The sequence below is a fragment of the Sprattus sprattus genome (genome assembly GCF_963457725.1).
Source record: "Sprattus sprattus genome assembly, chromosome: 7".
NCBI lineage: Eukaryota > Metazoa > Chordata > Actinopteri > Clupeiformes > Clupeidae > Sprattus > Sprattus sprattus.
The window spans coordinates 3,754,381-3,822,119 of NC_137926.1; the positions used below are offsets into that span (position 1 = coordinate 3,754,381).

General features: G+C 40.4%; 7 protein-coding genes across 8 annotated transcripts in view; 3 read left to right on the forward strand and 4 right to left on the reverse strand.

Moving 5' to 3' along the window:
• Positions 1–1,112: 1,112 nt before the first annotated feature.
• Positions 1,113–2,208, forward strand: purg (purine-rich element binding protein G; the record flags this gene model as incomplete). The annotated part of the gene is made up of 1 exon (XM_080842227.1): positions 1,113–2,208. The coding sequence occupies one exon, from the start codon at positions 1,113–1,115 to the stop codon at positions 2,118–2,120; it is 1,008 nt and encodes a 335-aa protein (XP_080698353.1). The 3' UTR covers positions 2,121–2,208.
• A 20,808-nt stretch (positions 2,209–23,016) lies between these two features.
• On the forward strand, positions 23,017–32,631 carry ppp2cb (protein phosphatase 2, catalytic subunit, beta isozyme). Its single transcript, XM_080842048.1, has 7 exons — positions 23,017–23,505; positions 25,253–25,462; positions 26,733–26,906; positions 28,331–28,420; positions 29,775–29,936; positions 30,556–30,674; positions 31,734–32,631. The coding sequence occupies exons 1-7, from the start codon at positions 23,404–23,406 to the stop codon at positions 31,804–31,806; spliced, it is 930 nt and encodes a 309-aa protein (XP_080698174.1). The 5' UTR covers positions 23,017–23,403; the 3' UTR covers positions 31,807–32,631.
• Positions 32,632–32,715: 84 nt separating this feature from the next.
• ubxn8 (UBX domain protein 8) lies at positions 32,716–38,701 on the reverse strand (the record flags this gene model as incomplete). The annotated part of the gene is made up of 8 exons (XM_080842868.1): positions 32,716–33,960; positions 35,001–35,075; positions 36,094–36,135; positions 36,444–36,578; positions 37,182–37,304; positions 37,470–37,543; positions 38,018–38,146; positions 38,545–38,701. The coding sequence occupies 8 exons, from the start codon at positions 38,699–38,701 to the stop codon at positions 33,790–33,792; spliced, it is 906 nt and encodes a 301-aa protein (XP_080698994.1). The 3' UTR covers positions 32,716–33,789.
• Positions 38,702–40,816: 2,115 nt separating this feature from the next.
• mat2al (methionine adenosyltransferase II, alpha-like) lies at positions 40,817–47,492 on the reverse strand. The gene is made up of 10 exons (XM_080842551.1): positions 47,455–47,492; positions 46,727–46,831; positions 46,271–46,348; positions 45,740–45,862; positions 45,323–45,435; positions 45,024–45,164; positions 44,536–44,754; positions 43,939–44,121; positions 43,120–43,253; positions 40,817–41,021 (listed from the first exon to the last, which is right to left on the reverse strand). Exons 2-10 carry the CDS (start codon positions 46,803–46,805, stop codon positions 40,901–40,903), a joined length of 1,191 nt encoding a protein of 396 aa, XP_080698677.1. The 5' UTR covers positions 46,806–46,831; positions 47,455–47,492; the 3' UTR covers positions 40,817–40,900.
• Positions 47,493–52,416: 4,924 nt separating this feature from the next.
• LOC308368408 (vesicle-associated membrane protein 8) lies at positions 52,417–53,594 on the forward strand (the record flags this gene model as incomplete). Its single annotated transcript, XM_080842578.1, has 3 exons — positions 52,417–52,422; positions 52,734–52,895; positions 53,451–53,594. The coding sequence occupies 3 exons, from the start codon at positions 52,417–52,419 to the stop codon at positions 53,592–53,594; spliced, it is 312 nt and encodes a 103-aa protein (XP_080698704.1).
• Positions 53,595–54,201: 607 nt separating this feature from the next.
• hnrnpd (heterogeneous nuclear ribonucleoprotein D) lies at positions 54,202–60,412 on the reverse strand. 2 transcript variants are annotated; one of them, XM_080841970.1, is made up of 8 exons: positions 59,959–60,412; positions 58,099–58,267; positions 57,792–57,953; positions 57,441–57,572; positions 56,845–56,944; positions 56,499–56,669; positions 55,989–56,084; positions 54,202–54,655 (listed from the first exon to the last, which is right to left on the reverse strand). In XM_080841970.1, the coding sequence occupies exons 1-7, from the start codon at positions 60,126–60,128 to the stop codon at positions 56,017–56,019; spliced, it is 972 nt and encodes a 323-aa protein (XP_080698096.1). In that variant the 5' UTR covers positions 60,129–60,412; the 3' UTR covers positions 54,202–54,655; positions 55,989–56,016. The 2 variants fall into 2 exon arrangements, with proteins under 2 accessions (XP_080698096.1, XP_080698097.1); XM_080841971.1 differs by having other exon boundaries at positions 54,202–55,588.
• Positions 60,413–65,270: 4,858 nt separating this feature from the next.
• Positions 65,271–67,739, reverse strand: part of LOC308368021 (keratin, type I cytoskeletal 18) — a gene marked incomplete at both ends in the record, with an annotated part of 8,500 nt that continues 6,031 nt past the window's right edge. The window contains 3 exons of the mRNA XM_080842063.1: positions 65,271–65,386; positions 66,145–66,176; positions 66,402–66,619. Coding sequence (XP_080698189.1) covers positions 65,271–65,386; positions 66,145–66,176; positions 66,402–66,619 — 366 coding nt within the window. The remainder of the gene's footprint in view (positions 65,387–66,144; positions 66,177–66,401; positions 66,620–67,739) is intronic.

Sequence of the window (67,739 nt, forward strand, 5' to 3'; positions counted from 1 at the left end):
GTGTGTAATAGTTTGCCCCATAATGCTGTGCGTGTGGGCCTGTTAGAATGTTTAATGTTTGTCTTTCATGTTTATTTGGCTTTCCCTGCTTGTGTTAGTATGTATTTCTGTTATTCTATTGGACTCTGTGAAAATTTGTAATTGACTTTGTTCAATTCCCTGCCTGTTAGCGTATTTGGCCACCCTGTGTGTCATGAAAGATTAGACACCCCCCCCTAGAGATTCTACAATTTTGCACCAGTCAGACTGAATGTTGTGTTCGTCAATAAATGGCAAGACGCCAAAGAACAGCCTGCTTACTGCTTCCTTTGTTACAATATTTTAGAATAAAGTAAGGATTCAATTGGGTGTTTCTTAGGAGTACTTGATAATGTTTGCAAGGCTGCAGAATACGGAGAGCTGCCTGCAGGACATTTTATTTAAGAAGGATGCTCTTTAATGGCTGCATTGGCTTTACCCTGTTTGTGCGTAAAATCTGCAAGAAAATATTTCGGTCAATGTGCATGATTCCTGTACAACGTCATCTGAGCTGAAAGCACCCCTGTCTGTCCGTGAAGCTTCTGAGAAACGGGAAAGAAAGCGTGGTGTCCATGCTTAGCGAGTGTAATTTAAAGCAATAAGATCAGCATCTAATAAAAGTCAGCGCTCAGCGCAAACCTGTACTCCGTCCCTTTAAAACGGAGTTATCGGAGGGGAGGGGGGAGGGTCATTGAGTTCATTCTGCGCCTTCACTGAAGCAGCGCCCTCTAAAGAGACCCTGGATTGGATGCATTTTCTCTGGCTTCTTTCATCGGGCTTGCTGGTGTGTAAGCAGACAGGGATAACTGTCAGATGATTGGAAAGGGAGAAATAACTAGCTAACTAAGTATGGTGGAGAATCGGTGCGACTTCCAACGCTGCACTTGACCTTTATTCGGGACAGAGCGGCTCGATCAGCTGATGTCTCTTTTCGCCGGGTAGCTGCCATTTTCAGGTCAATCGAGGTATCTTTCAAACTTGTCGCGAGCTTAAGATGGCAAGCTGAATAATTAAATGTACACAGCTCGATAGGGATGGAAATGGAGAGGAATACGGCGTGTCTTCTATTCGGTGGTGGCATAATTTGAGTGATAATGGCTGATACAAGAGGGATGGAAAGAGGTAGACTAAGGATTACATCAGATTCCTCTCCTAGAGGCGCATATCCACAGCAGTACATTCACCCTGGCACCCAGCAGGGCATAGACATTCAAGAGCTAGCCTCCAAGCGAGTCGACATTCAGAAAAAGCGTTTTTATTTGGACGTGAAGCAGAGTGCGAGGGGGCGATTCCTCAAAATCGCTGAGGTTTGGATCGGGAGAGGCAGACATGATAACATCCGAAAGAGCAAGTTGACGCTGTCTATGTCAATGGCACCCGACCTTAGGTATTGCCTTGGAGACTTCATAGATTATTACGCTCACATCGGGCTGCGCGGTGGCCAGGTGCCACGACCAGAGGAGCAGAGCAATGGCCAAGGCCGTTCGCATGATCCCCGTAGAAGACAGCAGGATCACGCACCACCGGGCTCTCCCACCGGTTCAGTAGCATCGGAAGAGCCTACCCATCGGGTTCTGAAAAGTGAATTAATCGAGAGGGACAACCGCAAATACTATCTGGACTTGAAAGAGAATCAACGAGGCAGGTTCCTGCGCATCAGGCAGATTGTCAGCAGAGGACACGGGACCATGGGATACTACGGACAGGGAATAGAGCAGACGATAGTGTTGCCAGCACAAGGGCTTATCGAGTTCAGAGATGCACTCTCACAACTGATAGAGGACTACGGCGACGAAGAAACAGATGAACGTAGTAGAGTTGCCAAGAACAACGATGAATCTCCCGAGCTTCCCGAGGCGGCATCATTCCGAGTTGACAATAAGCGCTTCTATTTCGACGTAGGTTCCAACAGGTACGGTGTTTTTCTAAAGATAAGCGAGGTACGACAGCCATACCGTAACACTATCACCGTTCCTCTAAAAGCCTGGTCTAGATTTGGCGAAAACTTCGTAAGGTACGAGGAGGAAATGCGCCGGATTTTCACTTGCCACAAAGAGAAGAAGACAGAGAATCGCGCGGATAGTGAAGAACAAGAGGATTGATGACAGCACGCTATGGTTTGATTGAGGCCCCTGAGAAAATCGGAATTTGACAGTAACCTCTAGTTTATACATTATCCCTTTTCAAATAATTTACCTCTAAATATGTACTGTGTAAAACTGTTCTTCTAGTTGTCCTTATTTCGTTGATCCGTAGGTCAGTTAAAGTATGTTAGAATGAGCAGGCCCAAGGCAAGAAACCGAGTCCATTTCATGTAAAGGGGTTTGGGCATACTTAAAACGGTAAATATTTGTAGAAGAAGAAATCACCACAAAAATAAATTGTCCCTACACAATAGCCTCAAATTTCGCCAGTTATATTGATCATCTGAATGCTATTGATGCTTTATCTGATGGGGTTTGATATAACATACCTGTCATTTATCAGGCATGTCCGTGTGTAACCGTGAATATGACATGTCAATGCATTAGGCGCACATAATGCAAGTTGTCATTACTCGATTTGGAGTGAATTCTCCACACTGATAGCCCTACACCATTTCAATTTATATATAGGCCACAATAAGTCATTTATTGTGAGATAATGAATAATATAAGCAGATGGCAATCAAGAGAAATGTTGATCAACGGTGAAAGTCTATATGCCTTTGTTTCACTGCTGCTATGAAAATAATGCCCAGACCAAGAATAGGCTTAGCTCACAAAGGCTAGCAGCAGTCACTCCATAACAGGTTAACATGATGAACATTCTGTCCTTGTAGCCTTAACAATCTGCTTTTGGTGGCGTGGTGTCTCCTGAATGACTAAGCACCGCAAAGCCTTTTAATAAACTATTTGGATACTTGAAAGTAATGTGATCTTGCCCCTCAACGTTAGTCATAAAAATCATAGCATTGTACTTAGCTTTGGCAATTATAAATACCCTTGCAGTAGGCTACAGTTTTTTTTGTTTTTTTTACTTTTTGTAGAATTTAACCGTAGCTGGTGAAATTATGTGCAATGTTTGAGCTGAGCATTTTTGCCCATGCTTTCGACTTCGCTAAAACGCCAATGAAAAAACTTTCCTCAGAAGATTTAATCTTTCTTTTGTGGACAGTGTAAAAAAAAACCATATGATCCATATGTGCAGCTTCATTCAAAACCGCAAATGCCGAAACTGTTTGGGTCGCTGTGACCATAGACATGTCTATGGCTGTGACCAACCTTAGTTTCCGGTGCATTACCATATTCCAATTTTGTATGAAGCTGTTCATTTTTATACTGATAGTGATTAGTGCTTTTCGACCTATCACCATTACCCTCAAAGCGCCAGCAAAACAAGACCTTCCAAGTGATAAGGCAATGGACATCATGTTGGGTGAGGCTTGGAGAGAATTATATGACACAATGACTCAAATAGAAAGTTTCAAGTTGGGCACTCTGCGGTTTGGCCATGAGAATAGTTAGGTCCCTTAACAGAATGGTAACATTTCCAATTGATCATTTTTAGATATCACAAACCCCAATGACCGCAAGAACCCCCTCTGATCTATTTGAAAGAAATGCTCATTTTTAATTGGTTGTCAGGCTATTAACCTGGTGCTAGGTAGTGTATGTTTGCGTCCATTGGAGGGGAAGTGGAGCACCCAGGTGAATAACAACAAGGAGCTATTAATAGAAACAGCTGAATCATATATACATAGAAACCATACACACAGCATTACTGTAAGAAAGAACCTTATGCTGAAATGTGTTTATTTGATCTTTGATTGGGAGTACACAGCACTTCAAAGTCGGCTTTTCTTCCTCTTTTTTTCCAATAGAGAAATAAGTCTGAAAATACACTTAAGAAATATTTTACATTTATAAAGGGGCAAATGGTTTGCTCAGTCTGTGAATACACATAAATGTAAATTTGATCATCACAGTGTTATTAATGGGTGGCAGTACACATATACACTCTGATTTATACAATAGATTCTATTAAGGGCTTCAGTGCATTCAGTATAGTTTTGTAAAAGGGCATTACATTCTACCTGATTCCTCTGTTGGACAGAGCAATGCATTTTTAGTAGGAGTCCACCTCTGCTGTTTTTTTTTTTTTTTTTTTGTAGCACTGATCGCATCTGCTATGAGAAACAGATGAATTAAGTGCTTTGGAGAGAAACGTGCATTGACCTCAGCTCTGACTTTCATCATCTTTACAACTATATACATATATATATATATATAACTTTTTCATGCTGTTCTCAATGTTAAGTCCAAGTTGTTTCCCAATTAAAAAAAAATGTGATACTGTAAAGAGTGACCTAGGTATGCTGTAGCTCTATGTCTGTTCATATGGATTGCCAACAGAAGACGCAAGAGTAGGCAGTGATAGGTTTGCTTTATGTACTTTGAATTTGGCCCCGCCGTATAGCCTCTGGTAGGGGAAGTTATATTTCAAATGATATCAGTTTTAGTCATCAACTCAAACACTTGGTGGAAAACAGTTATATGAGAAGCACAAGATAAACTTGTGAGGTCACTGAGAAAGCACCCGGTAGATTCTTGTTTATTTCAAAGGAATTTTATAAAAAAAAGAAATGGAGACGTAAAGACAAATGTATACGCTTGTAGAAAATGCAGACGCCAAACGCCCTTTTGGACACTTTTTAAAGCACAAATATTCCCCAAAATATCAGAAAAAAACTGATCACATGAAACAGACTGTTTGACAGGTAATCGTGTTGTGCTTCTATTATCTAAAAGAGGGCTTCAATTTTAAATGTCATTTAATAATATTTGGGATTTTATGATTCTATACTCCTCTTCTATCCATATTATTTTACTATTCTGTCTCCAATTACAGAATGTGTGTATGCACACAGGCCATGCCAAACCAATTAATTTAGTCTGCACCTAAAAATATGCTACAAATATAATACCCAAAGGAAGCACTTAAAGAGGATTTTTTCAATCTTTCATCACTTTATTTATAAGGTGCCAACAGAAGACCATTAACGCAGACTATAGTGTTCTTTGTTGGCCTGGCCACAAAAAGGCTAATTTCAACACGGAACATCCATATTACCATGTTGAATTCACGTATAGCAGCACCTAAAGTTAGGTTGACTCGCGTCTTGGTGCTATAAGTATCTTTCAGTCTCTCTAACAGAACGGGTCTGTATGAGACAAGAGGACATTAGAAGCAGAGTTCCCTACTAGAGAAAAAAAAATGGTGGCACCTGTAGATCCAAAATGGAGGTCCGTCTTTAAAATTGGACCAGTGCAATCTTTACTATGGCTGTGCATACTTATTTTTGTAATAAGGGCTGCTCCAGTAGCTAGGTCTTCTCCAGTAGTGCTACCTTAGCAATGTCATGTACCAGTGGATTACTCAAATAACACGAGTGCTGAAGCAAAGCTCTGTAAAACTATGAGAAAAAAATATATATATATTCTTATTTAGTCATGAAAAATGAATGATAGATTGACTTTTGTTGTTTAGGTTTAGATAGTAGGCTAAATCAGGGCATTGAACAGGGGGGAAAAAATGTAAAAGTGTAGTATATAGCCTCTCACAGTGGTTTTAGAGGCAGGCATCAAGACTTACCAGAGGAGACAGATGTAGGTTTTAAATAAAGCAGCGTATGTTACCTGAACCTATAAAGGCTATCAAAGATGTGTCTTAAATTATCTTTGCACGAGTCAATATGGGTATACAATATCAGCTTAAAAAACAAGCAAGCACTTTAAACTGTGTGCACATGTTGGTGCCACCTCCTCAACAGAAAAATAGAAAAAGACTTGAGATATATTGAAATATATTTATAGTTGATTTTCATTTAATTTTGTGTTTTCAGTATGTGTATGTGCTGATTTTAAAACACTCTGTTTCATGTCAACAAAATGGAACTCCCTTTATATCATGGAATTGTTCACGACGTGAGGGGGCATTCAGTCTGTGTGTTTAGCTGCTATATTCCATTGTAACTCAGTGGTATTTAGCCACCAAAAATGAATCGATTCCCCATCTGATCTTACATCAGTCAGAAACCACATAATGAGTGAAAAAAAGCTTCTTATTTGGTCAAAAAGCAGTCATATCCTCTCCCAGCACTTGAATATTTTTCATTCGGACTGTTAAAAAATATATAAAACAGTACTTCTTTGTGACCCATGAGCCTTAAAATCTTTACAATTTGATTGTACGGATTTAGATTAGGATTGACCTTAGGTTCCAAGACCTGATATTTCATTTGCTGATGTGAATTGTTACCCATAGCCCACAGCAGTTCAAGGGAGAATTCTACTGCACAAAACATAATGGTTGTTGCATACGTTTCAAAAAACAACTGACAAATCTACAAATAACAAGTCACTGCATTTCGGTGACAATTTAAGGATTAGGCCACGATGTGTGACCTACTTACATGTGTTACTAATTGATAGTTGTGTAGGTGATGTGCTGTGAAAGTTTCAGATATTGAAGAAGCTTTGTTGGTTTGTTTTCTTTTTGCTTTATATTTATCATGGCATTTGTGCAGAAGTGATGGGGAGTTAGAATAATAAATGTTTGATAATGATTTTTTTTTTTTTTTTTTTTAAAGGAAAATGGTGAAACAAAGCTGTTTTGGTGTATCTTTGGATAATGTAATGTATAACATTAGCGTGTCCTATTATAGTCCCATAGAGTATTATAAGACTCAAAACAAGAAAGCAATTGTTCCGTATTGTAGCACTTACTTTATTGTGTGTACTGTATCAGTTTATGTTCTTCATGTATGGTACCATATGAATAATTATTAATTGCCTTGTAATGTTTGTAAAAGGTTGCAACGTAGGAAATGTATCTGAAGAAAATCTGAAGTTTTTGAAGTTCATGCATGCCAACAGTTGGGTCCACATGAAACAAAAAAAGTTATAAAATGGTGCTATATAATAAAAAATAAAGGTGCTTATATGGACCCCAGCTGCATGCATGTTGAGTGAAAAAAGTAGAGAATAAACTTGAAGTTAGATGTTGTGGTCAGTTACACCACAAACAAACAAACAAAAAAAACAAAATGTCCTCCCTAAACACAAAGTGGCTTAGTGTAACTGTAAATTGCAGACACACTGACGAATATAGGGTCAAGACCTCGGAGCTGATCAAAACATTACCTACACTGTACACTCGTTCGCAGAGCTGTTTGCACAGGCACCAGGGGTGCGTTTGTTATCACGGCACTTTCTAAAATCATCTTGTACCTCTGGCCAAACAGTGGTTTATGTTCCTGGCCAGACTGACATTCCGAGCCACTTGCTGACAACTTGAGAGCAGTTGTGAACGAGAGACCCCTTCCCCCCCTTAGCCAAAGGAAAATAGAGATCAGTCAAATGATGCTTGTTTACAGTTACCCAGCCTCTGTGTGTACGCTCCGGAAGATCAGTAGACAATCTAATGAAATTATAAAACTTTTTTTTCATGCTTCTGATTCAAATGTTTGTGTTTTTTAAAATAGTTTCTATGTATAATACCACAGTGGAAAGCAGGCAAAGTCTGCAAGTCTTGGTCATTTCAAGTCTTGAAATGAGATACTGGTTGTTATGAGTGCAAATGTAAAGGTTTTTAAAAACAAAGGAAATGTGGATATGTTGGTTGTATGTACCATTGTTCATTTTATTTTACTGTTGAATAAAAATCAGACAAAATGCCTTGTCTTCCCAATCTGTTGCACAAATATGAACGGCCACATCTTGTACACACAGCGAGGTTTAACACACACACACACACACGTATGCATGCATGCACTGTCATGTTTTACCTAAACTGCATTTTCATCTGTGGTCATTTTACCTTTTTCTTACTGCTGAAGAACTATGCTTTCTGCACAAATTCTGTATTTATTTTCTTTTAGTTTTAGGTTGAGCTAACTACCTAGAAACCTTGCAAACATCACCAACAGCCCAGCTGATAAAGGCTTGTTAACATGCTAGCTGGTGTCTTTTGGCAACATAATTGGCAGTGTACTGCTTGGACCGGCCCAGAACACAGACCTAGAGTGCATCACCTGGAGGGCTAGTCAGAACAACATGGATTTATATGTCTGCATTACATCAAATTTAATTTGAAGATATCAAAACTAGTTGCCTATTAAAACTAAATATTGCCTATTAAAAAAACATACAAGTGGCAAGTTGTTGCATATTGTTGCTTTAAATATTTACATAATATACCTATTCAGCCTAGTCGTTTGGTTCTCTTACAAAAAAAAAGCGAGTGACAGTTGATGCCACTGACCTGTGGTAATTTGCTGCAGCTTTTGCAGATGAGGAACTTGACTTCAAACACGTGCTCATGACGGCTTTTGGTCAGAATACGTGCAAGAGGCAGAAGAGATGGGTTGGGGACTGAGATGGTTTGGGCTGTGAAAAGTGTGGTTTCCTGTTCAGTTCTGAGAACTGTCATTTGGCCTCAACATTCAGGCTGTATAAAAATTCAGAAGTCTTTTTCCTGTCCGCATTTCAACGTGTGGAAGGCAAAACAACTGTCCACGCAGACAAGAGTTGAGTTCTCAGCTACCTGTCGGTATATACCTGGATAAATACTCTCACAAAAAGATTGCTTTTATAAAACAACTGTGCCAATGTTTGAGCAATATCCAGAGATGTTCTTAATGATATTGACAATTTAATGTGATACTGTCATTATGAATTCCTGGTGAGGTTTCATCAGACTCTGCAATAGACTTTTAAATCTGTAAGGAATGACGAACTAAATAAAGTAAAAAGTAACAAAGTGAAGGTAAACACTTTGATATATTTCCCATTCCTCACTGCACTCTACTGAAAGTATCTTGTGAGTGATCATGTGGGCCTTTGTGGTTTTTAGGCAGAAAAGTAGCGCCGCCATACGTTACACTTTAGAGCAGGGCTGGGTGATTTCCTGTGCGTCAAGTTTGAGGTCAAGTGATTTCCTTTTTCGTGTAGCTGCAAGTTCCTCAATCTGCATCTCCAAAACTGTTTACCATGCTCGGCTTACAAACTGCGTCTGGATTTTAGTCCTTTTTTTCAAATGGTAAGTGATTGACGTTTCCCTCGTTCACAGTTTTGACAAACAACAGATACTTCTTAACGTGTTTGCATCATTTAGCATCATTTAGCAATTTAGTATTGTAGATATTCATGAGAAGCAAAAGCGTAAACTGCATCCATGCTGTGTCGGTTTTCAAATACATGTCTACTGTCAGTGTTGCGAGGAGGACTGAGAATGCATCACGCCCTTTTGTATGGGTGAACTGCTCTTCTTTAAAGCATATTTTCACAAATGCATGGCAAGGCAATTTTATTTATACAGCGCATTTCATGCAGATGTGCAACTCAATGGAACAAATTAACAACTTTATATTCTGTCCACTGTCATTGTGCGCAATATGCAGGACGCGCAGGTCATGATATAGAGATAAAATGTTCTGTTGCAAGTTACTAGTCAAACTCTGACTTAAGGGACATGGGCTGTCTGGGTATTGCACCTACAGTGGAGATCAACATACTATGCCTACTCAACACTAAACAGTGGGTTCAGGATTTCTTTTCAAGAATCTTAGTATCTTAGAATCTTAGAGTTGTTGTCAAGGCGATCAGTGAACACACTCTGCTTTGTTAGAATGTATTATTTCAGTTTAAAGCTAGAGTAGCCAATTTATTTACTAAGCATTAGCTGTTACATTTCTTAAAAACTCTCTTTACATCCCAACTTCATCAAATGCTCTGACAGTAAAAAGAAAAGAAAACGTAATCTCTGGCATTCGTTCTGAATTAAATGATTGTACTTGGTCCAAGTGAAATGATTGGATGGCCTGCTTACCTGTCTACCTACCTACCTGCGTTCACTCTGTCACTCCAGATTTCTGGTTCCACCCATACCTAACAGCTCGCGCTGCTGAACAAAGCACAATCAAAAAGACAGAAGTAGAAAAGACTACAACCTAAAAGCGGATGAAGCAAGAGGTCAGACCAGATGCAGCGTCGGTATGGCTCGTCAACTATAATTTTATTTCTCAAGCCCAAAACGCTTTACAGAATCCATGCAGAAAAGACAGGTTTTTTTGGAATCTGAGGGATGTGTGTGTTATGGGAGTTGCACAGGCACAGCCACCCAACAGGCCGCCTCCCCTCAATCTTGGTGACAGAAGAAGATAAGGAAGAAGCGTTTCAGAAGCCAAGCTTGACAGTTCAGTAAAAGCACCCACCACACGGACAGGAAGCTAGGCAGTTGTTGGTTCGCAGTGGTTTGGCCCTAGATAAAATAATCTATCTATTTATCAAGTGTGTGGTTTGGCAGTTAACATATCAAGCTATACCCTAGCTCTTCAACCCAGTGCAGCCCCAACAGATCAGGAGGTAAGAATGGGGACAATTTAGAAAGTTCAATGACCTGTACAGCAATGTAATGGTTGCTGTATTTCTTGTTGGACAGGTTATATTATCTGGTTTGTTTGGTTTTGTGGGGGAATTTGCTGTTTTCCCTAACTACGTAGCCAATGTAGCTAGCTACTTATGTGCTCCCTAATGTATTAGCCCAACCCTAACTTTAGCTTTGCTGTAGATGTAAGCTATTAGACTATGAAGCTACCATTATGTTTACATGTGGCCTACCTTGTACCCAATCTATCTGTGTATATGTTTGCCGGCGTCTGCATTGCAGTTTTGAGCAAGAGTTGTCTAAGGGTATTTCTTTTATGTTAGTCTATATTGGATTTGAACAGCGGCTTTTTTGTGTGTTTTTGTAGTTGTGAGAATAGAGACCTGATTTAATTGGATACAGCTAGCGATGACAACAATTTTCCGCGCTCCTCTCCACAATGCTCTCTCTCGTGGAGTCGCCAGCAGTAGTCAGGCAGTGTGCCCTCATATGTTTGGAGGGAAGCCTGAAGTCGGTATCCACCGGGGAAATCTATATGGAACTATTAGCATTTAGCACACATTCATGATGCCTGTGGGACTAGTCCCAACCTGTGTCTCTAAGGGCTCTCAAATGGCACGGCTGAGGTTGGGTGGATGTGTTTACATGTGGTTTAGCCCTTAGATTAATAATGACGGGAGGATATTTGACATGGACATGGCAATGCTCTCTTTCGTGGAGTCGCCAGGAGTAGTCAGGCAGTGTGCCCTCATATGTTTGGAGGAAGCCTGAAGGAAGGGACTTGTTTCTTCTTGATTTCTTCAGTTATATACTTTCAAAATCTGGCTAACTCTTGCTGTTTTTCCCCTTACCTACCGTACCTTTAAGTCATAAGATAGTTAATAGAAATGTACCTATTAACTGCTTCGTAGTCTATACGTTTTACTTCAACTAAGGTAATCTTTTATGTTACTCTGCTAAGGTTTAATTGGAAATCAGATAATACCTTTAGGAAAAAAGTTCATGTCACTGTTTTAGTAGTGTAGGTAGTGCACACTTAAATATGTTCTTTGAGCTGTAAACTGGCTCAGCATTTTATGGCTTGAAAATGGCTCAACACGCCACCTACGGGGGTAGATTTGACCCATTGGTACCTACCTTCTTTATGATATACCTACATTCGAATGGGGTAAAGTCTCAGCCCCTTGCCCACCTTTTAGCATTCTTCAAAACTAATTGACACTTTAATGTATTGCACAAAGGTAAGGCACGTTTCTTTATATAGCACAATTCATACACAATGGCAATGAGAAGTGCTGTACAAATGAGCAGATGAAAAAGAACGTCGGGAAATAGCAGATTGAAACGTAACAAGGGACTTTGACCAAACCCTTCTCCTTTTTATGGTAGTGAGTCACATGGTTTTAATGTGCAAATGGAAGTCCAGTCCCTTATCATGCATGAGTGTGCAAAGGTCCAAGGTTGGGCCTGTGGAGACAATCCAAAACAAAGAGCTGTGTGTGGAAAATCCTATGCTCTGAACGCTATGCTGAAATGGAACTTGGTGAGATTTGACAAAAAAAAATACTTTACTCTTCTCTAATACTCTACATTTATTTCAGCTGTGAATGAATGAATGCATTTACGTACATGGAGAGTTGAGAATGAATTAACATATGTGAAAGTAGGACCAAGAGTTTTTGTGGTAACGTGGACACAATCGGTGTAGATAATTAACTATTTCTGTTAAAAAACAGCAGGTATGACACATGGGAGCTCTCATTTCATAACCGTGGACGAAAATACTTCTTTTGTCTGTTAGTTGGAAATGTTTACAAAATGCAGAACATTTATGTCACGACAACACAGAAAAACAGAAGATAGCAAAAAAAAAAAAACTCAACCACTCCAAGCTCACTTTGAGGAAGTGAGAAATGATGACATTTCCACCCAATGCGATTATGAGGAACAGCATGTGATACTCATGAATACCTTTAGATGCACTTTTAAAAGAGGAATACACAGAGACTCCGAGGTTAACTGGAGATCTCTACTGAAGAACTCTTCATGTCACGCTCGACGGGTGGGGCAATAACTTTATATATTGCATCTATACTGTTTAATGGTTGGGGCGCTTGTCATTAAACTGCTAAAAAAAAACCTCTTGTCTTTTGTCAGGGTGATATTTTGGGATAGTAGAACATGGAGGCGCAGTGTGGCAGGAGCAGAGGTGTGATCCCGTCACTGGGATCACCACACCTCAACGGGACTCCGAAGCTAAAGAATTTCATCATTCCCAGAAAGAAGAGAGCTTCTGGATCAGGTCTATAACATTTCTGAACTTTACTCGTTGGAATAGGGGGGGGGGGATGTATCACGTTTGCAACCATTTAACAAAAATGTTGCTCTCCCATGTTTGCAGCTGTGCTTGAGCCGTGTGCAAAAGAAAGCAGGGATTATACTCTCATTGAATCGACCCTAAGTGACTTGATGTTAGAAACAGGAAAGGAGACCTGCAAATGGGAACATGCCAAGCTTGTGCACAATGACGATCTCCTGAGAGAATTCGCAGAGAAAAGGTAAGACACAAATATATTTTCTGTGCATGCGATGATCAACATAAGAGACTTGGCAAGAAAATGTGTCTGATAAAAGCTATACTGTTTGTTTTGTGGTGGTTAAAGGTGAGCATTTTTAATTGTTCGACATCTTGTCACCTTTTCAGATCGGAAATGCGTTTAAAAGGCAGACATCTACGAGAGACTGAGGAGAGATTCTGTTTCCTGGTTGCATCTGATCAAGAAACAACACAAATTTACCAGCATGGCCTGAAGGTTGGGAAAACAAACCAACATTCTCTGGGAAAGCCATCACATGGAGTGTATTTATTCAGGCATGTGGATGTTGCCTTGAAAAATCCAGATTGCCAGCCTGCCGCAGGGAAAAACATGATCATTTTCAAGGTCTGTGGTGGGAAAGATACGTCTGTACGTGTACTGTACACAGTGTAGCTTTCTTTCCGTGTGCTATAAATACAACAAATTCTTTCTGTGTTATTGGAAAGGTGCTCTTTGGAAAAGTAAAAAAAGTAACTCCAAGCTCGGTGGAAACGGGCACACAGGATCCAACCCTTGCCTTTGACTGTCACATGTCCCGAGACACGGTGTCCCCTCGAGACAGTCTGTCACTGCAAATCCTTGGTTCCTCAGTAAGTCTGACATTATAATTTTTTTTAAAGGTTAATGTTTTAAAGAGGTTTTGTTGTTATAAGACTATGCTAGAATGATGCTCAATACATTTTGGGCAAAATTAACGTTTTTTTTTTTTTAATCCTGTAGGTATTTCTGTTTGACTACAATGAGAATCAGGACCTGACCACGAGGCCGCGCCAATGCTTGCCTTACGCAGTGATTCCCATCGCTTCCGTGAGTTTGCCCACATCAGCAAGCATACCAGCGTCACCCACTGAGCTGCCACCCAAAGTCTTGAAGCATGGTAATGAAAAATAACTGATTACATACTGGTTATCCTAAAGTTTAACATTCCTTTAATTCTTTAGAAAGCCCTACCATTTAGTATTCATTTATGTGATTACATTTGACTTTATTTATGAATAACCTTTCACAAGGGACACATTTGTAGACTCTATATCTGGTGTTTATTGTCCTGTACACCCACTCATGCTGTGTGCCTCTGCCCTCTCGCAGGTCCAGGAGAGACTTTGAAGGCATTCGTCTTGGCAGAACGACGGGGGAAGGGACAAAGTGCAACAGTAAAGTTCAAACATTTTGGCCCACAAGGACCTCATGTGACTGAACAAATGCACCATGAAGCCGGTGTGGAGAGGAAAACGGACTATCTACACACACCATCGTATGTTCCGTACGTCCCTCAGCTTCAGAGTGTGAATCATTATCAGTTTGGACCCTGGGCTGGTTACACCCCAGCTTTGGAAGAAAACATTCAGTATGGAAATACTGAGGTGCCTCCTCCCGCCTTTTTACATCAAAGCCAAATTTCTGATCCCAGAGTTCCTAATGTATCTTTCAAAGAAGGAGAACCAAAGATCTCCACCATTGTGTACTCATCTAAAACAGTGAAGGATCCACGGTTGTCAGGACGAGAGTTGGGAGACCCAAACAGGATTGCTTCAGCGGTGCAACAGATTTTGGGTACGACGTCAGAGAGCAATAGGATGAATGCACAAAAAAAAGATCTTTCAAGTTCACAACTTCAGGCCAATGGATGTAGAGGTACTCCAGCTCAGATTGGAACGTATCCCCAAAACGCCATGCATGCTTACACTATTGAAACATCAGAGGCAGAGCCTTGTGGGATTCCGGCGACACATAAATCAGAGAAATTGCCTTCATTAAAGCTGTTTAAGGTGAAATTTCAGAAATACTCTCTGTATTTTAAAATGAGTGAGGCAGAGAGGATAAAGCATGTTTGGTCACGGACAGATTTGGATTTGGATCAGAAAAACCTAATGCTGGATAGAATCCATTTTTATGAGCATTACTATGAAAAGTACAAAAGAGGATTACTATTTTCTCAAGTTCGAAAAACTGACCAATCGGTGTCTAGGGACAGGACAAACGAGAGAAATGTTTACCCAACTGGAACCGACAGTACAAGTAAACTCATTGATGAAAAAACGGAACAAATGTGTACTCAGCTGAGAAAAATGGAACAATCTGTATCAAATTCAACTCTTGCACAAGGTCAGTTTGACACCAGTCGAAGCAGAGAGGACATTGCCACACCAGATTGCCTTACATCAGCACAGATCAAACATGTCAGACCTGAACCCACTGCCTTACATCGTATTGAGCTGGAACATGATGTCCTTCCAAATGGGCACACTGTCAATGAGGAACAGTCGGTCGATGGCTTGAGTTCAAATTCTCAACAGCCAGCAGGCTTGCCGCAGGTCCCTTGGGTCCATCCAAAACCTTGTGGAGACTTAAAGAGTCCAATTCAGGTAAACACACAGAGGGAAGAGGTTGGAGAAGTACCACATGAACTCCCTGAATCCTCCATGGAGGGTTTACAGATTTCTCTGTCACTCACTGAAACAGAGAGCATCATGGGATGCCTGGCCGAAGAGGAAGTAAAGGAGGTGTCCATTGGGCATACGGAGAGAAAGGAGGAGGACCCGAGGGAAGACATTACCTTTGAGAAGGAGGGGGAATTTCTGGATGTCGGTATGTGTGAGGAGGTCTGTACTATGAACGAAATGGAAATCTCTATGGCAACCACGTCGTCACCAAACCAAGGAGGACAGATAGACCTGAAGATAACTGACTCAGATGGAACATGGAAGGAAGAGGAAACATTAAAGAATTTCAACAGTGACAAATCTGAGAATTGTCGCAAGCTAAAGACAGATGTTTCAGAGGTCAGTGCTAATACGATATACAGTTTGCTGTATAACAGACTACAATTTAGTCAACCGTTGCCGAATTCAGCTCCAGCCCATTGTAAGCCATACCTGAATCCCCGATGCCGAGACCAAACCACTGCCTCTACCGAGGACAACTTTGTAAATTGGAACATTCAAGCAGCCTCACACTACAATGACTGTGATGGACTGCATGTGAAAAAGAGAGATTTGGAAAAGCATGCCATGCTTGGAATCACAATCAAAAGTGACGTCAGAGACCTTAATGACATCATGAAACCAATTACCCTGTCTGAGAGATTTTCCCTTTTGTCATGCTCCCAGGGGTGGCAACCTTTGTCCGGCCTTCTCAAAGATTCCATGTTGGCTGATAGAAACAAACAATGTGTCGCAGGGTCCTTATCAAGCAAAACCGAAGAACCCAATAGTACCTTTAATGTGAAGTTGGTCAAACTTTTGACGCAAAAGTACAATGAATTCCAATTGAGGACCACTCGGAGGTATAGAAAATTGAGAGAAGTGTCTGATTTTAAAAGTACCATCCATCGCATTTCACATAGGAGATCAAAGAGGCCTACTTCAAATAGCACACTTAAAAAGGCATTTATTCTTAAGAGACGATATTTCAAGACATTACCAAGAGTTGTCAGAAAAACTAAATTATCCAGAAGAGTAACCCAAAACAGAAAAGAGGGTGTTTTAAGAAAAGAACCTTCACATACAACTGAAACCAGGAAGGAAGCTGAATTGGAGCAAAGTAACAAGAGTGTAGTAACCGGTAGTGAGGGCAGTGCTGTTGAAATATCTTACTCACACACGCTCATTAAATGTGTGTCTTCAACAGCCCATAATGAACCAACAGACCAAAGTCTGACAAGCGAAGGCCAAAAGAGTGGTAGTTATCGCAGCATTGACAGCCCCTCTGTCATGAGCAACACACACAACTCAGGCAAGGATGTTGAAATGGAAGGCGTAACAAACCAAGATAAAGACGAAGTACTGCAGAAGGTTCCAGATGTCGTAAATGAGAGTGGGAGTGTGGAGGAGGTCAAATGCCGACACAACAAGTCACCAACTGTAAATGCTATTTCAACAAAGGACTATTTGAGTCATAACCTGAATCCAGGTTCGGGGATTCAAAATGATGGTGTCTTAAAAAACACTAATAACCATATCATAGCATCTCATCACCATGTTGAAAAGGCTATACATTTACAGATTCAATTAAATGCAAAAGATAAAAAATCCCTAGTGGACAGCAATGTGGACAACAATTCCAATCCTTCTCCGGTTGAGCAAAAAATACAATTTGACACAGATGTCCAGGAAGTCAAACTCATAAGTAAATTGCGAAATTATCTGACTAAATTTGAGACTACAGTGAAATTACAGGAACCACTTGATGGAATTTCATCAGAACCATCTCAACAGACTTTGAGTACTCCCAGCAAGGATGATACAGTACAAATGTCACTGCTACTTGGAACGCAAAGCACTGAAGTGCTGAATCCAGGATGTAGATATAGTGTTGCAGAACTCAAAATTAATTTACCCAATCCTGGACCACCTGGGAGCAGCCTACTGAGGCAATCAGTGACCTCAACAAGCCAGCAGAATATTCTGCCAGCAGATATCAGGGATCCAACTGCCACAAAGTGTGCACCTGGCATTCCTGGTCTCTTGGATGAAACGACACAGTCATCGCTTACCAGTGGTCCCAAACCTGTGTCACGATTAAGTCCCGACAGCACGACTACGTTGGGAATTGTCTCGGAGAAAGCCATCCAGCATCTTTTGATTGAACTTAGCCGACCTAGATTACCACCTGAACTTCAGAAAATGCAACGGAACATCCCTGATGGGGATCACCATATTCAAAGCACCAACCAGATCAACGTTCAGTGGGCCAGTGTCATCACTCCGGCAACACACAACACCAAAACTCACAGTAGACAAAATGGAGTAGCCCAACAAGTCAAGGTTAAGAAGCCGGAAGCTGCACAAGGACCCACATTGTATGCTAAAACAGTGAACACTATATCTTTTCAGAGACATTATAACACAGAAGACATTTCAAACCTTCTAAAAGAGGCTGATTGTGCGGTCACCATAGACGTCCTCCTCTCGTTGCTACACAGGTCGAAAGATATGCTCCAGTATTTCATCTCTAACTTCGAACGTGATCAGGGTATTGCAGTACAGTACGGAATTATTACTCGTGACGTCATTTTAGAAAGATACCTACATCACCCACCAGCTCCCTATGACCTTAAGTATGAAGCATTAAGTTCATTTTTAGAATTGCAAATGATGGTCGAGGCAAAACAATTCATGGAGAATAAAATTAGTTTCCTGACTGGTAAGCCAACATTTAGGAGTTTGCTTTGGTATGATCCCTCTCTTTATGGTGAACTGTTCAAAGGCAGAGTTGGATATCAACAACAGTCTTGTGTCTACACCTCGTTCCAGCAGGGACTTGCAATTGAAGGCTACAGCAAATTGCAGAACTACCACCTAGCAGTGACCACACTGAACCAGCAGCTGAAGATGGTTCCAGCCACCTCGTACTACTTGTATCTAAAAAGCAAGAGGGAGAAGCTTGAAATTGAGGCTGCTCTGCAAAACATCAATGACTTTGAGAGCTTTTTTCTCTCAGTGCCAATTAGTTCTATGATCAATTTTGGCGATAGCCCAGAACGCCTGGAGAGGCTTCAGAACCGAGTGATATCCTTCGTCGAGACTCCCGCTGCAAAGATGCCAGGAGCCTTTGACGTGGGGAAGGCCGAACATCTCTCCATCATCTGCAGATTTCTCCAGGAGAAGATGAACTGCGTGAAGGCCTGCAAAGCGATCAGCAGCCCGGTGTCATGGTTTGGATTGGAACACCTCCTCTATGACGCCTCGAAGGTTTTGGTGTCGAGGGACGCGGCGGCACGTAAGTCGTCCCAAGATAACGCCTTAAAATTCCAAAGTGTTAACTCAAATCTTAGTCATGGAGCCCCAAGTCCTTGGTTGCCTGTGGTGAACACACCCACACAGATGCCACAGAGCCATGGTAGATTGAAGGCTGCTGGGCAGCTAGTGGACACGAAGGGAAACCCCCTGCGTAGGGCTACGACCGAGAGGAAGCAATATTTAAAGGTAAGGGCTTCACTGTGTACAGCTTGACTGACAGCAGAATATGTGTTGGGCCTGTCTCTGTATGGAGGATATGAATTGATTGATTGAAGCTACTAAAATTACACTTTCATGCATAAATGCGACATTGGAAAATAAGTCTGGATTTGTATTTTGAAAAGGTTTGATTCATTCTCAAATTTGTGTCCCTTGCCTCACCGCAGAAGCGTAAAAGCATTGGCCCCGTGGAAACGACACCCCTTGAAGTCAAAAGGAGGTAATGGAACAAAAAAACTTAATCTGTCACATGTTAAAGATCATACAGACATATTTCAACTGGTTGGATATGTATCCTAATTTATTGGTGTCAAGGGAAAATACTCTCACCAGTACTACTCACATTTGTATTATTACGCTGTCTTTACAAACTTCTCCAATACCCTGTATTCTTTTATTAGTGCAATACTGTAACACTTCTTTAACTTTATTTCATACGTGTTCTTTACAGACACAGTCATCCTGTTACTGGAGACAATAATGAGCATGCCCGCACATACATGCCACCACAGATGAACCAAATGAACCTCGGCCAGTTCCAGCCAGGGCTGCACAGTAATAACCTGCTGAAGCAGCACGCGGCTCTCTGGAGACGAAGGACACAGGACAACCCTCCTCCTCCTCTTCCTCATCCTCCTCCCCAACTGAACTCCTCGCCCGTACCGGTTCCCCCTGGACGACAGTCACACTCGCAAATAAGGGCTTTGCTGTTGTCCAAACAACAAAACAATATTTCACATCAGCAGCCCGCACCATCGCGTCCTTCACCAGCCAATCCTGTTGGTATACCTGCCATGCAGAAACTGGTGCCTCCACCATTAACCACTACAGAGACACCCCTGTATCTTCCCCATGTTTTTCCGCCGCCCTATGAAGGCGTGATCCATCACCTGGCGGGGAAGAACCCACCCCAATACTCCGAGGTGTTTAAAGAACCAAAGAACCCGTTCGCCCTCGGCCCGGTCCCCTCTCTACAGCTTCCTCCCTCTTTACGCACATCTAGACCTGCACTGTCGGCTCCTCACTCCTCAGCTCCGTTTACGGCCAGTCCAGATAATGCGGCTCAGTTCCCTGAGCACGCACCTTTAAACTATCCTTTCTTTGTTTTAAATGGTTGCACGTACACATCCGCAACTTCTGATGTGCCTAACAAGGCTGTCCCTAATGATTCAAGGCTTAATCCGCAGAAAAGTTAGAGAAAGACAAGCCAAGTTTTGCAATGGTAATTATGCTTGAGTAGTTCTAGTTCTTTACAATAACCATGTAAATCTAACGTGTACTTAAAACAGATCAATACATACCTTGATTTGTATTGTTTTCTGTTGTTGTTGTTTTTGAGTTTTTTGTAGTCTTGATTTAGTTTAATCCTTTCCTGGATATATGTTAGATTTAAGACATGTAATGTGTTTGTACAGTGTAGATGATCCTTTGTATATATAGTACACATGAAGCACATGGTGAGATAAGTACACTGAAAATGGAACCTGTTTACTGTAACCACATGCTGTAAATGCTCAATGCCATCTATGTATTTATTTATTTATACCTGAGATGCAAATACTAAAGTAATAAAACGGCTCAAGTGTTGGATCTATTTAAAGTCCTGTTGCTTAAAATTAAAACATTCCTCTTTGTACATGTGCCTGAGTTTATGTTTACATACAGTATATGTCAGTCTTTTTTTGTGTTGTGTTCGGTTTCAAGTTTGTGTCTGAACTTGCGAGGCAAAGAAGAACATGGTGTGAGGTGTAACGGAAGAGCACAAACGAGCTTCTTCCTCTGTGGTTTGGAGAGGTGAGATGATTATCATAAACAGAAATGGCCGGTGGCCTGTGATCTGTTGATAAACCAGTATTATCACAACTTGTCGCTGTCACAGAGTACCTGTTATAAACAGAAAGGGTTAGATATTTAGTGTTTGAGGAGTGCAGGGGTTTCAAAATGTAGATATATTTTTTTTTATATATATAATTTGTATTATTGCATTCAAGAGGCAATACAGGTATCAGCATACTTTGTAATGTTTTACAGTTTATACACCTCCCCTATGATTTTAACAACATTCATACGTGCAACACACTCACCTGCCCCCAGACACCCTCCCACCACTCACACGCACAGATAAACCCTCAGCTCCTCTCAACACACACAAACACACACACACACACACACACACACACTTGGTTCCCAGCTCTCAGCCACCACACCCATTCCCTATTGCTGGGCTGTAAAATGTAGATATCATGTGGATGTCAGAATCCAGTACTGTAAGCAACATAGATTAGTATTTTCTTCTTTCCACAGCATTGAAAGCTGTTTTTCCCACAGGTAAGCAACTCTTGCACATGTTAACCAACAGTGCTGCATATGACGGGATACCATGACCTTACACAACAAATCGCTCAAATAACATTCTGTACTGACACAGCATAAGCATACCAGGTAAGGTACCAGGTTGCATGTAACAGAGTTACATAATGAATTCCAAAATAGATGTACTTGTAAACTGTTACAGTTATTAAAAAATATGTAATAAAATTACAGTTACTAATCAAAAGGTTGGCGATTACAAAGGGGTTACATCAAAATGTATTCTTTTTGGTACATAATTGTATATATATATATATATATATATACATATGTAATATAATATAAGTTCTGTTGCTTTGCATCTTTTTTGCCATTAAGACAGACTCACTCCATTTTGCAGTTTGCACTCCAATTCTGAGCATCGTTTTGATTGGTTCTCTTGTTTTAACTTGCACAGCCTCTCATCTGCCAATCAAATGTAATAAGTGACATTACTTTGATGAAGTAATTAAAACAGGTACATTACTTAATACATTTTTACCAGGGTAACTTGTTGGTGAGGAAACAAACAACCACTATTGTTGTTGTAATGAGTTTGTAATTGTTTACACAAATGTATTTAATTTATTTACATCCATTTACTTTTATTTGTGTGTCAGATATGCCCCATGCTAACATCAAAATTGTCGATGTCTGAAATATAATCCTTGAACTAGGCTGCATATGTAGTGTGTGAAATCCAAAACTAAAAACAGCGTACTGCAGAATCTTAATATTGGAAAAAAAAATGATCATAAATCATGACTGCACACCAGCATTATTAATGTATTATTTGACTATTTAAAAAAAAAATAGCATATGGAAAGGGAGAGGCTCCAATTATTTTAAACAAACACTGGTGATTAATGGAATTTGGCTTATGTCCATCTCAGTGGGAATGGCAGACAACATTTAACTATGTCTGCTGTAAGTGTGTGTAACCGTTAGAATTTGTGAAATTACATTTAATTCTCCATCAAAAAACCCTGTCGGGTGTAGTGTCTCTCTCTAAAGGGTTGGCCAAGCTTACATGTAACACACATTCAGTCACATACGTGCACCCACTTCAGCATCCTCCAGATGTAGGCCTATGTTCAGAAGCAGGCCTAAAATGAACCGGCTTCTTTTTAAGTCTTGCATAATTAAAAACAAATTCTCACATTGTTGATAGTTTGGATTCTTGTGATGTCATTGTCATTATCACTTCACTTTTCAACACAATATTACTCAGATTATGTGAGTCAAGTGTTCATGGTAAGAATTGCGTGAAAGGCAGACTTTTCTATAAAAACCATGGTCATGGTAGGTGGGCCTACATATGTGTCTACCTCCAAAGTATACAACTTGATCTAACTGTAGAATTGTAGTGTTGGAATATGACATATTCATATTCATATTCATATACACATTGTGTTATTGTAGTTTAGGGCTGTGAATTTCATAAAATTATTATCAGGAGTATTTGTATGGCCAATACAGTATTGGTAATAGTATTCATTTACTTAGCAAATTATGCAAATACAACTACCATACTATGTGAAAAAAGTCTTCCATGCCACAAGAAGGCAGCAGTTGAATTAAAGTTTAGCACGCGCGGATCTTGTGGAAATGCCATTGTGATGACGTAAAAGCGGGGCGAGCGCAGGGCGGCCATTACACAGCGAGTTTCCCTAGGAAGGTCGGGGGGAATAGGGAACTAGCTAGCCAAATTATTATTTACGGCCAATCCCTTTATTTAAATTATACTACTAAGCTGAAATTGTCAATTTAAGGACCACTTCGTACCCGGCTGCCTCTTTTTGTCCATTTATTGAGGTCTCGTGTCTTGTTTGGAGCTGTTATTCGCAAGCTAGCAGTCCAGCATTTATGTAGCAAGCTAGCCAACGTTAGCTCCGAGTCAGACGCCGAAAGCCCGGCTCTTGCGTCGTAGTTAGGGAAATTATAAAGTAACAGCTACATTTCGAGTTGAGACGGTAACTAAATATATTCAGCGCAGCCAAAGCGTTAAGGGAAAACAGTGAAAACACATCTAGTATCTGGTCACGTTCAAAATGGACGATAAAACATTTACCAAGGAATTAGACCAATGGGTCGAACAGCTCAATGAGTGTAAGCAGCTCTCGGAAAATCAAGTGAGGACGTTGTGCGAAAAGGTGAGATTTAATATTTATTTGATGTGTTCCTCATGTAATCAGATATCAAATGAACAAAAAAATGCTTCACATTTCAAATCTTTATAGCTGCTAATGTTGCCGCCTTAAATTTAGCGGTGACAGTCTGTGGCATAGTTATCACCATAGCTTTCAGGTATGGTAGTTATCTAGCCATCTAAGTTGGTTACCCCAGCTAGCTAGGATAGCTGATTTACGATAGCTAGCTCACCCTCATTACCCGAATAGATGAATTGTAGTCGCAGTTTAAAAACTGGATTAGTCATTAAATCAAACACTCAATTTCAAAAGAGATCAACCTATTTGTTTCACGTCTACCTTCAGCTCATTTGTAACCTTTCACGGCCCCAAATACGTTTTCGTTAGTTTATATAACGTTAGTCAGTGGTAGGTGACTAACATTCAAGTTAGATAGACAGAAGCGCTCGAACTGATTTGGAACAACCTGATCGGAAAGCAGCCGATTTGCGCCACTTGAAAACTTGACGAAAGACCCTAGATCATTTTGCAAATTCAGGCTTGTGTTTGTGCAGTAAAATGCATTTTGTTTAAACGTTACCTCGCCTGACATTGTCTGTCTGTATGATCCATATAATCACCTAGTCACTTGTCATACAGGTCTCCAGTTTAGCTAGATAGCTCGCCGTAATGGCATAGTTGAATACTTCATCCCTGTACAACAGCTGTCTTGCAACCGTCAGACGAAAATACTTCGACAACTTTGGTAGTGGAGATGAGCTCCATTAGCAATCTGATGCACCAGCAAGTGCATTCATTACAAGCCTTGTAGAGAGCGTGTACATTTTAAACCCATTACCTGTCACGTTGTTTATCCCAGACAAAGTATCAGGGAAGGTGTGAATGTAATGTTAAGACCAAGAGTTAAATAAATGGCTGGCGGATGAATCTGCATACCCAGAATAAACGATTTAATTTATTTTTTTATTAAGTAGTAATGACTAACTTGGATACAAGAACATGAACACTATAACATGAACACACTGACAGCAGTTTGGATGTTTTACCCAAATGCATTTAAAATAAATACATAAGTAATCTTAGCTCTTAAAAACTAAAACAAACTGTAGCCACAAAGTCAAAGTGCCAGTTCATCATCTGAGTCATCATGGGTTTACTATGAAATGTGATTCAAATTATGGCAGTGAGAAGCTTACAGCTGTTGTCAGACAGCTCAAAGTCTGTCCTTACAATCATTGTTGTTTATGTAACTTATACTGCAAGCAGCGCAGGTTGGTCAACCTCAAGAGGTCAGCCCAGGTCTAAAACATTCTGTTAACATTGGTTGGGTATCAGTCAGGGTCCATTTCATTTAGTCAATAGTTTACTTTGTACAGAATTAAATGTATATATAAAAAAACAAGGTCTGTATTTATAGTGCAGAAGTATTCTGACTTGATGTTTTAAATTAGGCCTAAACACAGCAGAGCTCTCTATGGACATTAATCTCATTGTCTCCATGGTGATGCTTAGTAGTTCTCACGAGTGAAATTGATGCCACAGTAAAAGCATGTGACACCTTCTTTCCTTTTTTCATAATTTTTTTATTTTATTTTTTTGGGTGGGAATTTTCCTTTGAACATTGCATAATCCTTCTTGCTTGTCATGATCGCCTCTCAGATGACAAAGCTTTTTCTTTTCTTTTCTTGTTTATTTGCGTATGCGCTGGCACAATAATGCCTAACCTCCATCTTTTCTTTCTTCTCTAAAGGCGAAGGAGATCCTGACCAAGGAGTCCAACGTGCAGGAGGTCCGCTGTCCAGTCACAGTCTGCGGAGATGTGCACGGCCAGTTCCACGACCTCATGGAGCTCTTCAGAATCGGGGGCAAGTCACCAGACACCAACTACCTGTTCATGGGGGACTATGTGGACAGAGGCTACTACTCGGTGGAGACAGTCACGCTGCTCGTAGCATTGAAGGTCAGTAGTCTATCCTCTGAATGAATCATCTCACTCGGTTCACTAACTGAGACATTCACAATTAGTAGTGAGTGTCTTAGCTATGGTAGGGTTGGGTGGTATAACACAGAGGGAACTTGTTTCTTCAGTAAAGGCGAGCCCGTGTTTACGCCTCTCTCTGCACAACCACGCCCCCTCTCTCCTTCTTCCTATGCGGAGGTTCCTTTAGACCTCACTGATGGCGGCCCACGGCCAGGATGTTTCCATGAATGTAAGATTAATGTAAACGGTGTTGACTTACATTTATACACCTAAAGACTACTTCAGATCCTTGTCAATAAAGTGAGTAGACACTAAATATATGTATCTATATAACTATTTTGATTACATTTCCATGTTTCTACATAGTAATGCCAGTCACCAATATGAGAATATGATAAGTTTGTGTTTGGTGTTAAGCAATACATGTTTAGTTAGCCATCTAAAAGCTTTCTTCCGTGTCTCATAATGGGGGGGTTGCGGATTTATCGGATCTCGGAAAGTTGAATATCCGGTTCAGGAAGTGTAACGTACTTTCAGGCATCGGTAGGGGTACCGAGACCTAGTTTTTAGCCTTATACTCTAACCCTAACCCTAAAAAATCCTAAGAAAAAGTTGATTCTGACACTTAAAAAACAGTATTCTACTTTCCGGTATCCGATAAATCCGCAACCTATAATGGGCCTACTATCACCAAAATATCGGCATGGAAGCGGCCACAGTTGTCCTGGCAACAAGGGACTGAGGATGTGCCCTTAGTTGCTAGTTGAAATTGAACTTGTGTTTTCCATGTCTGACGGCACAGTCACTAAAGTTATATAACATTAACTTTATGGTACAGTACAGCTCAAAAAGGTGTCAACGTAGGCACCAGCAACAGGTCTAATTGGCTAACTGCTAGTGAAGCTGACATGGTTTGGCAGTGACTTCAGTCAGGAGCTGCAGCTTTCTAAATTAACTTTTGAAAGACTGAAGACTGAATGCTTAAAATAGGTCCATTATTTAAGAAAAGAAAATGTGAACCTGACCTACATGCCCTATTCATGCAGTTCAATGTCACTATCACCCAGCCCTAAACTATGAATATTGCATGTAGCATTGGAAGGCAGTTAAAACACGGGAAAATAAACTCACTGTGACATAATTTCATGACTGTGGAAAAAAAATTAAAAATAATGACAAAAAATAAAGAGATGTGCATTGATGCGGTCAAGGACCCAGGGTGCAAACCGTCTGTGCTTGTCCTCCGTAGGTCCGATTCCCAGAGCGCATCACGATACTGCGGGGAAACCACGAGAGCAGACAGATCACACAGGTCTACGGCTTCTATGACGAGTGCCTGAGGAAATACGGCAATGCCAACGTGTGGAAGTACTTCACAGACCTCTTCGACTACCTGCCTCTGACTGCCCTGGTTGACGGACAGGTATGACATTCATTATCATTTGTATCTATTGTGGGTAACTGAGTCAAATATTGTGAAGCTTTTCCTAGTGTCCTCGTGTATCTTTGGATCTTTGGCATTTAATGAGGATAACAGAATAACTTTCTTCTGTCATGCTTCTGGAAGGTCTTTAGTGTCTTACTTTTTTTTTTTTTTAAGATTTATTTTTGGGCTTTTGTGCCTTTAATCGATAGAGCAGTGAAGAGTGGGACAGGAAATGAGAGGGAGAAGAGGTGGGGAGTTGACAGGAGAAATGACATCAGGCCGGAATCGAACCTGTGTCCTCCATGGGCTTCAAGCCCGTATGTGGTCGGGGCTACTGCTTGCGCCACAGTGCCCCCCCCCTTTAGTGTCTTACTTGATGGTTTTATTACTTGACACATGAGCCTGAAATTGTCTTAAAATTGAGATGATTATTGTTCAGTTTTGGGTCCCACAGTCCTCGTGAAAACACTCATCTCTCTCTCTCTCTGGCCCTGTGGCCTAGCTGCACACTTAGCTTAAGTTCCAGTTGTTTTACGATACATCAGATGGTTCATGTGATAAAGGGCGAGCCCTGTACTGTACAACAGTGCCTGCATTGCTCTGTGTAAGGGCTAAGGTTGCTTTAACATTAGTCAGCATGATGCACACACATGCTACAGCATCATATATCATATCAGATCACTTGAGGTTAGCGCTGTCGCTACGTGCTCCCTTGCATTCGTTTAACGATGTGTAAATGTTCTACACTTTTAGGATGGGTACAAACTAGTGTCATTTGTAGGATGTAAGTGTTTACATACTGTTTATTGGCTCCTCTTTGTCCATATTCACACTGAATACAGAGGAATGTCCAGTGTTACTAAGTTTTCTATGAGAGTCTTAAATGATGTTATATAAGATTGATGATAATAGTAATCAAAATGTTTTCCCTTTGTTGCATTATATAACGTTACTATTTATACAAGAAGCTTTTCAGAATTAGCATTTTTTTGCCGAAATAGTCTGCGATGCCAAAATAAGCAAAACTATAAGTGTGTCTCGGACTGCAGTTGCCAAATAGGTCGAGTTAACCTATTTTTAACATTTGGTTTACTGAGTCTCTGAAAGGAATGTACAACTTAAGTCTGTAAAGGTCATCTTGTGAGCAGCCTCAGGATATCCTAAGCAACCGAATGGTATGTCCCCTCAGGGGAGTGTATGCTTTCTAGAGCAGAAAAGAGTCTCGTCTTAAACTGTAGGTTTTTCTGACTTGTCTGAATATGTTTTGATCCAGTGGCAGTTTATCCTTAGGTAAAACCAAACCCCCTATGTTATATGTTTGTTCTGTATCTTACTGGTTGGCTTCAGAAACACTGTAGCAAACCTGTTTCTCAGCTTCGTAACCGAGTCAATTTCTATGGAATTTTCTTCCTGGATCTCAGATCTTCTGCCTGCACGGAGGCCTCTCCCCATCAATAGACACACTGGACCACATCCGGGCCCTGGACCGCCTACAGGAAGTTCCACACGAGGTCAGTTCTGTGAATGAATATTTAAAGCAACCCTATTTTAATAGCTGCGGAGTATGTGGAGCATTGCAGCAATACATGCTAAACAGTTACAGTGCACTGTTCAGCCATGAATTCTTTACGCTGCTTAATTCATCCTGTAGACCAGGTCTGTGGGGGAACCAAGAGAAGAGGGGGGGGGGGGGCTTGGGAAAAATAACTTGTTTGTTTTGTGAAAGGTTGATTGTAACATTTAATGTGGTCCTTTGTCCCTCTAAAGGTTGCAAGGATATAAAAATGCAGTATATCAGGATGACCTGGACATGATCCAGAGAATGCCACATTGCTGTTTGAACCCAGACCAGTATTTCTGGGGTCTAGTTTAGTGAGTTGAGAGAGTGGATCTGTGATCTCCAGTTCCTCTCTGAGGGCTGACTACTCTAGTTTAGTGGGTTGAGAGAGTGGATCTGTGATCTCCAGTTCCTCTCTGATGGCTGACTACTCTAGTTTAGTGGGTTGAGAGAGTGGATCTGTGATCTCCAGTTCCTCTCTGATGGCTGACTACTCTAGTTTAGTGGGTTGAGAGAGTGGATCTGTGATCTCCAGTTCCTCTCTGATGGCTGACTACTCTAGTTTAGTGAGTTGAGAGAGTGGATCTGTGATCTCCAGTTCCTCTCTGAGGGCAATCTACTTTCTGTGTGTGTATGTGTGTGAGTGAGAGAGACTAGTCACAGGAAGGCTGTGTGCCTGTGGGCAGTTTTCTTTTACCAAGATGGCGCTCGGTAATCAATAACATTACTGCCTTCAGTGACGGCTCATAGTCCTCACATGATCTCATAAAGTCAAACAAGCCTGTTTAGGATTATTATTATTTTTTTATTGGGTCTATTTATGCTAGCAAACTGGACTTTGGATTTGTATAAAAATATTATCTTGTTTGTGTGCTACCAAAATAGGGCTTTATCGAAAGGCTAGATTACAAAAAATAAACAAGTGAGGGCAACAATGTGTATATTTGAAATCCCCCTTTGCATGCATTTAGCCAGCTGAATGAATTGCTCAAGCATCTCGACTTGCTCCTCAGTCATTCAAAGGCATCAGTATCTCTGAAGTTGGACTGGCATTGCCTGTTGTTGGCTGGTTGCGGATATATCGGATAAAAAAAAAATTCTAAGTGTCAGAATCAACTTTTTCTTAGGATTTGTTAGGGTTAGGGTTAGATTATAAGGCTAAAATCTAGGTCTCGGTACCCCTACAAGTGCCTGAAAGTACGTTACACATCCTGTATGACGTCTTATGACGTAGATATTGTACTATTTTGTGATCGGAATAATACGCAACCCTGTTGGCTGTCCCCTTAAACATGAGTCTCTTCCAGGGGCCGATGTGTGACCTGCTGTGGTCGGATCCTGATGACCGCGGAGGCTGGGGGATCTCTCCTCGAGGTGCTGGATACACCTTCGGACAGGACATCTCTGAAACCTTCAACCACGCCAACGGTCTCACCCTGGTGTCACGAGCTCACCAGCTAGTTATGGAGGTCAGCTGTGTTTCATTGATATTTTGGATCTGCATTAAAACTTTTTTTTTAAGTATATGTGTTTGCTTTATGTATGCGTTTTTAAACGACAATAATAGTTTAAATTTGGGGTAGAGAACATGTTCTGGAGATTCTCTTCAGCTGGGTTTATATCCTGTAGATATTGAGGCCGTGAGTCAAGTATATCCACCTACACATGTGAAAATGTATATTTTGAAGTGTTCGCCCTATGTCTGTCAGAAAACCCTTAAATATCCGCCGTGATTCATTCACTATGATCTGTTTCAACACACACACACACCATTTCAAACTGAGAGACGGCTGCTGGCATTGATAGTCATATCCTCGTACCCTATAATCTCCACGCACTGATTATAGGGGGCTGAGGAAGACAAAGGGTTTTGAATTCAAAGCGTGGGAGTTGGTTTGGATGGGCATCACACAGTCACGGCGCTCAGTGAGCTAACCAGCATGGCTGCACATGTTAGAGGCTTGTGCTCGTCCTTATCGCAGTCGCAGCGCCATGTTGAAGACAAACAGCCTGAATGTAAAATAACTCTCCCTCTCCTCTCCTCTCTCTCCCTTCTTCTCTCTGTGTCTCGTTCTCTCTCACTCTCAGGGCTACAACTGGTGTCACGATAGAAACGTGGTCACCATTTTCAGTGCGCCAAACTACTGCTATCGTTGTGGCAATCAAGCTGCCATCATGGAACTGGATGATACTCTTAAATATTCCTTGTAAGTACAAAATACTTTTTAAGGTTCATTTTTTTGGAAGAGGGTTCTAGATGTAATGGATCAATGTGAATTTGATGAAGATTTGGATTGTGTAATCCTCTACACACTATATCAGTTATTGGACTTTCATTTTGGCATTTTGGTTGGTCATGGGTGACTGGTGATGTCAACAGCGCAATGTTTTACAAAGGGAAAGGAAATGGTTCCTGTGGTGATTTAAAAACAGATTTAGATTGCGATTTATCTCTGGATTGTCAGTCATTCAAATCTAATGCCGTTATGCCATGCCAAAAGCATTTATTGAGCATTCATTTAGTGTAACGGTGTTGTGTGGCCCGAACAATAAAACATGAATCGTTTATCCGACCCTGGTGATGTAGTATCTTAATTCGTAAGCTTATTGACGATCCTCCAGCCGAGTTGTAAACATTGGGTCACATTTTCTAGAAGGACCAGGGGCAGGGTGGGTGTCTATGTGAAGCTATTTAACATCATCTGATTTGAAGACATTATTAAACTGCAGGCTATGTAGCAAACTATTTATTGGTTGCTGTGGTTGCTCATGCTAGCTAACTAACAATCTAGCTAAAGATACTTTTAAGTAACCTTAAACGGTTCAAATGGCAGTTACATTTGCATGAAATAATAGTTATCTAGATTGCGTTACATCCTCTTCAATTTAACTTTAAACATTATACTAGGAAGACGTCAACATCCTCAGGGTGCAAGTGCAGCTTCGCCCCCCAAATACAGAAGTTTGACTTAGTTCATATTCACCTTAACAAACCCTAGCAGCTGCTCAATGGTTCCCTAAGAGAGATGTCTGGAATAGTCCATAACTGGCATGGGTCCCGGGTGGCTCAGCATCCCTCCCAAATATGGGAATACACAAAACGTGGTACTCCATCACTGATAAAGACTGAGGGTGAATGAGAAGTTGTTATCCATCCCATGTTTTTACCTGATTCATTAATGGCTTTTGTATGTGAAGGGGGTATTCGTAACCCTGAACCTATGTTGTGAGTATCTCTAAACATTTGCTTTGTCTTCTTCTCTCAGCCTTCAGTTTGACCCTGCACCCCGACGCGGAGAGCCCCACGTCACTCGCCGTACCCCCGACTACTTCTTATAAACGTGCACTGGCCTGATTTGGGGGGGTGGGGTGGGGGGGTTGGCAGGCAAAGAGATGAATTCTGAAGCAAGCAAAAAAAAGAGACACAAATCCCAGCGGTTGCTCGTCCGCGTGTATATATGCACACACAGTGCTGTCTGTCTGTATATGTACATGATGCACGGGCTCTGTTACGATGTGAAAAGCACTAACTAACATGGACCAAAATGTGCCATATAAGCATTTGATGCCGAAAAAAAAAATTGCCCTGTGTCTCAGTACTTAAACACAGTGTTTGTTTTAGCCTCCAGTGCAATTGCCTGCTGTATACTATTGATGGAAAGTTCTCTGTTCTTGAAAAATGTACATTACTCGGAGCAACAAAAAAAAAAACGAAAAAATAAAAGGAAATGTGATATAAACTCGCTTTCTACACCCCCCCCCCAATCCCTTTCCTCCCCCCCAATATCACTGGACGTTGTACTTTGAGTTGGCAGTGCCAGGCATGTGACAATACAACAATGTTTTATACAAAATGCACAAGCTTACACCCCATACCTGTCTCTTCACCACGATACTATAGTCTATTTGGGAATGATTACTTAACATTGAGGGAGGAGCCTCCTTTTTGGGCGTGTATGCTTTTATGTATACGACCACCCATCCAACTTCCTTTTCTCTTTCCTTTCGTTCCTCCTCCGCCCCAAACAGTAACCTTACTGTCCCTTTTGTCTACTCTTTACCATTTTATTTGTGTTGACCTTTTCTCTGTGTATTCGTCATGATGTGATTGCCTCTTTGGTGTATGATCTAATAAAGTACTTTCAACTGCAAGCTACACCATAATCCCGAGTCCGAGTGACGTGTGTGTGGTGATCTGTAGGTAATCATCATAAATGCAGCTGATACTTCCGGGGAACTGATCGAAAATGTTTTAATTAAGATGTATTCAAAATATAAACGCTGACAGTACAGTGGTGTGTACAGAGGAACTGGACAAATCTCATCTTTAAGAACCAGGAGACATTAGCAGCAACTTGTCCATTGGAATGTGATATAACATGACATTATGAAGTGAAAACCTGTCCCCCAACTATGTAACAGTAGCCTCATTAAGGACATGGCTTTAATTCCCAGCAATTCACTCCAGGCAGAGTATGTCTGTCTAATGCTGTGGCTGAAAAGTATTGATAAAGTTTAGGAACCGTGGTATAAGTAATGAGTCTCCCTCTAACAGGACCTGCTGAAGTTAGTTCTATTCAATTCTAAACTGAGTAAAAACCCGTCGCCTATTCGTTGTTGACTGATACTCCTTTAATCCCGTGTGGCAGAATAAGCATCCTTGACATAAAGCGCAGAAACATCCAGGAGACTTTTTGACCTTATGAGAAAAACTGTTCAGGGTCTCAATTGCCCTGTCAAGCACACACATAAATAACAGAACACACTTCACAAATGGTTTTTGGAATGTCATCTTCTTACAGCTCTTCAATCGACTTACCGCAGTTGTGCTAAGTATTTCAGTGATGTCACTTCTTAAAGTATCATCTTGGTGACTATCAGACAGGCATGTAGTATACTAGTCCCTCCTCTGGAATGCTTGCTTTACTGCACCCATAAAGAATGTCTGGCTTGGTAGCTTGCTGGCTGTGGTCCTATAATGCCTATAGTGGAAATTGTGTGAGAGCGAGGTCCGCTGACACCCCCTATGAAACGGGTAATGTGAGCTTAGAGCAAAACGAGCTTTCCTTACAGCAATGTATAATAATGCAATGAACTAAAACCATGTATTTTTTCCCTTCTTTCTGAATATGATGGGCTAATTAAGAAACATTATGAAATATCCAAAGTCACTGAGTACGTCATTGTAGCACATGGCACTTAAAACAGGATTATTAGTCATTATTCAGCAGCGTCTGGATACAAAAATACACTTTATATAACCAAGTAACATTCTCTAGAGTGTCTTGGAGAGGGCTGAGTGTCTGTGTTGAGTGTCTTTCCTTATGTTGTTGATGGGTCTTTCTCCTCCACATTGAGCACAGTGTGATGCACAATACCAACGTCCTCCAATGTCAGGTGTGCCTCTGTCTGTAACAGTTTCCGTGGATACGGCGTGCAGACTGCGTAGATTGTTGGATGGTATCCGGTCTTCCACATCCAGTCAACAAGAACCTATAGATAGATAGATCGATAGAGAGAGAGAGAGAGAGACAGATAGATAGATAGATAGATAGATAAATACTTTATTAATCCCATGGAGAAATTCTGGGATCTTGCAGCTCTCTCATATTTACAATAATTACAAACAATATATACAGACAATATGATACAATGCAAACAATACAATTCAGCTATGTACAGTGTAGGATGAAGGATGTATGGTGTAAAGTGCATAATAATTAAAGTTAATACTATGATACACATGGGTAACGTTTAGTACAGAAATCTTTAAAATGATACGAAAAGTTGGTTTAGTTACATTTATTCATTTAGCAGACGCTTTTATCCAAAGCGACTTACAAGGATGTATACACTTTTTTTTTTTACATTTTACACTGATGGCACACTGCACATCAGGAGCATTTAGGGGTTCAGTGTCTTGCTCAAGGACTTTTCGACAGGGAATCAAACTTCTGCAACCTTCTGATTACTAAACAACTTCTCTATCTCCTGTACCACTGTCGCCCAAGAATTGTCTTTTAGTACAGAAATGTGTAAAATTATACAAAAAGTTGGCTTCTGTCATGAATACTTTTGTTGTAATTCTAGGTCTTGATGAGAAAATTAGCAATTTTAAAAAGGCATTACAGAGTGTTTTGTATTAAACTAGCAATCGATCTAGCTGACAGCCATCAGAACTGCCTTGCAATGACTAAAACCAGTACAGTTGGTGCTGAAGAAAGCTAGCTCACTGAGTGATGTATTTCAGCAATAGATTTGGCGACAGCCTAATGTAAAAGCCTACTTAAAAGCTAATATTTCCATTGGGATTTCCAACCTTGAGCTAAATTTAACCTATGAATAGCCTGAACAGCTCGAGAGAAGGACAGAAGTGTTTATCAATCCTTAGCATGACAATATATACCAACCTAAATACATTTGAGAACATAAGAAAATTCCACACTAAGCCATACGATACAAACTGTAACTTCACCCTGCCTAAGTATAAGAAAGAAAGCAATACAAGATAATTACAACAAACACCGACTCACAGTAGATGGATGGGACTTCAGAAACCTCCTGTAAACAGTTCTCCCACTTAGACATCTTAGCGCCACATTTACAATCTGGAAAAGGAATACAAGGGACTCACTGGTAAATGCTATACTTGAAAGATTCGGCACATAAAGAAGCTCGATATGGAATTAATGAATTCATTAATCTATCTATGGTTAATTTAAGCAAAATATTTGCCAGTTTCAAAACAGCTTAGTTGGAAAATGAAAATAAAATTATTAAATACTGTTATACATCTGGAGCTTTAAATACTATAGGGTTGCACAATAATCTGTTCCTAGCCGATGAGGTCTCAGGGATGCTTCATACAAATATGTTTTTTTATTGGAAAATGTTAGTTTAAAAAATGAATGTCCAAGTTGAAATGATTCTCCTATTTTTCATGCGTGAACGTCTACACTTGTTTAAGAAATCACTAAAGAAATCGCTGTCAATTGTGCTGAAGCCCATGTCCCAACATGTTAGTCATGGATAGTGCGTGTATGGCAACTCTATAGAATGGAGAAAATAACTTTCAACTTGAGGCTCCAGAGAGAGAAATTCTTGAAAAGATGAAGCCCTGGCTTGATAATAATGTTTTGAGAGAAGAGAGCAAGTCCCCCCACACTATTGTTTTCCCACTTAATTTTAATTTTATATTATTTTAATCAAATGATTGTGAATGACTCTTTTTTATCAACGTCATCAACTTCCTTGATTGTTTTGTCATGGTTGAATGATTTTTACCTCCGTCAAGGAGGTTATGTTTTCACCCCTGTATGTTTGTTTGTTTGTCTGTTTGTTTGTTTGTCAGCAGGATTACACAGAAACGCATGGACCGCTTTCCATCAAACTTTGTGGGGAGATTGGGTAATATAATGGCAATAATTTATTAGATATTCAGATGTCAAGGTCAAAGGTCAAGATCACAAGGCGGAGGTTTGCATTCTCTGAATGCTCCCATTCTTGTTTTTAAAGCATTCAAGTTAACAGAATTCCATAATTTGTCAGCTTCCGCTGGAGAATTGCCACTATAAGCTGAAACTTTGTTTCAGTATAGTTGTTGAAGTTTAGTTGAAAATCACTCACCCCTTCTGCATCTGCTGGTGGTTCGTCTGGCAAAACAATAACCTGGAGAAAAAAGTCAAGCAGAAAGTAAGAAGATAATTACATTTTCATGAATCTTTGCCTATGTTTCGGGTTTTTTCAAATAATAAAAACTACCACAATGTCTTAAAGGAGATGGAAAAGATAACAAATGCTCAGAAGAGATATTAGTCTGAGTCATTTAATTATGTAATTGTAATTAGATATTTATACATGCAACACTCGATACCATGGGACAATCATTTCACAAGTGTCAAGCAATTCACAAACATCCTCCCATAATGTAATTGTAGTCAAATGTACCAACTAATGAAGTATTTGTGTAGACTCACTCTTTTAGCAAGAGGGGGGTCTTTTTGGACAGGTTGATGGTCCATAGCTGGCAGTTTTCTCCTTCGGATGGCCCTCTGCTGGACTGTCTCCCCCTCTTCCTCGTGAACCTCCTCCTGATCACATGACTCACCGTCCTGGACAAAGCACATATTTCACTGGTATAAATATATACTAAAAGCATTGGTTGTTCTTAAATAGATTGTACAAAACATGTGTGTGATGGGTTGGAGAAAAAAAAAAACATCCTTTTCGGAATTTAATATCCTTACAAAAGCTATCTTTCCATCAGGATGCACATTTAGCCACACAAGTGCACACACATACAAGGGTTACAACATCTACTACAAATAATTATTCATATCTAAGGGTTATAATATCTACTAGATATAATTATTCATATCTAAGGGTTAGAATATCTACTACATATAATTATTTATATCTAAGGGTTATAATATCTACTAGATATAATTATTCATATCTAAGGGTTAGAATATCTACTACATATAATTATTCATATCTAAGGGTTATAATATCTACTACATATAATTATTCATATCTAAGGGTAAGAACATCGACTAGATATAATTATTCATATCTAAGGGTTATAATATCTACTACATATAATTATTCATATCTAAGGGTAAGAACATCGACTAGATATTATTATTCATATCTAAGGGTTAGAATCTCTTCTAGATATTATTATTCATAATCGTATGTATTCACACAATGCTCACCCCTACGGCCTCTCCCTCGGTCAGTCTCCAGGCAGCTCCAGTCATGTGGTAAAAGTGTTCCTCCTTCTTCCGCTGGAGAGTCTCCTGCTTTGGCTTCTGCACATGCTCTTGGTAGTCGGACGCCTGAGTTCATAACATGAGACACACTGAAGTCTACTCTTCATGTGAAGATACATTTTCACTCAATACAACATGAATGCAACAGTTCTCTAACCTTATATGAGCAGTTCATGCAAATTTGAATAACGTCATTTTCTTGGGATTGTTCTGAGGTCAGTTAATGACTACCTTTTTGTTTAACTTTGCCTGTTGCTCCAATCTTGCAGTTTCTTGTTTCAGCTTAGTGTCAGGATCCTCTGGTTCTGAGAAACATGTCCCCATACCACTCGGTTAACATTAAAGACATACTTCAGTGACTGAGTCTGACAGAGTAGCCTACTGCCGCATTGCATTGGAACTGTGTAAACATGCAAGTGTGTGGGAGATGAGAGTACAGAGGCTCTCTTCCCTTTGCAACTTTGCTATTTGCTCAACGGATAGGATGACAGATTGGAGGCTCTACAAGTTACATGGGTGACATGAAGGTGGAACGTTTTTTTAGTAGAATGACTGAAATATATTACTATAAAGCTTAACTTAACATGAGGAAACATGGTGCTAGGGCACACATAGCTTTGAGCTCAGAGATGCGTGCAGGTTGCCTCTGCATCCAAATATTAAATGAAATAAGAATTTTAGAGTAACATTGGGTCGGCAGACCATAACCAATGAATTATACAACTGAATACTATAGGCTATACAGTCAACACAATCCAAATTACAAAATGTTTTCTGACCTTCAAGTTGTGGACGTGGTGGAGGTGGAAAAAGGAGGGCTTTCATTCGCGGATAAAAATATGATGCCAAGGGGATAAAGCACAACAGTAGAAAAGTTCTCCCTGCCAGAAAAATGGCATCTCTCACACCTACAACAGATGATCAGATCAAAAAATAAATAGACCTGTCTTCTTTGTTAACGTTACATTCTATTTGAAAGATTGCACTTTACCATATGCTAGATGAATCGTATGCACCAAGTGTAAGATACCTTATTACAGAACACATTATGTATAATAAACCATCCATTTCGTTTCCTGTGCTCGAAAGAATGTGTTCTCTTCAATATTTGAACAAGGGCATTATGGTCCACGAGTATAGTTTCGTAAGACATTAATGCCTGTTGTAGCACAGAATGCGTTTTATTTAAAATAAGGTATATTACACTTAGCGCCTGATAGTATAGGGCTTGATTCCACAAGACATGCATTACATTACGCAGTGTAAAATACAAACAGCAACAGAGTCAATAGAAACGTTAGCCTACCTATTATGGAATGTTTCCATGAAATACAGCAAAAGAATAATAATGCCACAACACAAAGGCTAACAGACGGCGTGTAAACAGACATTTTACTCATTTCCGTACAAGTCACATTATTTGCAGAAGACGTTTCCCGGAAGATAGCAAATGTGTTTGGCATCTTCAAATTAAAAGTCGTTGTGGACAACGATTAAAACCAATTTATTTGAAAGTATGTCCACTGTCATTTTCATTGCTGTAAAATGTATTTAATCTCACTCTTCATTTAGGATGTCTAAGATCAAACATCCCCTAATGCATTGAGGCCAAATAGGGGATACGGGGGCAGTTGTAGGCCTACAGTTTTTTAAATTGTCCTTCATAACTCACAGACAACTTTAAATACAATTGTCATCTTTTAATTTGCTTACAAATGCCGATGGCTATGGAAACATTGTTCCTCATCACCATATCCATTAAGTACAACTACACGTATTGGCAGCCGAACTTTATCCACCCACTTTCTTCCCCTCCTAGTCTGGACTATATATTCACGGTGGGATGCTGTTGTAGTTTCTTCACCTGGCCTACTTCCAGAAACCCTCTGCCTTCACTTACCAACCCCCACCACACTGTCATACACTGCCCCATTCTCTCTGCTAGCTTGACCTGCAGTGTGTTAATAATTGCCACCATCGACATAGTTTTCTGTTCCATTACTCTACTAGTAACCTACAAGCACACTGTTGTTTACCAACTAAGCTGTTATACAATACTCTCCCCCCCTTATCCATTATCAATGTTGTATCATGCATATATCATGTTATGTTTGTATGTATTGTGTACATTACCCTGCTCATTTACATGCTCATCCTGATATCTGTAAAATTAATCTGCCGTGTTTCTGAATGTCTCCCCTCCCCTTCTCCTCCCTCCCCTTGTGCCATAAGCGCAGGGACGGCAGGGCACACAACAGAGTCAGACCTCCCTTGGTTACATTTACATTTACATTTAGCAGACGCAAAGCGACATACAAGGGAGAGAACAGTCAAGCTACGGTTGTGAATAGCTCTCGAGACAGACAATGCAGACACCTTCCTCTTCCTCACTGTCATTCTTAATATTTTTGTTGTGCTCATTCTTCTTTTCTTCTTTATCATTTTCTCCTTTTCTGTGAAGAAGACCTTTCTTTTTACTTTTGGACAAGGACGCATTCCCCTGCTCTTCCTCAAGGGGAATTCCTGACTGGTGTGTCCGTAAGACTTCTTGCCGTGGTTCTCCTTCTTCTGGTCTTACAGGTCTTTCGGGGGCCCTGACTTTAGGATTGGCTTCACCAAGACAGGTGAAAATGCATCAAGGACCACAAAGACGTTCCAGCAGATCGCACAGGGGCGATGGAAGGTGGCCCAGTGACAAGTACAGTGCAGTGGAAGTGGCGCAGAAAGTAGCAGCAGTAGGTGCAGTGGAAGTGCAGTGGAAGGCCCAGCAGAAGGCGCACTGGCGCAGTGAAAGCGGTGGATACAGTAGCAGCAGTAGGTGCAGTGGAAGTGCAGTGAAAGGCCCAGCAGAAGGGGCAGTGAAAGCGGTGGATACAGTAGCAGCAGTACGTACAGTGGAAGGCCCCACAGTAGGTGCAGTGGAAGTGCAGTGGAAGGCCCAGCAGAAGGGGCAGTGAAAGCGGTGGATACAGTAGCAGCAGTACGTACAGTGGAAGGCCCCACAGTAGGTGCAGTGGAAGGCCCAGCAGTAGGTGCAGTGGAAGTGCAGTGGAAGGCCCAGCAGTAGGTGCAGTGAAAGTGGTGGATAAAGTGGTAGCTGTAGGCCCAGTGAAGGATGTCCCAGAGTTGGATGCAGTGAAGGCAAAGGAGGACGGCACAGCTATTTGTGTAATCAGGTGGTCAGTGACACGAGACATTAATGTAATCAGACGTCAGTGATGCAACATATTAGTGTAATCAGACATTCAGTGACATCAGATGGAGCAAAACCAGCATCAATGAAAATGTCTCTGTCAAAGCGCCTACTGTTTGCACTACTGTTAGTGGCAGATCAGCATCATTAAAAAGGAAATTAGTGTAATCGATTTGTGTAACATTTTACCCTTTTATTTGTCAAGGACATCATGTCACATTAATGTAGCATATGATTTCATAGTAACACATGATAAGTGTGCAAAATACATTTTTACACAAGGTGACAATAAAATGACATTATGTGTATCAAAACAATCATACAGTATAAAACAAAGGTATAGAACTGCAAAATATTGTATCAATCATATCACACAATATGTATTTAAGAAAACATTATCAGTTTATAAAAACTAGTAGTTGTTGTTCAGTCAACTCGATCAGTCTTTATTATGCTTCTTTTGGGATTTCTATATCTTGGCATTATTTTCCAGCACAAGGGTCTTTGGTTTCTCCCACGGGAACTCATCCCTTCCAAAGTGTCCGTAGCAGGCAGTGGCCTGGAAGATGGGCTTTTTCAAACCCAGATCCCTACAAGGAACAAAAAGACATCATAGTGAGACAGAATTAAAAAAATACTTCCAACTGAGAGGGTTCATTATTGTTCATTATTACTTAATGAATTACTTAATTATTGTTAATCATTATTCATAGATATCTTTCTTTTTATCTTATGAATTGTGTGTTTTTAACATAAATTAAATTAATATAAAAATGTATATTATGAACAACAAAGTTTATGGTCAAGTCTGTGTCCTCCGTGTCGAACTTTGTGTTCTAGCTGATAGTGGTAGAGGAAGAAAACCATATTTGTGTGGCACGGTGGCTCAGGTGCTTGCACTACTTGCACTGCCGCCTCACAGCAAGAAGGTCATGGGTTCCATTCCTGCATGGAGAGCTGTTGGCTCTGGGGGGCAGGTCCTCCCCAGACCTTCAGTGCTCAGGTGGGCTATCTCCCGGGCCTCTCTGTGTGGAGTTTACATGTTCTCCTCGTGTTCACAAGGGGTTTCCTCCACTAAGAACCCCAACAGAAAAAACATGCAAAATAACAAAACACATGTCCATCCCTGACCAAAGATTGACAGTTCACTTCCCAGGGTGCTCCGAGCTGCCCACTGCTCCTGGGGGGTTCTTGAGGAAGAATGATCCAGGATGGGAAAAAGCAGAAAATAAATTCACTGCGACCTCAGGCCTGCATGTGCGTGTGTGTGTCCTGTGTCGCCTCCATATATGCAAGTGAGTGTTCCTGGGTGTCGTGGGGGCCATTAAAAACCTGACAAAGGTCTTAAGTAGTTTTCCTGAAGTTACAGACTTCTGCAAGGTCAGAGAGAGCCTTTATTATGGCTGGTAACGGCTGTTAACTGTGGCTGTTAACGGTTTCCTTGTCTATTTAGAGATGCAGGTTAATCTTTTATACATGTGAACCCTTGCTCTCTCCCTTGATGTGCATCATGCATGTAAAGAATAAAACCTTATTCTTGACTGAGCACCATTCCCGGACTGAGTGTCCATTAATCTGGGGCAGATTAACCATGACAACAGAGTAGATAGGTACCAATGTACCTATGGCCTCCTCAGAACATACTGTATGGGCTTAAAGCCCAGAGGGGTTGTTGACCGAGCACTTAATTGACGCGCTTGTTAGCAGTAAAATAAGGTTCCAATTTTGCTTTCTGTCTTTTATAATTCAAGCTTTATTCCTTGTAGAACGATCCAGTTCATAAGCATGTTCATACATACAAACTACATATAATACACCTTTGGAGATGAATCAGTCAAAAAACTATATGTACTCCCTCTCCGTTAAGCAACACCTGCTAGTTTGTATGAACTTTCACCCCTATATTGGTTAAACCCAATTAAGGTGGAGCGCCATCTAGTGTCCAAGATTACAACATGACAAGATTAAAACATGAACCCCAAATGGCTCCTACACATACTGTTGACAATAACATTGCATGGAGCTCTGCCATTATGTGAGATGACAGAAGTCAATTGTTCAAATTTTGATATACATTCCAGATGAGAAATGAAAAACACAAGCTTGTTTTATGTTTCAAGACATATGTTTGGTTTATGCTGCAAATTTGACCCACCTGAAAAATAATTTGGTCAGAAAAGACAAATATGAAGTGGTTATGAGATGTTTTAACAATATGTTGTGTAACATGAGTCATCCTCATCTGGTCATTTATAAGTTTGAACAGTAACAGAGAGTTACAAAAGACATCGATTTCCGTTTGACTTCCATGACTGTAAACAAGTACTTAGTGCTCACTGGCCACACCTCAGAACATGGCTGAATCATTTATCCATATGAACCTTTGCTCTCTGTGATACAACATGAACTCAGAGGCCTGCTATAGAAGTACTTTGCTCCCCAATAACAATACTGCTGTGTCACTGTGTTTATGTCATAGAGACTTGGGCGCACCGTAGACACTTCAGTATGCTGATATCAGGAGCTACGCTCATGTCTGTTTCATGTGCTATCTTCTCTTGATGAAATACTTTAACATTATTTCAAATGCACTGCACACTGATCCCAGCTGAGGGAAGCCCATCTTGCATATTAAGTAACCTCGAGTTTGATTATTTGTGCACGTGTGTGTACTGTAGGCCTACTTACTTAACAATCACCCCCGGCCTCAAGTCGAAGTTCGCGTTCACAATTTGGAGCAGTTCATCCTCATCCATGGTAGAAGTGCCATAGTGAAAGACAGATATGGATAAAGGACGGCTCACACCAATAGCATAGGATATCTACAAGAAAAAGAAAATGGAGATCCATGTGTTTTTTGCTGAGAGGAAGCATTTTTTGTGTTCATGATGAATCACTGATCAATTTAACTTTTGATCAAATTAATTTGATCGTATTAACATTTTTTTTAGCTCTGACCTTTTTGGGGTTTGTATGCCACTACAGAAATACATGAAGAAAAGTAGACTTTACAAATGCATTTGAGAGGGTTAACCCAATTCTCATTTACCAAATCAAAGTTACCAAATGAGAAGAGAAAAATAACCCAAGTCTTTGACACATTTTAAAGCCTCGAAAGAAAATGTACAAAGACCCATTCGAGGCATATAAACCAACAGTAGCCTGAATGGATCATTTGACCCCAGAACTGGGACTTGTAATGTGATGGGACCTTTAAGAGAGCTGCCAAGCTGACAGACTCTAAGCACCTTAGAACAACAACATTTCTGGGTTTGATGTTATTGGTGAGTAGCATCTAAAAATAGTAATTTGTGGGAAGTGATTGGTGAATGAAAAACCATTCATATTTTTTATAACAATCACATTATTTATAATAATATTATTGTACCATAATGTCTTTTGGTAGGATGACGGATAAATTGCATATAACTCAGTATATATTTTATATAACATATAACCGAGTTCCCAAGGTCAAGTGGGACTCTCCTGTACCCACCACAGGCTCACCTGTATTAAGACCCGCTTGCACAGCTTTGCTTTCACCAGAGACTTGGCAACCCAGCGGGCGGCGTAGGCCCCGGAGCGGTCCACTTTGGAGCAGTCTTTACCAGAGAAGGCCCCCCCTCCGTGAGCACCCCATCCACCGTATGTGTCCACAATTATCTTTCTCCCTGTGAGCCCAGCATCGACCTGGTAATGACATTTTAATCAACTGGATAAGGTACTGTCGGAGAAAGGCAAAGGCTAGAAACATGCATGTTATGACAGCATTATTATTACAATCGTTCATTACTTGAGCAACATGTTCCGAAAAAGTGTTTCTAGGGGGGAAGAAGAATAAACGATGAACAGGTCACAAAAAATGTAAAATTTCATATGAAATTGAAGCGTAATAAAATGTGAAATGCATAGAAATATGTGACGGCTATCTGAGAAGTTAATTGCAGGTATAGCATTAACCTTTTTTCAGTTAAGCTGACGTCAGCTCCTCCAACATCACAACACTCTTAATAATAATAATAATAATAATAATTCATTTTATTTTTAACGCACTTCTCATTCAAAGGAATCTCAGAGTGTCTTGTGTGGGCTGCTTGCACCTACCGCTGGTCCACCTTCCTCAAATTTCCCACTAGGCAAAAGGTGATAGATGGTCTTGTCATCGAGGTATCTGGCGGGAACCACTGCTTTAACCACCTTCTCCAGAAGCTGCTGTCTGATGTCCTGCACAGTGATGTCAGGGGTGTGGTTGACTGAGATGACCACAGTGTGAACACGGAGGGGTTCCATGGAACCCATGTTGTCACGATATTCCACAGTTACCTAAGAAACGGCAGGGGAAAGTGATGCACAGTGATGTTTTCGGGAATTATACTGTGTAAACCTAGAATATAATTTAATATAAATAAACCTAGGAGTTTAATATGTGTTTTATTTACATGTGCTTTATCTGTAGTATGACAGCACAAAGAATAAGCCTGTGGTCATTATTTTGCATATGGATAGGAAACACCTAAAAAATAACTGTCTGTATATATCATGGAGCCATACATCAACATGCTATTACTTATTTCAAACCGCCCTTTAATTACCTGTGTTTTTGAGTCAGGCATGATCCAGGGACACTCAGTTTTGGATAGCGCTCTCATTTTAGCATTGAGTTGATGAGCCAAGAGAATGGTGAGTGGCATGCACTCCTCAGTTTCATCTGTTGCATATCCAAACATCACACCCTGAGAAATAAATGACATGTATACTGTTAGACGAGAGATGCTGTTAACAAACTGCACCTAAAAAATACTAATTACTTCTCTGAAACCCTTCAATTACCCTCTCTACCCTGGTTGACTAGTGGGCCAGAGGAATTGGCATGGGGGGGGATATGGCTTACTTGATCACCAGCTGCAGTATCCTCTTCATTTCTGCCCTCAAAAACAGTTTTGGTTATTTCATGATTCTGCGGTTGTAGGGCCAAAAGAACATTGCAGGTCTTATAATCAAAGCCTATGGGAGTACAAAAAAATCAGAACATCAGTTGTGTGACAAGTGCATTTTAAAAATGTAAATGTTAAAATTCTGAATTGTTGAGTAAATCCTGTGGTGTTGCACTGACAAGCAAACATTGACTAACTATACCAGCAAAGGCAAGACAGGCTAATTAATAATAAAAAAAAAAGTTAAAGACAATTTAAAAAGATTAGGATGAACAAGGGTTGAGAAGATAAATGACTTTATGGGTAAACAATCAAGTGAACTTATTTATTTTATCATAACTGAAAATATTTAAGATAACATTGTTCGCACTAACCTTTGGCGGAGCTATCATATCCAATTTTCTTAACGGTATTTCTGACCACCGCCAGAATATCAACCACTGCATTTGATGTCACCTCTCCGACCAGAAGGATCATGCCCGTCTTTGCCACGCACTCTGTTCAGTTGCAGTGAAACAGAACGCATGATTTGCAGCCAGGTCGTCAAACCCTGACTGCAATATACATTCATCCGAAATAGTTAACAAAAAAGTAGGATCATGTACAATGAAAACGTCAAATTAACGCTAATTGGAGGAGCTCATTGTAAAAGTGAATCCATGGCCTTGGTACAAAGGACCAAACCAAATGTGACATCGAAGGTTAAATAATTCTAGATTGCTGGGTAAGAAATCAACAGCAGTAGATGTATGGATGTGTCTGGAATGACAGACATGACTTGAACTGTTATGTTATTTTATGTTATGCTATGGTAGGTTGATGTGCGGTGTCTTGCAGTCTGACTCTGTGTTTTTCTGTGTATCTGACAAATAAATACTTGAACTTGAACTTGAACTTGAACTCACCACATGCTACTTTTGAGTCAGGGTCCTGAGACAGGTATGCATCCAGAACTGCATCACTGATTTGGTCGCACATTTTATCTACACATACAGAATGAAGTATAGGTGAATAACAGTATATGAGGCCCTCGTCAGGGTATGGGAATCTAGGCAAGTGACGGGGAATCTGTTGGACTGATATCCTATTTAAAAACATTCTTTCGCATTCATGTTTAACCTAATCAGCTAGTGTGTAGGTCTGTCGCCTTGATCATAAACCAGCCAAGACATGCAGATCAAACGGAGTGGCAATATCAATTCAAACCGTCCAACAGTCATTGCGTTCATTATATCGCCTTGTTTCGTTGTTAATTAAAAGCAAAGCATCATCAGGATATGGAATAAAATAAGAAACTGGCGAACGTTCCTTTGCAGCAGACCTCCACTTAGGTCTCACTTTTATGACGCATATTTGCTTACCAGAGTGTCCCTCTCCCACAGATTCAGACGTGAAAAGGAACGTTTTCGCATTGGATTTGGTGGTCCCCTTGTGCTCCATTTTATTTCAGGTAAATGCTGGGACTACTGTCAGTCAGAACAGATGCAAAATCAGAGTATTAATATCAACAACTGCTTACTGTCGGATAAGAACAGTGAAGTTAGACGACTCCGCCTCCGGCCCCTCCCCTGGCAATGTCAGTAGGGCAAATGTAGTGTAAACCTTGAGATCTTCGGGAATAGGTTCTTGGTGTAGTAGAAATATTAAAAATCATGGACACACGAGTTCGAACTGAGATGAGTTTTACTCAAACTTCAGCCCAAACGCTATTCTCTTTTACCACTTGCAAGTGTATATCAACCAGGTCCATTCCCTACAAAGCATTATGGGTACAGTTCTTACAGTAGTCTGCTTCTGCAATGAAGCATTCCAACCGTTTTGTTTGGGCTAGCGGTAGCCTACTTATAAAAGAGGGGATATCGTGATTGAATAAATTCCAAAAAGGAGCTGTATGACTGGTTTAAAGTAGCATAACGGATTAATTGCTTATCGCAAACGAGATACTTGCGGCCAAAACTATCGAAACCTCTTTAAATGTGCTTACCAGTACTTTGAAACTATAACAAACTAGTCAACAAGTGTCCTAACACAGTCAGAAATCAAGCAAGTGCAACGCAAGACAAAGCAAGAAGGCAAATAAGCTACTTACTAATTAGACAGTAGAAATCGGGTGGCTTCAGGCAAAACTACAGAACGAAGTTATGTACGGACCCTGGTGACAATGGCACGGAGGCGAATCTTCATATTAGAAGTCCTTGCGGCTCAATTTTTTTATTTCATTTATTTATTATTATTTTTTTTTTAGCTTTTTTAAGGTTAAACTGCTTATCCTGACCCTAACCCTGAAGTACAATAACTGCATAATGCTACTTTAAAATTAGTGACAATCGCCACAGGTTGCACGGTAAGAACAGTAATGAATGTCATTCAATGTCCAATGATGTTAAGATTTATTGCACACACCCACACACTCGCAAGACTTGAATGGCAGGATGATATGGAATGAATGATAGAATCCCTATTTGAAATGAATGGTAGAATTATCCGTGTAAAGGACTTCTAACACACATGAGTTATCTTATCCGTGGGTTCTATTAAATGATACAAATGACAATACAATTATAAACAATTACATACAATACAAATGAACCATTATATATAACCCGAATGAATATGATAGGCTAAGATGAATGTCACGATGAATTAAATTATGTTCCTTAGTGAACATTCTACTGCTCCGTATGAACCGTTACTTTTTGTATGACAGTGAATATGAATGAGATATCGTAAGACATTGACTGCTTAATACACCTAATGATTATCAGATATTCATCTAAACTAATATTAACAAACTTAATAGCTAAACAAAATGTATTATTATTATTAAACACACATGTAACAGCAGAACACTCACTCACTAGAGACTCACGGCAATGACGAAATGGAATGGCTAAGGTTGTAACCCGAATTGTCCAAACGCACTCCTCGACAACGACCTCTTCAACTCCAGTTTCTTGTGCCCGCCAACTTGGCTTGGCCAGTGTCGGACTTATATAGGGAGAGGGTAACGTAAGGACAAGTCCAGGCATGACTGAGGGGGAGCCTGACTGATGAAATGGTCACATAACATTACATTACATTACGTGGTACTACATCCTCTGTTTACGAGCTCCAGGTGCACGCGGGATGCGGCTGGTTGATAGCGGCAACCCTTTTGAACAGTACTGGTTTTTGTCTGCTGCCAGGGATGAGGTGTGAGAAGTAGGTAGCTCTGAAGAAGATTAACGTTAGACCTTTAGATGTTCCCAGGCATGTAGCAAATTGGCCACTGAGATAACTTGATTTTTTGTTAGAACTTAAGTTAGCTGGCAAATGTTAGCAACCATATACTTTGTATCAATAATGTCAGTAGTCTTTGAATATTGTCTTGTTATTGTCTGAGGTGTCTGGTAACCATTTGATTACATAACACAGGTTATTGCATTACCAGGGAGTAATATTGATTAAACATGTACAAAAAATTAGATTCAGATATGCCTGTTGTATACGCCTGCATCACCAGAGGCCCCATCATCCTCGTTGATCTGGCTCTTACAGGTGGAAATTTTAAGGTATGAGTCTTAAAGTGGCATTATGCAGTAATTGTACTTCAGGGTAAGGGTTAGGATGAGCAGTTTTACCTTAAAATAACAGCTTTAAAAAAAATTGGGCACTACAATGACTTTATATATGGAGAATCGCTTCCGTGCAATACCAGGGCCCGTAGGCATATAACTGGGTTATGTAGGTTTGCCTGAAGCCGCCCGGTTTGTACTATTTGCCAAACTAGTAAGAAGCTTATTTGCCGTCTTGCTTTGTCTTGTGTTGCACTTGCTTGATGTTTGACTGTGTTATGACAGTTGTTGACTAACTAGTATGTCATAGTGTCAAAGTAAGCACATTTCAATAGGTTTCGCTAGTTTAGCCGCTAGCATCTCGTTAGTGATTAGCAATTGTTCCGTTATGCTGCTTTAATGAAACACTGATATTTTGGATGGGGATCAATGTGAATTTTATGCTTCCTTTAGGATCCAGCCCTGAGTCTAATCCGACCGCTTACAGTTGGGCCTTTATGTCGAAGATCTGTCCTGAAGGATTGGTAAGATATTGTAGTGTGCAGCAAAACCATGTGTTTCCTGTTTGTGTGTAGGCCTAGTTCACCCATAATGCAGTGTGGGCCTGATAGTGGGAGTGATTAACGGGGAGAATTTGGGTTAACAGGAAACGTATGGGTTTTTCAAACCTTTTCAGATCTTTTTGGGTCCAAACTTTCACTAAGGACAATTAACGATCTAAATTGGTCCAGTAATGAGTTAGAACAAGTTTTCTACAAGTACACAGCAACCATGGCATTTGTGGACCAGGTGATTTATGTAATCACAAAGATGCTAAAGAGAGGCCTGTCTTCTGCGCATACAATATTATAAAACAGCGCTGTCTTATTCCATGACAGCAAATCAGCCAATGCACATGTCTCCTTTTGCAATGGCTTGAAACTTGCATTTTTTTTGTGACTTTAATCTGTAAACTTGTGAAGAAGGCCTTTATCAGTTGCTGTGGCCATGGCCATAAAATAGCTTGCTGTCTGAGCTTTGATGGTTTGAGTGGAAAACATTCCAGTGAATGTTGTAGGCTTACTGCTTTTACCTTCAATTCATCTTTCATGGTTAACTCACTAAAGATGGTGTAAATACAGTACATCATGCTCCCTATCATGGCACCTGTTCAAGTGTGAATATATCTCACAGCAATTACAAGCTCTTTCATTTCGAACTTCACAAGTAAGCTGTTAGCTGCACAGTACTGATTATCTCTCAGTGCTTTGTGAACGAGGCCTCTCCCATCACCTGGCATCTTTAAGGCTCGCTGTATCCACAAGCAGGAGGTATTACATGAGCTCAAAGGTTTCCATGGTAACAACAGGGTGGCTGTGAACACGTTTGTAAGATTTTGCCCATCTTGTGTTGTGTAGTTTAGGATTACACCTCTTCCTGATTTTGTGTCTCAACCACTAAATATGCCCTTTTTATCATTTAGTCAAGGTAACCGCAATTAATTAATACAGTGGATTGAAGCATTTTCCAGGTCAGTCCCATTTAAAACGACAGCAATGTAGGCCTATGGTTGGAACAGTAAGTCTGATGGTAGTTACTAAATTTAAATGTATTGTCTTAATGTCAGATGAGAGATAGTGTCAAAAGAATAAGTTATAAGATATAAGTTAGTTTGGGTAAATAAAGTCGGAGGAGCCAGAAGCCATTTCGCCTGCTTATGAATTATAGCACACCCCTGTGGTCAAAAACGGAATAATTCTCATGACAGGAAGGCCGACTTACACTGGTGTTGTGTTGTGTTGTGTTGTGTTGTGTTGTGTGTGGTGTGGTGTGGTGTGTTGTGTGTGTTGTGTTGTGTTGTGTTGTGTTGTGTTGTGTTGTTGTGTTGTGTTGTGTTGTGTTGTGTTGTGTTGTGTTGTGTTGTGTGTGTTGTGTTGTGTGTGTTGCGTGTGTGTGTTGTGTGTGTTGTGTTGTGTTGTGTTGTGTTGTGTTGTGTTGTGTTGTCTGTGTTGTTGTGTTGTGTGTGTTGTGTTGTGTGTGTTGTGTGTTTGGAAGACATGGCCAACTTTTTGTTTGGTATCTTCTGTTTGTGACACACCAGTGTCATCATGTTTTATGATCGAGTGATCTGACGAGGCTCTTTGGGCAGATGGCTTAGGGATCTGGCTGTGTGTCTCCCTTGTATGAACAGAATAATGATGAATATACAGAATGTTATTATTTTTGACTCATTTACTCATTTCTGCTGAATCACATCAGTTTCAGGTATCATGTTCTATCAAAGGATGGAATAACATACATCTGCGTCACGGAGCCAAGTTTTGAATCCAAGCGTGCTCATAAGTTCCTTGATGAGGTAAATTATGCTTTTATGGCAATTCAAAATGATGCTTTTGTGGCACAGCACTGACCACAACCCAATAACAGAGCAGGTTCTGCTGTATAACATATTCCATATAACATAACTCCAAGACACAGTGAAAGTTACATTGAAAAGGAGAAGTATTTGCAACTGCTTTTCATAAAGGAAATAAACTCTGTTGGTTATGAATAAGCAAATGTGTGAGTTGTCTGGTTGGTGGAGCCGGTCTGACAGATACTTCCCAAAAATTGAGATGTTCAAAAACATTTGTTTGATGTGAGTGGAAACCATAGCCAAAGTAAAAATACTTCCTTAGATCAGTGTAGACTTTGTCACTTATCTACAAAAATAAGAACAGTATGTTTTACAAAACTGCTCCCTTTAACTCCCTTAACTTTCATAACATCTGATAAGGCGTTCTTCGTGACCTGGATAACTTCATTGTCATCTAGTTATAAAATAAGGAACTTATGTGTTATTAAACATTATATTATGTGTTATTGTACGTCTGTTGTCATGACTGTTTGTTCAGAAGGGAAATTATGCAAAGCGAACAGGAGAGTCGTGTGTCAGTGACATCAGCCTTTTCACTTCCCTGCAGCTCCAGAGTGCTTTGGTGAACAGCCCACTGATAGAGAGAGTGGCCTTTGCTCAACCATACGAATTCAGCGCTGACTTGAATCAGATGCTCAGCAAGCAAATGGTAAGTCACAAGTCAAGATGGCCGACCAACCGGTAGCCAGTAAGGGGATGTCAGTTGAACAGCTGTGGTTAATGTGCAACCAGGCAAGGGAAGGGCAGACTATCACAGGAACTTGCGCTGAAGTACTCAGAGCTGTTGACTCAGGGCTTTGCAGACTCTTGCGGACATTTAGGAACACCAATGTTTGTCAAAAGGGTTTGATTCCTGAGGAATATCCATTTTTGAGGGGTAGTTTGTGGCCGTGCCGGTTGTAGATATGGTAAGTATGAACTTCCTGCGACAGTTGATCAGGTGGAAAACATTGTTGTGGTATGGCTTCACAAATCATCTGTGGACGTTGGTATGGTTATTCTTGAGAGCAAATCCACGAAAATAGGAAATGGGTGTTAAAGAGTAGCTTAACCAAAATATTTCATCTTTCTGAACTCTACTCTACTCTAACTATTTACCAGTATGAAGGTGAGGACTTCTTGTAAGTCAATAAGGAAGTAAGCATATAATACCACCATGTTTGCTTGACCTACAAAAGATTCACATTCATGTACTCCTAGACATCTTGACTTTTCATTTGTGCCACGTACCTTACGATTGTTTCACATCCGTGACGTAGCTGTTACAAATGAAGCTTTGCGATAAATGAGATTACAGATGATATTGTGAATCACAGAAAAGACCATGGGGAATTGAGGTGTAGCAGGGGCAACCTTGACAAATAATGCTCTGCTTAGAGTGTTTGTTAAAGTGATGCATTCTTGTCTCAACCTATTCAGGCTGACTCAGGTGCCCAGCCGTCTTCCAGCAGCAAAGTCAATCAGATCCAAGATCAAGTCAATGATGTCAAAGTGATCCTCAAAGACAACATCAATAAAGTCCTGGAGAGGGGAGAGAGGCTAGATGATTTGATTGACAAGACTGATGATCTCCAGGCAACAGTAAGTGTCTTAATCCACTCAGATACTGTATTGTCTCTCTTGTTTATGGCTCTAGTCACATGGGAAGCACATTGGTGCACGTGGGAATGGACATCAGTTGGACCGATCTGTCAGTTTCTTTACATACATACAAACATACATACATATACATACATACATACGCACATACATACATACATACACACATACATACATACATACATACATACATACATACATACATACATACGTACATGCATGTACCTACGCACATGCATACATACATACGCACATGCATACATACATACGCACATACATACATACATACACATCATCTATGAAGTTGATCAATGAATGTGATCCACTATCAATGAATTAACATTTCATCTGAACTGAGGTTGTATATTCATAATAAAAAATGTATTGATAACCTTATGAACTGGATTATGCCAGTGGCTGAAGTCCGACAGACTTGTGAGGAAGTGATAACAACATTGCATGTGCCATACACGTCGGTGGAAGTTTGTTCTTTTGGTGAAGAGAGATTTTTTACCTCTAAAAATTGTCTCCTTCCAGGCTGATTCGTTTCAGAAAACATCAACGCGTGTTGCGCGAAAATACTGGTGGAAGAACATAAAGATGATGATCATCATCGGTGTAATTGTGGGGATCATCCTCCTCCTCATCATCCTGCTTGCTACTGGCGTCATCCCCACATAGTGCTCACTGACTGTATGCTTGATGTTGGCTGCTCAGGAGCATGAAGGCTCGCCAATCTGTATATATGTATTAATATGTTGGATTGTGTATAGAACATATTGAAAATGTCTCTCATACCCTGCTTCAAGATCTTTAATGTGAATTTAATGTATATCGAGGGAGGTATTATTATTGTGGCCCAGATGTGGTACTTATTTCCCCAGGTACCATGTCATGGTATTTAAATTGAAATGGTTTAATTCCCATTAAAACACCTTGAATAGTGTCATATTATATAATGTAATAATAACATACACTTTAATAGAAACACCAGCTCACTCCTCTACATTCTATAACATATGCGGTTAATGTTCTAGTACACAGCAAAACCTGTGCCAGAAGAGGCAAAGGGGGTACGATACTCACAACATTATCACAAGAAAACGCTGTGGCTTCAAACTACATCTCTGATCTTACCCATACACATCGGACAGACCTCTGTATGCATTCTGCCACTGAAACACACCATTTAAAGTCCTCTCCATTCTGTTAGCTTAAGACTTGATTTCTGGAGTGTTGATACCCCTTTCAGGGGCTAATACACCCATTAAAAGACAAAGACTGAGAGCATTGAATACTTACTGAAGTTTATTGTCATCTTTTGTTTAAAAATGTACATGATGCCATAATTTGCTTCTGCTTGTGACAAATATCTGTAATGTAAAGAATTTAACTGCACTAAAAAGCTGGATAAATAAAAAAGGACTTTCCACAAAAAACTGAAGCAAAACGTGTTCCCCATTATCAAGAGGGAAATTGCAAACACAAGATTTCAGCACATAAAGTATCTCCTAAAGTTTTGAAGACATCAAGAGGTTAATTTAAGTTAGTGTGCGATGTTAACGCAAGTAAATGTAACGAAAAACAAGGTTGGTAACTTCTGGATTTGCACCAAAAAGAGTTGAATGCTGGAGTTTGTAATGACTTTTTCTGCCCTTTATCATGATTCCATGATAACACAACTCTGGACACACACTGTCACTTCATCTCCTTTTGCTCTCCTGCCGTACCTCGTACTCGACCTGAAAAAGACAAACCCAAAATGTTAGAGTTGTTCCTCAAAAAACGACCAAAACGGCCAGTCCCTCAAATTATGACAAAGGAATTCCATTCTTTACGATTCCATTATGGAGAAAAAAATCAAGAAAATCAATTTACAATATTTTACAATTAACAATTACGTAACGAACATAAAGTAAGTCCATAAGCTAGAAATCCTGGAAGTAAGACAAAGCCCAAATGCAAGAAAAGGCAAGCCAATGGTCAAAAAATACACATTAAAAACAGCATTACATGCAACTTTACTGGCAACATTTGGTACTTTGGATTTTTCAAAAGGTTAAAAAAAGAGAATTTTGTTAGATGAAATTGTTTAAAGAGAAGGTTTTCCACCGCTGTCAGTACAACACCACACAGTACAGATCAGAAAAAATTAAAGCACTTCTTCAACGCACTGGCATCCAAGTATATACCAGGTTTTAGCTCATGGACTACTGGCTTTTACAGCTACCACAGCTATAAATAAGAAAAGGCAAGCATTACAGGTAAGATTAGGAATGCAATAATATTACAGAATGACACTGAAAGGTCCAGAGAAAGCCGTATCCTTTGAAAAGTAAGTAGTTATTCTTTCAGTATGATGTCGTATTTAACGATTACTTGAAGTGCCTGTAAAAAATGGCATTAAAATTACATAAATGTATTGTATTAAATCAAAATGGATTCAAAAAAATTGAAACAGGAAAAAAATACTTAAAAATAAATAAAAGAGGATAAAGCTTGACGTGTCCACTTTATTACGTTTTGTTTTGTTTGTTCACTATTGGTATACAGGATGTTGGAAGACCATACCAAATGGGAAGCATTCGAGAGCGTACGCCTCTCGTACCCTGTCCGCATTGAGCGGGCCTGAGAGAATCGGGAAGTCAGCTCATGGCCTGCAAGGAAGTCCCCCGCTGGCAGGTACAAACAAGGTCAGAGGTCAAATGTCAGAGTTAGGAGACAACATTCTTCGTTCTTTTTCCCTTCTTTTTTTTTTTTCCTTTGCAAATCCTTTTACTTCTGGCCCCCTACTTAGCAGTACTGTACCTGTTAGCTTTTACAGTTACAACATGGCGAAGAAAAAAACGAGAAAAAAAAACGGCAAGGCCGTCTTTATGTTACTGCCCCCAAAAGGTTGACGTCTCTATGTTACCACAGTTACCACTACTGTAAAGCACTGCAGGGTGCTGTGAAAAACTTTCAAGAAGGAAAAAAATTAAGCAAGTAAATTACAAAAGGTAAACGTAGCATAAGCAACTCAACTTTTAAAATCTACAGAGGGAGAAGTTGATGATGAAATAGTTGTCAACATACCTCTGCACACTCTGTGGCATTTAGGCCTTTAGTATGGCTTGTAAGTGTTCTGGTGGCCTCCGCGCCTGGGAGATTTACCATAGCCAATCTGCTGATCTGCAGTAAAAAGTAAAGTACAAATAAAATAAAATAAATAATTTGCTATAATCTTCACTGAAACACAAACTTCACTAAATGAATATAAATTGATCTGCAGTAAAAGTAAAGTACAAATAAATTAAATTAATTTGCTATAATCTTCACTGAAACACAAACTTCACTAAATGAATATTAATTGATCTGCAGTAAAAGTAAAGTACAAATAAAAAAAATTAAATGAATTTGCTATAATCTTGACTGAAACACAAACTTCACTAGATGAATATGAATTGTCAATGTGACGACACAATGGCTGAAACATGTAGGTGTAGCTCTAGACAATGTAGCTCTTAATAACTGTGTGTGGAAAAAAGTGAAGGCCATCTATTATCTGGTTTGAATACTGGTGCTTCTGAAAATGGTATTACATACCGCTGCTGTAATCACCATATCCACCATAATAGTTGTTGTAACCAGAGTAATCGTAGCCCCCATAGCCTCCTCCATAGCCTTGATTGTTGTAGCCATAGTTGCCATAGTTTCCATTTCCATAGCCCTGGTTCCAGTAATTGCCATATCCTTGATTCCAGTTTTGATTTGGACCTGCAAAGTAACAGTTCTCAATGTGCAGTAACAGTCCAAAAAAAAAATCAATGCACCTCTTTTTAGGACGGTAAAAAAAAGACAAGTTCAGAAGATGTAAAAAAAATGCCTGCATTTCAAGTGCATACATTATCAATACAAAACTATCCTTCAACAGAATAAATGACGGACTCACCTCCGCCTCTTCCTCGAGATCGGGGAGAATACCCCCCTCTGCCGCCCCACTGCTGCTGCTGTTGGTACTGCTCTTTCGACATGGCCACCTTGATTTCACACTGATGGGGAGAATGCCAGGCAATATTCAGAACACGCTTGCGTTCGGTAGGGTGAACATTTGAGTCTCACATACAGTTACACACAGGTTCACCTGAATTTGAAGTCGGTGAAGTTTTAAGAAAGGTAGTCAATAATCTGTGTCACTTTTAAAACACTATAATATGCTAACAATCCTTGTTCTGTGCCAAATATACCATGACATAAACTAGCTTGTCACAGCTGAAAAGGTTCACTTAGGAAACAATACACAACATCTAAGGTTTACAGCTAACCGCAACAGGTTAGATATGAACTGCAAACACAATCACTTTCTGTCTTGATAAAATTAATCACATTATCTGTACAGGCACTCGATAGACACATTTACCTTGCTTAGGCCTATGTTACAGCTAAGCGCAACAGGTCAGATATGAACACAATCACTTTCTGACTTGATCAAATGAAATACATTTTCTGTACCGGCACTCCAACACATATATCCATAGGCACACTCACCTTGCTCAGGCCTATGTTATGGAACTTCTTTTCCATTATGTTCTTGACTGGTTCTTCGTCTTTGAAAGTAACAAAACAGAACCCTCTCCTTTTATTTGTCTTATTTTCCATTGGCAATTCAATAGATTCCACCTATAAAAAAAAAAAGAAGCGGGAAAGGCAATTTATTTCATAATTATTTGTGCCAAATACTGCAATTAGTATACCAACTGGCTAAAGTACAGAAAATAAGAAACATCGAGGGGATGTAGGCTTCATTGACTTCATTGACTCGAGGGGATGTAGGCTTCCATGTAAAGTGGATAAATGAACAGTTCAGAGGCTTTGTTGCCAATCTACAAGAACATCTACCTCTCCAAATCCGTCAAAGTATTCCTTTATCTTCTCCTCGGGTGTATCCGGTGATAACCCGCCTACAAATATCTTCCTTACAGGCTCCTTGCTTTTCATGGCCTTGGCCTTTTTGGGGTCGATTACTTTTCCATTTAGTTTGTGTTCCTTTTGTGTTATAACCTAAAGAAAAACAAAAGATATCCCATGAGCTACTATCACACGGTCCAAGTGTCGGGCTGTACATCACAGGCTGTTTGGTGAGAGATAAAATGTTGACAATCATTTCGACCATTGTAAGGTTTATGATAATGTAAAAAAGGCAAACCTTGTCAACACCGTCTGCTTCCTTAAACAAAACAAATCCAAAGCCCCTGGACCGGCCTGTCATGGGATCCAGCTTTAAAGTGCAGTCAACCACCTCCCCAAACTTGCCAAAGTAATCTTTCAAATCTTTCTTTGTGGTGTCCCAACTCAGCCCACCAACGAACATCTTCCTGCAGGTGAAAATGTAAAGAATACAATTGGTCCCTTAACAAATACCGACATGCAAGTAGCCAATTAACATTGTGTGAATTTCTGTCAGAATCAAAACTGTAGCACGCTTCCACACGTGTGCGTGTGTTGTTAGTGTGTGTGCGTGAGATGTATTGTTGTTCTCAGCATGCCTCAATGTTGGGCTGTTATTCTGTTAAATCTGTGTAATGTTCAAGAATAATGTGGTTCATGCCTTCCCCTTTGGTGTCTGGAGTTGGGCCTTATACACGCTGGCTGCGTTGCGTGTTCATTACATGACATGCGTGTGCAGCCGTGTTACATCGTTCTGCATTGATTTTACGAGCCGCGCCTGAGATGTGCGTCTCGTGTAGGCAGTGTGCATGCTCTAACCTGTTAACATGGACGCAGAAATGAAAATAAATCAACAGGTAACGCAGCCTGTCTACATAAGGCCTTAGTGTGTAGGACTTATAATTTCGTGTTATGCTGTTTATGCCTGTGTGTTAGCTCCTCTGTGTTATATAGCGAATCTGTCACCATCACTAGCTTCGTCATGATTGGACCTCCTTTCCGTTTTGCCTGTTCTGTGTGTGTGGGTTCAAGTGGCACTCTTGGAGTTGGGCAGTGTATGGGGCACAGGAGCTGCAGTAAAACTGAGAAGATATTCCTCCTGGCTGGCTTGCTACATTGGTGTCAGAAGTGGGATACATTGGCGACCGGAGCCTAGTTCTGTCTGGGTGCGGCGGTTGTAGCACTCCACGCTACCGACAGAGAAGGCCATCGACAGACAGAGCCCGGGGGTGTTTTGCACAGTTCCTGCCGGCCAAAGGGGCCGCTGACAGCCCGGGGGTCTGCTGCATCGCCACCATCCGCCCGGTGGTCTTCTGCAGCACCGCCTCCCACTGAGGGTCCTCCATACTGCCGCTGCCGGCTGGAAGGCCTCCACAAACCCCATCTCTTTTCCAGCCCCACACTTCAGACTGTGGTTTCTGACAGGACTGGGTTTTCCTGCTCTCCACAGTTCCGTGAAGGTGAAAATTAGTCAATTAAAGACTTGTGTTACGCACTGGTAACATTGAAATCTTAAGGGTTGATAACAATGAATGAAGAAGAAGAAATGAATGTATACAGGAAAACTATTTTTTAGAGCAAGTGGCAAAACGGTGGGCCTGTCTGTAACTCACCCGTGGACCGCCCGAAAACAGATGAGCAAAAGGCCAGCGGGCCGCCAGCTCTGCCCCTAGTGGTCCACTGACCTTTTGCTATATGGGTGGTTGGCCCTCTGGAATACCAATAATGTTTTTTAAGACCGGTTAACGTTGTATCCAATATTCATACGATGGTCACAATTGCTGACCGTCCCTGCAGTTAAACGCATTCCCTATAACACCGTTTAAAGTACATGGAATAAAACGACAAATATGATGGGCATACATCATTAAGATACCGTTAGCTCATCTGCTAGCTAAAACTACCCTGCTTCGTTTTGACAGGTGTACTACTTCCTGTTATGTTAGCCAGCTAGTTATCGGTTATGAGCTTGTAGTATAAGCTTCAACATACATATTTTAATAACGATTATCATCTGACGTAAACCTTTATGCAAACATAAATAAATAGCCAGCAACCTTGGTATTAAGTTAGCTAACGTAATGTTAGCAGGCTAACTTGTCACTGATATGTCACTCACCCTTCGTCTTCCTCATTTTTGCTGGCATCAATCTTTGATCCTTCGGTTTCTGCAACACTACCCTTTGGTTCTTCCGTTGCTATTACTTGGTCTTCATTGTTTGTTTCGCTATCTTCGTCCATATTCATCGAGGGATCTTCAGCTAAAAACTGTTCCTGTTCCTCAGACATTATGGATATAATTTGGTTAGCTAACAATTAGCGACGCTGCTGTAATAGAGTGCCTTTATTATCGCTACCTAATCTTAACTAAGAAATTGCTAGCTAGTTAGCTATCGCTAGCCACTTTAGCGCGTACTACTGAACAGTGAACTACACGTAATTCAACTATTATGCGTGTAATCTGAGTGCACAATCACAGTGCAGTGGCTGATTTGATATTATTCCTGTTTGATAATCGTTCTAATGGTTTTTCAAAAGTCGGCTGTGTGACTTCGCAGTGTTGCTAGCTATTACGAAACTAATGGCGCTCCTTACAAAATGGTCGGCGGAAGTATACCAAATCTAGATAAATAATAAAATCATTGGATAAGAGATGTAAACGCCATAATCTCAGGCAGGTCCCTGTCTACTTTATATACAGTTATATCTATATCATGCCCATGTATGTCCCTCAAGCAAACTAATCTCACTGTGTCATGCATTGCGTATATGATTAAGATCATAGGCCTAATGTTATCTGTTAGAAACGATATATGAATCCGTTGGAAACAAGATTGTGTTTGCTCAATTTATTAATAATAATAATAATAATTCTAAAAATGGCCTTCAGTTCTCCCTGATGTAGCAGAAATGTTTTATGCACAACATGGGCTCCTATATAGTTGTAATCCTGTTTACAGAAATATGTGTGCTGCCTGTGCATGTATTTGGCTGGGCTCGGCTATACAGCATATTGACTGCTTGGTCCCTGGAAATATAAACCAGTATGATGACATTATGACCAAAATCAAACGTAATGGGGGAAAACACTCACTCTTGGCCCTCTTGGCAGAAAATGCAATACACAAACCAACCAGCAGGTGGAGCCACATAACCTCAAAGTAAAGATGTCTTCCTAGCAACTGGTCCACAGATCTGTCTTGAATCTCTCATTAATCGCTGCAATTTAGTTTATATGTCTAGAGTAACTACTGCAAGACACCAAGATAGTTAAAACACTGTGGCTCTATGCAATAACCCTGGACACTATAATAACCACTGTACAATTACACCTACAAATCATATTTACCTATTTTATTCTTAAATGAAAAATTTGCAATTCATTTCATCCTACTTTACTTTATATACCTTTACAGGCTGTATATACTGTACTTCTTACGTCATTTCTCTTTACCATTTAATATTCTCTGCCATTCTTGCACTCTCCACTTCTTTGCACTATTTGTTGTGTTTACAGTTCACAGAAACGGTTTCACCTGTAGCCATTCCTCCCTGTACTATATTTCTTAGACCGTTGTGCTGTTATATTGTGTTGTGTTGTATATTTTGTGTAAGAACACTGAGAGCCACTTAACCCGGAGTCAAATTCCTTGTATGTGTAAACTTACTTGGCCAATAAACATGATTCGGATTCTAATTCTGATTCTGATTTTGAACTTTATAACATAGAAAGGAAACCAGATTTTGCAGATTTTGAAGTTGCTTCGAGTCATGAAAAATGAATTATAGGATAGCGCTGGGCCAGGTAAGAACAGGTTTGGCAGTTGGCCTTAATGTGAGTGTATTTTGTGCACTTGGTTGTTGACCTTGAGCATCGCACTCCTCATCAGATCATAATAGAGAGAGCCAGAGGAAGGAGAATAGACAGCTTGCAAGTTTGAGACTTCGCTAATTACAGATATGACATTCCTCAGTCTGAATGGCCATACCATCTCATCTCAGGATGGCTCCAACTCTTCACAGACAGTACCTAGGCAGCCTACTTACTTCACAAACAGGTGTTTCTTACACTCAGTAGACGTTGCACAAACAATGTTGTCCCATTTACAGGTGTTGGCTCTGTGGCTACACCTGCATGGCATTACTCTGTCTGGAGGAAATCCAGTACTGTGCAATATTGTAGACTATTACAGAGATCTTCCAGGAGAAGGTGGGCGAAATCAGGCCGCCTCTCCCAGCCAGAGTCATGCAACCCCCTAATCTGTTTATCCCTTTGTCAGAGTGGGATTAAGGGAGTGTCTCAGGGAGGGTCCACTATACGTCTCGAAAACAGACGCTTAAAAGAGAGAGAGAGTGAGAAAAGTGACCCTTTTACGGACCTAAGATGTTATCAACAGCTTAAAATAGTCCACCAAAAGCCTGTCTTTCTATCGGGTTTTCTGCACGCCATGCACAAAGCATTTGTTGCAGGTTCAAATGGTGGCCACAGTAACCATGGTATTGTATGGTGGTCCTTGGGGCTGGAATAACAGGTCTACCCGTGTCTGGACTGGGTATATAGGTGTAGTAAGCCAGGTAAACGTAAACGAAACGCAACATGCATGCATTGTTTGTGTCTGAAAGATGAGAAGCCTGTCAGTCTCCATCACCACAATGTCAGCTTTCTCAAAGCATTATTGTATTGTGGACCTTGAGTGGGCCTCCACCTAATGCCATGGACGGGTGGTATAGTCTTTCACCAATGAAAAGAGCTTGTCATTGCAGGCACCATGGACTTGAGACTGCTCATTCATGGTCCCTGGTTTCGCTAAGACTAATAGTGTGAAGATGGGTTTCAATCCCACCATTTTGTGTGAATTATGAGCATTTGAATAGTAAATCATGAGCTGAAATGGTTGAAATTCAAATAAAATTTTGCAAGTTGAACAACAAAGTGTATTTGCTTAAAGGGTCTAATTCTCATATACAGTATATATATATACTGTATATGTGTGTGTGTCTGTGTGTTTGTCTGTATATGTATATGGGACTAAGATACAGTAGATGGAAATGGGTAAATTTGCATCAGCATTAAGTTTGTTGCGATTTTATATTATATTTCTATTCATTAAATTGCCAGAAGTAGCCTCAAGTTTTGAACCAACAGCTGATCATAACTCCTCTCCTGATGAGGAGAGTGTTTCATTTACTTTCACATAACGCAGCTGATGGAAATGCTCACAAATTTACATTTCCTTCAGCCAAATATCCATCAAAGGGTTACAATTCATAAATGTGTACACTCCTGTCCTGACAGTAGACAACAATTGGCAAGATGTGAGAAGGTGTGGGAACTTCTACATGAAATAATGTCTGTTGGCAGAGTATTCCATTGAGTCATGGCAATAAAGAAAAATGATGACTTCCCGAAAACAGTTTTGCATTGGGGTACACTACACTCACCCCTTGTTACAGATGTTGTTGTTCGTGTTGACTTCTGAGAGCAGAGAGTAACATATTTGTTCAAGGGGGGAGCTGCAGCATTATGAATCATTTTAAACAGTAAGCAGACATTTGAGTGCTTGATCAGATTCTCAAAGTTTAAAATTTCATTTTGTTTAGTATCTGACAGTGATGGTGGCGACGTGGCTTTTTATAATGGATTTTGAGGGCACTTTTGTATAAGGATTCAAGTGGTTTTATAACAGTTTTTTTGTTTACTGAGACCAGCTTGTAATATAATATAAAATATGTGGTATAATCATAGCATCCAGATACATACATTCCTTATGTATCTGAAGTTAAATTTCAGTGTGTTTCTCAGTTTTTTTTAACATTTTTTTTAAAGCTAAGAGTTGGATCAAGGGTAACGCCCAAGTACTTGAATATATCCACATTATCAATTGTTTGGCCATTTACTGAGACATCGTGGCAATCTTTCAGTATGTGCTGGTGGTGAAAAACATGGTTACAGTTTTTTTTTAGGTTTCAGGTGAGGCATGAGTTTTGTAACCAGAGAGCAACCTTTTGTATTGCTTTTGTTAGTTTCTTGGCAACCCCTGTAGCGCTCTTACCATGAGTATATAGGACAGTGTCGTCGGCATACATTATTGTGCCGACATCATCACACATGGATGGCAGGTCATTTATATATATGCTAAAAAGTAATGGGCCCAAGATTGATCCTTGTGGTACACCCAGTGTGCATGCTTTAAATGGGGATAGTGTATTGTTAACACACACACACTGGTTACGGCCACTAAGGTTTGATTTGATCCAGTTTTGGGTGTGTGATGAAAGATTATAATTACCAAGTCTGTTAAGCAGTTTGTTATGATTGACAGTATCAAAGGCCTTGCGCAGGTGTAGAGAGACTGCACCAACCTCTCCTCCTTGGTCTTAGTTGGTTTTAATGGCCTCAATGAGGTAGCAGCAGGTCGTGGCAGTGGAATGTTTTTCTTGAATCCAAACTGCAGAGGATGTAAAAGTGCCTTGGATTCAAGATGGGCAGTGAGTTGTTCCGCCGCTGCCTTTTCCATGACCTTTGAGGCTGCTGGGAGTATACTAATGGGGCGATAGTTACTGACCTCCTGAACATCACCAGATTTATAGACTGGAGTTACTATAGCTGTTTTAAAAGTACTGGGAAAGATGCCTTCATTTATAGATTTGTTTATTATTGAAGTTAGTGGTGAAATTACTCTTAATGTAGCTTCAGACAAGTTCGATAGAATAGTATCAACTTTTGCCTCATTTATTGTGTTGAGGTCAAGTGGTGAGTTGCTTCAGCGATATTTCTCTTTGTTAGAGAATAGATCATAAATAAGATTTAATTTAATTATAATAACTTTTCATGTATGATGGTGATTTTGTAAAATTAAAATAAATCATTTAAGTTAACCATAAACAATCGTGGTGTAGGATTATTGTCACATCTTGGCAGAATAAAGAAATAACAGCATTTTTTGTATACTTTCTTTATTAAGTACAACAAAAACAAATTAGAGTGAGGTTGAAAGTAGACTAAGTGAGATTTTTTTAGGACACAAATAAATATCTTGAGATAAGAAAACAAATCAATCACTGTTGGAAATAATAAACTGATTTAACCTACAGATCTACAAAAACCTACTTAACCTACAAAAACCTACTTAGACTAATATCTTATGTGTATATAAGGTTATAGAGCAGATATAAGCAGAGGTAGTGTAGACTACTTAAGTTGTGTGTGTGTGTGTGTGTGTGTGTGTGTGTGTGTGTGTGTGTGTGTGTGTGTGTGTGTGTGTGTGTGTGTGTGTGTGTGTGTGTGTGTGTGTCTGTGTGTGTGTGTGTGTCTGTGTGTGTGTGTGTGTCTGTGTGTGTGTGTGTGTGTGTGTGCACGTGTGTATCCTGCAGTCTTGCAGTTGGACCCCTTTTTTCCTAAGGGGCTAGGGGGCAAGAGAGTGGCTGTCCTCACTTCTTGGTTTCCTCGATCTGTTCAACTTCACTCGACTCATCCACCACTTTACCATTGATCATGGTCTGGGTGACCACCTTCACAATCTTCCTGGTTCTGACATCAGGCTCCTCTGCAGAGAGAGAGACAGAGAGGAAGAGAGAAGTATGAAAAGAGGAGGAGGGGGGGGGGGTGGGTAACGGGGAAGGGGGAAGGAGAAACAATGATGAACAACTAAATTTAAGTGACAAAATGGCCCTAAATGCCCAACACTTCAATGTGTGGATGTGGATATTTAATTATCTTTCCTAAATGTTGATCATCACTATTTATTCACTGCCACAGGGGTTGGAGGTAAAATACCTGTGATTTTAGCCTAAGAAATTTCTATGGAAGACAAAAAGACACACGAAAAAAACGCTTTCCAGTTGCCATCAAAATCTGACCGAATCTCACCCTCGACCCAGTTGCCATGTGACCCTTCTGACCCTTGCTTCTGGTGGTGAGTCAGTTTATAAGTTTAAGTTTATTTATCGATGGCAAAAAGCCACTGCAAGGAGCTCTATGATGGTTACTGTTTACAGGGTTGTTATGGAAATAGTTCAAGCAGAGGAAGGTGGAGTTGAGGTGTGAGAACGTGCTGCCAGATTGTGTGTGAGCTTTCACAAAGGTCTGACAACATATCGATAAGAGGGCATTTACAGGTCAAGGTTAACAGCACAGTCATTAATAGAGAGAGAGAGAGAGAACACTATGATTGGTGCTGTTTTGTGTTATTTTATATAGATTTAATCCCTCTCTTTCACTGTATCTTTCTCTGTATGTTTGTGTGTGTGTGTGTGTGTGTGTGTGTCTGTGTGTGTGTGTGTGTGTGTGTGTGATGCCTCTTACTTTTCGGTGGAGGTGGAGGGACCTCTTTCATCCTGAATAAAACAGACAAATGTTAGTTTCTCAGTGCATTGATGATTCTGCCTTCTTAAATGAAGAAGTTCCCTTGTCCTTTATGGCTCTAGCCCCCCTACATCTTTATGAGATGAACATCAGAGCCTTTTCACATATGACATTTATTATGAAAGATTATCCTTTAGATGTCACTCAAGGAGTCATCTAACAACCACTGAAAACCAAAGCCAAAGGGTCCTATTCACCCTTCCTCTCCTTCCAGCAGCCTCCTGTAGGTGGCGATCTCCATCTCCAGGTTCTGTTTGATGCGCAGGAGCTGCTCGTAGTCCGTCTTGTTGCGCTGCATGTCCAGGCGCAGCTGTGACAGGTCGTCCTCCAGCTGCGAGAGTGTGGTCTGCAGGCGCTCCATCTCCAGGGCGTACTTCTGCCCCGTCTCCCCCAGGTTCCCCTCCAGAGTAGAGATCTAGGACAGACAGGAAGAGATCCACCTCTGTGACCTCTGTGACCTTTGACCTGTGACCTCTATGACCCACGCTTGGACAGACAGGAAGAGATCCACCTCTGTGACCTCTGTGACCTTTGACCTGTGACCTTGGTGACCTCTCTGACCCACGTAGAGGAGTTGATACCACCAAGGGTTAACGTTGCTGTCTAATTTACGATACAACTGACATGTACTGACATGTGTTTAATGTTTCATGCAGGAACAGGGGCGTGTTATATAAAGTATCTTGGCCTTCCTGGTTCATCAGCCCTGTCTGTAATACTGTACCATCCGTGACATATGAGCATCGGCGCCTGAGGTTACTACAATGGCTCTCTCTCTGTCTCTCACACACACACACACACACACACACACACACACACACAAGCATCAGTGCCTGAGGTTACTACAATGGCAAGGTTTTCATGAGCACCGCCCCTGACCACCTGTTGTTTCTCTCTCTCTCTCCATCTCTCTCTCTCTCTCTCAAACACACACACACACACACACACACACACACACACACACACACACACACACACACACACACACACACACACACACACACACACACACACACACACAAAATCAAGGTAAACAATGAGTCATTTCTTTCCTTATCATCAGAAGCCTATCCTATCTGTTTGGTCAACTGTTTAGACTCGGCAGACTTCATTCGGTCCATTTTGGCAAAGTTAGCAGTGTTTCACCCCCGCCACCATAACATAACTGACCTATGTGTGACCGAACAGTGAGTTTTGAGTACACAGGAAGAATGTGTCTGCACCAAACATGGATTATCAGCTGTTATGAGCCCTAAAGTGCAACCCCAGAATGGAAAGACTGCAGACACTGTGTTTTGCATATCAACTTGCTAGATAGTGATGGCAGGAATGTCCTTCTAACCAACATGTGCCTCCAATAGGTCTCTGCTCAAAGTGTTTTCCAGAATGTCTCTGGTGGTCGGCTTGGAAACCTTTCTGAACAAAATCAGCTGAATCCTACTGAGCATGACCGGGTGACCTCACACTACCCTTTGAGGACACCTAATCTTTCTATGCTGGCGCTGTTGTCGAAAGGAAGTGGTTTTAGGTCCATT

Coding starts and splice junctions, on each gene's coding strand:
- hnrnpd (XM_080841970.1), bottom strand. CDS start 60,128: ATGTCTGAGGAACAGGAACAGTTTTTAGCTGAAGATCCCTCGATGAAT. Junction 57,954..58,098: donor AAGCAGACGGTGTTGACAAG/GTTTGCCTTTTT, acceptor GTTTTTCTTTAG/GTTATAACACAAAAGGAACA. Junction 57,573..57,791: donor ACTTTGACGGATTTGGAGAG/GTAGATGTTCTT, acceptor TTTTTTTTATAG/GTGGAATCTATTGAATTGCC.
- mat2al (XM_080842551.1), bottom strand. CDS start 46,805: ATGGAGCACAAGGGGACCACCAAATCCAATGCGAAAACGTTCCTTTTC. Junction 45,436..45,739: donor ATATGATAGCTCCGCCAAAG/GTTAGTGCGAAC, acceptor GTACTCCCATAG/GCTTTGATTATAAGACCTGC. Junction 43,254..43,938: donor GCAAGCGGGTCTTAATACAG/GTGAGCCTGTGG, acceptor TTTTTCTTGTAG/ATATCCTATGCTATTGGTGT.
- ppp2cb (XM_080842048.1), top strand. CDS start 23,404: ATGGACGATAAAACATTTACCAAGGAATTAGACCAATGGGTCGAACAG. Junction 25,463..26,732: donor CGCTGCTCGTAGCATTGAAG/GTCAGTAGTCTA, acceptor TGTCCTCCGTAG/GTCCGATTCCCAGAGCGCAT. Junction 29,937..30,555: donor CTCACCAGCTAGTTATGGAG/GTCAGCTGTGTT, acceptor TCTCACTCTCAG/GGCTACAACTGGTGTCACGA.